The 59048-nt window shown below is 40.0% G+C and overlaps 1 protein-coding gene across 7 annotated transcripts; it reads right to left on the bottom strand.

Annotated features, from left to right (window-relative positions):
- Positions 1-11535: 11535 nt before the first annotated feature.
- Positions 11536-28335, bottom strand: FBXO30 (F-box protein 30). Of its 7 annotated transcripts, XM_051811079.1 has the most exons (6): positions 27383-27504; positions 26923-26957; positions 26397-26476; positions 23619-23723; positions 15299-17393; positions 11536-14456 (listed from the first exon to the last, which is right to left on the bottom strand). In XM_051811079.1, exons 5-6 carry the CDS (start codon positions 17375-17377, stop codon positions 14253-14255), a joined length of 2283 nt encoding a protein of 760 aa, XP_051667039.1. In that variant the 5' UTR covers positions 17378-17393; positions 23619-23723; positions 26397-26476; positions 26923-26957; positions 27383-27504; the 3' UTR covers positions 11536-14252. The 7 variants fall into 7 exon arrangements, with proteins under 7 accessions (XP_051667039.1, XP_051667043.1, XP_051667041.1 ...); XM_051811083.1 differs by lacking the exons at positions 26397-26476; positions 26923-26957; positions 27383-27504 and adding exons at positions 27538-27646; positions 28212-28305; XM_051811081.1 differs by lacking the exon at positions 26923-26957 and having other exon boundaries at positions 27383-27520.
- Positions 28336-59048: the final 30713 nt, after the last annotated feature.

A 59048-nucleotide genomic window follows, 5' to 3' on the forward strand; every position in this document is an offset into this window, starting at 1 on the left:
ACTATTTTCATCCAGCTATAAAGAAACTCTTGGAAATACGAATTGCAGTCTAGAATGAGAGTGTAAACAGCCTGCAACTTAGCAACCTTCCACAGGCCATGGCAACAGCTTGCAGCCAAAAACCAGAAGATGTGTATGACATACTTTGGAGACTAGATCATAGACAGGGGACTCCTGCTACTTAATTTGGTGTGTGTATGTTGCTGTGTACCATAGTGACCTGTTTCCACTTGAGCTCAAGTTCTCACACAGATGCCTCCCCATTAGCACAGCCAGTCCTTCAAGGTAATCCCAACACAGAAGCCAGAGCTGGCTCCTCAAGAGCTGTACCTGACCCCTAAGTCAGCAGGGGTCTGACCACAACTGACCACTTGTTCTTTATTTCACCTGTTTTGAAGGAATAATGGATTTTGAAGATCAGCCTGAAAATAGGTCAGTTGCAATAATGAAAAGTATTACAACAGCCTTTGAAGTACAGGAGAAACTTCAGGTAGTCTCCTTGTAGAGTTACACTTGCATTACACATACACTGTCTTGAACAGCTGTGAGCACACTTCAATTTTCAAATGACATTGTCTTTCTCACTGCTTACTTTTCCTTCCTTACTGCATGAAAATATAATTATACAAGCTGTCTGACACTTCTTACATCTGCCCCCCTCAAAGTGGAGAGAGGTTTAAACATACTGAAAAATAGCACCTAGCTCTAACTATCCTACTTACAGATTCTTTCTTGGTTTACTTGTACACAGTAAGTCATCTGCACACTTCCATAGGCACAATATTCTCAAGTTAAGATCACTATGGAAGGCTTAGTGCCATATAAAATGTTGTTGCCAAATGCCTTCCTATCCTGAGATAAATTTAAATAGAAATTTTCATATATTCATATATTTATAACAGGCATTAATTTGGCCAAAAATGAGCATTTCTTCGGTATGTCACTCATGACCTCAGATTCCATGTGAGTGGAATTATTTTCTTAAATTACCAGAATTAGTTTTTGCTTGATAGAAAATTCATTGTCTGTGAAACTTCTGGAATAAATCCTGATCTGATCTCTCACTTTTCAGGTTTTCCTGCCCATAAAACAATGAAGTGGAGTTTTCAAAAATATGTTTATATAGGAATTGCTGGAACTAGTTCCACACAAACTTCAGAAACTTGCTCTTTTGAGTTCCTGTCTGCCAACCAACCATTCTTTGTAACATCTAGTAGTTTTTTAATTAACATATGTTGTAGAATATCATGTTCCAAGTTCTCAAGAGCTTAATCTTAAGAACAGGTTTTTACACTGCAAATGAGTATTTTATGAGTATTTTGAATTTAATAATTAATTAATTTATTAAAAAATACAGCAATCCCAGTGATTAAAATATTTATAAGGAGGAAAAGGCAAAGGGAATAGAGCTATTAGACTGGTATAATGGCCAGTCTGCACTGATAGGAGCAGCACAGTGAGGCATTTGATGTGCCGTTATTATATTTCCTTTGGAAGCATCCACATTTTACATTATTTAAACTGAAAGTAACAATTAAGCTCTGCATTTTTAATTTGATTATAAGAATGAATATGCAATAAAAGTAACTTTTTTTACCTTAGTGATCAATGGTACTAATATTGTAAATATTCACTACCCTGACTGCATTAAATGACACACAAAATAAACTACCTTTCAGCATTTCTCAAAGACTGTGGTGTGATAACTCAATCTCTTGCTTCCATAATCAGAACCTCCAAGAGTATCACTCCCGGCCTAGTGAATATGATGGGGGTTACTGCACAGTTCCTCCTCAGCAGGAACAAGAGTGTATTATGTGAGGTACTGACTGCATGTTCCACTTATCCACCACAGCCCACTTATCTTACCTTCGCTTTCTGAATCACCTCATTTTCAGCTGTACACACATTTCTTTCAAACTACATGGATTCTGTCAATATAAAATAATAAGCTAAAATAATTGACATGATTTTCTTCAACTCTATTTCTAAGGAGCGATTATGCACAGGAAAGGCATATTTAGTATTTGCACATAGATCTGCACGCTCCTTTAGTAACTGCTACATCTACCATCCTGCTGTGGGTTGGACTTAAACAGTCTGGCACATTATCAACATCAATACCTTTAAAAAAATCAAGCCTGTTGCCACATGTGTCCAGTGGAATAATCCATGCTACAGCATGCTCAAAGCCAAGCACCGCCGGCGAGATGGCAATCACAGCCCTATCTGCATCTGTATATAACCACCTGCAGCAGAACAACATCAATATTAATTCAGAAAGATCCTATGCTGAACAAGCATGAGACATATCTTTTTAGACTTAACACTGAAAAAGCTGAGCTCATCGTCACTTGCCTTCAAAAGTCATTGAGCCAAGGTGGCATATTATGTTGTAACAACTAAATTAGATGTACCTCCTAATTTTTAAGGACAGAGCACAAAACAGTATTCATATCATTCTGGTCTCCATGTTTTTGCAGGGAAAGTTAAACCAACCTGTCTTACTCAAATGAGGTTCTCTGACACTTAAACACTAAACCTCAGAAGGCAGGTTTTTCTTCATATTTAAAAAGTATGAAATAAAAATCACTGACTGTTAGTGTCTTCACTTACTAGTAGAAAGATTCAAAGCGACTCTAGCAAAACCATTCTCATTTGGAAGTTTAAAGCTAAGACTTCATTAGAGATAACAGATAGATCAGTATCTATTGGTTCTATCAGCACATAAAGGATTATGTCCCTCTGGAAATATATCATTTTCTGTGCTTTTAAGAAATCTATTTTAAGCCATGGGTATTTAACATAGGTGCAAGTTTTAACATAAGACTTTATGAAAATAAAACTAATTGCTGTTTGTAAAGCTATGCAAAATGGTCTTTTACATATGTAATTTAGGTTAGTATGACTGCAAATTAAAAGATTCAGTGGGGGCAGCCAGTGGGATATTATTTTTCAAACAATGCCAAGAAAACACCAGAAATTAAGAAAAAGGGGAATAGTGCAAAGAAGCTGTTCACTGTCTGAACTATGCAGATACCAGGAGAGACTAATCCTTTTTCTGCTGCTCCCCTCAATCATGCTTTTTGCAAAGCTCTATGTATTTCATTAAATCAACTTAAAATATAAAGGGGCTAATTAAACTTCAACTACTGATTTGGATATTGTATAATAAATTGCAATTCTTCTCTGCTATTCAGAAATGCTTGCAAATATAACAGCTTCTTCTTTAGACACATGTCATCCACTAGAGAACTAAAAAAGGAAAACTACTGAATTGTTATTTGGCAGCTGACTACAGTGATGGATGAATGGCACATTATCACCTAGAAGGGCTTATTTCAGCCTTCAGAGTTAGTACTTTGGTTTAGAACTGAGACATACTTTTTTTAAGCAGCAAACCATATGACCTGGATTAGAACAGCCTGAAAATTGCATGGAAGTCAAATGAGTGCACTCATTTCCCCCAAAACACCTCTTTATGTAAATTTAGTAATAGTGTTATCATATGGCAGAATATGAATATGTACAACACATCTATGCCATGAATATGTATAACACATAAGCTAACAAACTTCAGACTGTTCTACTGAGACCAAAAATACTCAAAAATCTGTGAAAAGTTGTTATTTACAGAACAAATGCAGCTGGTATCACTTTTCACAGGAGTGCTTCTAAGTAAGGTAAACAAGTTACTGGTAGTCTTTCCTAAGAAAACAAGTTCTGTTAAGGTTTGTGTCCATACCATTTTGTATGAGTTCATCAGAACATCTCCTTGAAGCTTAAGAGCAACTTTAAAGGCTTCTAATATTGGTGTCAAACAGTGCTTTGAAAAAAATAATTACTTCTATTGTTAATCCCACTTACACCAATATTAAAAAAACTCAGTAGACTAGCATTTAATACAACAGAGGGAAACACAAGTGATGGAAGAGTGCATCTGGCAATTCTGGGATCACTGACAGTACAGTGTGATTTTGACTCCTAGCATATCTCATGGCAATTCTGCAAATTATTTGTGGAGTTATAATAAAAGACCGGATAAATTCTCTCCATCTGCTCCAGCTGCAAAGTGCAACACATTTGCTAACACTACATGATGTCTCAGCTGATTAATGGGTAACTCATTACCCTGCAGTAGCTTGCAATTATAAATTATGTGGTTGCATGGGTCTAGGGGCAGGTAACTCCTTTACCATGGCAGAGTCCCTAGATAATGATCCTCATGTTAGTTTCAGCTTGAGCACAATTCCAAAATTTTACCTCCAGGGATGCAAGTAGTCCTCTAACCTGGTCAAACTTTAGAAGAAAAACATGCTCATATGATCTTGACACAACCATCAGGTACTTGCACAAGTTCTGAAGTAGCACAGTATGCATCAGTTGGCCACTTGTTAACTTTTCCCTGAGCTGTGTTAGGTCACCACAGCTGCCAGGTGTGTTGTTCTTACTAAGTACCATTCACTTTGTGTGTTGTTCTTACTAAGTACCATTGTTAACATTAAGTTGTTTGATTTCTGTCAATCAAGAGTGGCTTAAAGTTCAAATAAAATATTCCAAAGGCAGACTGTGCTCTAAGTTTCTGTAGAGTAGTGGTTCCCAAATCCACTTTTGCTGAGAGCATACCTGTGGTCAGAGCAAAATTATAGATCAGTTACAATTTATCTTGACTAATTGTCAAAGCACAAATTATTCCAAATTCTCCACCTGTTTTGATGATCTCTTACTTACATTTTGTTTCACCTATGGATGTTTGGCCAACCTTGTTTAACATACCTCTGTACAAGGTAACTAATTCATACAGGTTCCTGTGTGTTATTCTTGGGACTATTTAATGCAGCAGAATAATTTAACATCATTAATTTTATGAGAGAAAGGTGAAAGCAAGAAAGAACTCAGAAGCAGCTCTCACTGTAATTATCATGTGAGAAACAGTGCCTCATTATTGAATGTTCCTTCTCTGCTCGATTTGGAGACAAGACAAACTGGATCTTCCACATATGAAATGCCCTAACCATTCAGCTGTTGCTCTGAACGAACATTGGTGTCTCGCTTCCTTTCTTGACATAAACTATATCAAGCTTTTGTTTCATTCAAAGCAGAGGGAAAATATAGATAAAACCACTTTTTTTTCCTGCAAAACAGAATTACAGCTTTACAATTGAATGATATTGCTGAGTGACATTAAATCACACAACCCACTTTACTCCATCTTTAACACTACAACCCTGATGGCAAATCCAATTAAGGCTTCAACACCTTCTCTGGATAAAAACCTCAAGTCAAAACTTTTCAACCACTTAAGTAAGAGAAAACAAGAAAGTTGGCTATTAGGAAATGGCATTTTTTGAGTCATGCTGTTGATGCTAATTCTTACCATGAGTACATTTAATAATGTAAAACCAAGTACTTCTTAATCTGAGCTGGGACTCTCATGATATACTCAAGCCCTTCCCTCTCACATCTAGCAGGGATGGTGCCCATCTTACTTGCGAGTCACAGGACTCCCTCATCTCATATATGGTGCAGATCAGCACAGTAAGCCTTGTACCTCAGCCTCACAAGCCCTTCCACATTCCTTCCAGCTTTCAAGCCCCATTGGAAATAGCATAAGCAAGCATATGGATGACACATTTGAAGTAACCTTCCAGTGACTACAGAACAGTCCTACATGATTTCTCCTTTTGAGTGGAGGCAACACCATCTGAGAAACAAATTGTCACAAACGCAAAAAATACGAAGTTACCTGCATTAAAAAAAACCCAAACACTAGTGATGTTCCCTCATGCTCAATACTGCAGCCAGTTCTGTTTAATATCTTTATCAATGATCTGGATGAGGTGATCAAATGCACCCTCCAGTCAGTTTGCAGACAATACTAAGTTGGGCAGGAATGTTGATCTGCTGGAGGGTAGGAAGGCTCTGCAGAGCAATCTGGACTGGATTGATGGACCAAGGCCAGTTGTATGAGGTTCAATAAGGCAAAGCGCCAGGTCCTGTAGTTGGGTCATAACAACCCCATGCAGTGTTACAGGCTGGGGAATGAGTGGCTGGAAAGTTGCCCAGGGGAAAAGGACCTGGGGGTGCTGGTTGACAGCTGGTGAACATGAGCCAGCAGTGTGCCCAGGTGGCCTCCTGGCCTGTATCAGAAATAGTGTGGCCAGCAGGACCAGGGCAGTGATCATCCCCCTGTACTCGGCCCTGGTGAGGCCACACCTCAAGTACTATGTGCAGTTCTGGGCCCCACACTACAAGAAAGACATTGAGGTGCTGGAGTGTGTCCAGAGAAGGGCAATGGAGCTGGTGGAGGCTCTAGAGGAGCAGCTGAGGGAGCTGGGGTTGTTTAGTCTGTGAAAAAAGGAGGCTCGGGCTGACCTCATCACTCTCTACAACCACCAGAGATTGTTGCCAGGTGGGGGACAGTCTCCTACCCCAGACAACCAGAGACAAGAGGATGGGGCCTCAAGCTGCACCAGGGCAGGTTCAGACTGGACATGAGGAAGAATTTTTTCACTGAAAGGGAAGCTAAACATTGGAACAGGCTGCCCAGGGAAGGGTAGTAGTCACCATGCCTGGAAGTGTTCAAGATATGACTGGATGTGGCACTTACTGCTATAGTCTAGTTGACAAAGTGGTATTTGGTAAACGGTTGGACTCTATGATCACAAAGGTCTTTTTTCCAACGTTAATGGCTCTATGATTCTATGTGCTTTCTAATGGATTTTGTCCTTGGGTTTGATCTTGGATGGCTGCCAGACACTGAACCTGCCACTTTAACTCCCCCTCTTCAACAGGATGGGGAGAAAGTAAAATGGAAAAGCTCATAGGCTGGTTGAGATAAGGATGGGGAGATTGCTCACCAATTACCGTCACAGGCAAAAAAGAAAAGCATTGGCTTAGGGAAAATTAAATTTATTGCAAATAAAAAATTGAGTAGGATAGTTAGAAACAAAGACAAAACTAAATACACCTTTCCCTTCACCCTCTCTTCCCAGGCTCAACTTCACTTCCAACTCTTCTATCTCCTTTTTCCCCCTGCAACCAGCACAGGGGGATGGATAATGAGGTTGCAGTCAGTTTATAACAGCTTTTCCCTGCTTCTCCCTCCTCCTTGCACTTTTCCCCTGTTCCAGAGTGAGGCCCCCTTTACAAGCTGGTCAAACATGAGTCCTTCCCATGCACTGTTGTTCTTCAAGACCTGCTACAGCATGGGTCCATTCCACAGGGTCCCGTTCTTCAGTAACAGACTGCTCCAGAATGGTTCCCCCACAGGGTCACAGGTCCCGCCATAAAACTTTTCCATGGAGCATGGGCTCCTTTCCATAGGCTGCATCTCCTGCCAAGAGCCTGCTCCTGTGGGGGTTCTCCCCAGACTGAAGCTTCCCTCAGGGTAGATCCACCTGCTCTGACATGGGGTCCTTCATGGGCTGCAGAGCTCATACTTGCTCCTGTGCAGTCCTCCGTGGGCTACAGACAGATAACCTGAGTTACCATGGTCTTCTCCACAGGTTGCAGGGGATTCTCTGTTCCCGCACTTGGAGGACCTCCTCCCCCTCCTTCTTCCCTGATCTTTGGTGTATGCAGGACTGTTTCTCACATTTTTTGTCACTCTTCTCTCACATCTGCTGCACAGTGGTTTTTACCCTTCCTTAATTATGTTCTCACAGAGGCACCACCAGCTTCCTGGATGGCTTAGCATTTGCTGGCCACTGCAGAGCCATCTAGAACCAACTGTACTCAGCATGGGGCAGTCCCTAGTCTCTTCTCACAGAGGTTCCTCCCTCCCAGCCCCCCGCTACCAGACTCTTGCCACATAAACCCAGCACAGTCCTCTTCATACTTTATACCCTCAAGAAGGCAGGCCTTTGGTTAATGTAGTTTGTGATACCCACCTGGCACACATTACAAATTACTAGAAATGTGAATACTTAGGCATAGAGACAACTAAGTGTTCTGGGGTTTTTTTATGTCAACTCCCCTGCTAAGTAAAAATCAAGGTGAGATTCTTGTAGGTTCAGCATGACTCTAGAAAACTGAAGAGCTTCAAGACGGCATGGAGGATCACAGCTATACATGAAAACTGCCCTTCTCCCTGACCTTCAATATAGGGTTGAAAAGACAATCTTACTGCATCTGAGGTACACAATAACCACCAACATCTTGGCAAAGAACCCCTACAATCATGACAAAGATCAGGGGTAAAATCTTGTACTTTAAACTGTCTCAGCCTGTTAAACACCTATAATAGCCTTGAGATTTTTTTTCAGCTATTTACACACTTGAACTAGTCAAAGAGAATACAAAAATCTAGATGGTAAAATTAGCAAATCTGAGATCATTTAAGTTTCACCTGAAGATCAAAAGGACAGTAGAAAGGTGATATTGCCAATCATACAGTTTTTGTAAATGTGTTTTGTTTTGGCTTTTTCTTATCTATATGCAGTAGATTTTATTTGAACAAAATATAGAAACTGAGTTTTCTAATTACTTGCCAGGCTCTCCTAACAAACACTAACGAACACTGTTTATATATTTAAAAAATACATCAGTGAGAATTTTTCTATTTGTTCGGGTGATTTTTTTGGGTGTGGGTTTTCTTTCTTGGTTGTTTCGATTTGGTTTTTTTTAACCTTTAATATAATGCCTCTGTGTATATCCAAAATGGCATCAGCTGAAGAATATGACTATGAGTTGCATTTAACTGATGTCAAACGTAGATCACTTAGACTGACCCTGTTTTGTCACAAAATATGGAAGCAATTTTTGTTGTGTGCAATCCCATCTGCTCAGTAGTCTTACTACCTTGTTAATTCAAGAACATCCTACCCATCTGTATATTAAAAACCACTTGCACAGTGCAATACCATATAACATGCTTATAAGTAAAGCCACCTTGCTTAGGCAACAAGGCATCCAGCCATCCCTTTCTCTTGAAATACACAATGACGTGAAACTCCAGACATCTGATGCTCATAAACAGCTGTCACAGTTCATAACACTCACATTATACCTTAACCAAGGTTCAAATCTCCTTAAGCAGCACATTATTTCCTGTTTGCTGCAAAGGCCTCCAGAAGCACATGAGGAACACAACTACACAATTACAATATTAAAGAGTACACAATATTCAGAAGATTACGCAACACATAACAATCAAACATTAACACTTCTGAACAAAGTCCAGCATAGATTCACGCCAGGTTGATTGTTCACTTGCTAACCAGTCACATAATCAGATTAGTTTTGTTCTGCAGCCCACCCCTTTGCTGGAAAATACTAATGCAACCCAACTTTCATTTTACTAGCAGAACTTTCTCCATTAAATCACAGTAAGCTTGAAGACAGCTCTTTTGTTACGTATTTGAAAACACACTATAGGAATAAAAAGACAAATCTTGAGTGAAAAGCATATATCACAATCTATTGCTTGTGTTCCTTTTATATTGTAAAATTCTCAGTTCAGTACTACTTTATGACACTGTCAAACTGAAATGATTTTGTAAAGTCATTTCATCTTTTCCTACTACTATTTTTCTGCAGTTCATTAATTTTATGATTTAAGATAAATAAACGTCAGCACAGTTTAGGATGAAACTAAGCACCAGAACACTGAAACATCCTCAAGGCAGAAATCACATTTTCCTGATTCATTCTACAAATCTAGCCTTATGTGAATTCACACCTGATGAAATTCTAGTTTTCACATATTTTGCAGTGAAAATCATACATGCTTATTTTGTATACATTTTTTCTACTACCTGATGCTGTAATGAGTCTGTATATCTAAATGACAGAAGTGTGGACTTTTGCCATCACATTTCATACTGCATCTAATGACAATTTATAATGTTTTCTTAACTATCAGGCCATTGGCAAGCTATAGTGAATGCTATCAGTCTTGCTCTTTGCGTTCCCTAACACATTTTTGTTCCCATTTTTTGGCAAATACTGATAGAAGCCAAGTAGAGGAATCCTCTGTCTCCAAAGGACCTTATTTTTCTATTATTTTACCAAATATTACCTCTAACACCAATAGCATGTAGAACCAACACTGAATACATACCTTGCATTCAGTAGAGAGGTCTGTGTTCAACTTACGTAATATTGATTCAGGAATGCAGGCAGTATTTGGAGGCAGTTTATAACTAAAGCCCATTTGAGCTCAAGCAGCAGAGTAAACTCCTGCCATCATCAAAAGACTGATAAATGGTCAGTGAAACACAGTTGCAGCATGCACAAGTCAAACTCCCAGCATTCTCACACAGTCTCTCAGAAGAGTCTCTATATCCTGGGACTGGATGCTATCCTTATTTAAAGTCTACTTCTTCATTCAATTTTCCTCTCTAGTTTGGATTATTGCTTCAATATTCACCACATGCCAGTCACAGTGTGAGAATCCCATTCTTCAAACTCTGCTTTACATGCCATAACTTTTTATAAACAGTATCTGATTACTACTTTTTTCCTCAGCACTGGAAGCAACTGGTAGTTTTGCTCTTCTGAAAACGATCAAAGCTGCCTGAACAGACATTCTGAGTCAAAGAATTTAAATCTGGTATTACAGCAAGCATTGAATTCTCCACTGAACTTAAATCTCATTTTAGGAAAGTACATGCAGCAGAGAAGAGCCATGAAGACAGTTTTAGCAGTAGTATTCTCAGAAAAACAAGCTAAAAATCCTCTAAACCACTTAAAGCATCAAAAAAGTTAAAGTGAGACACAAAATACTTTCTTACACAGCAGGATATCTAACCCAATTATAGAGACATAAAACCAAAATGTAGCCCATCTAAAAAGTAAAATAGTCACAAGTTTGTACTGGCTGAACTTAAACCATGCAACACATTATTTTTTTCAACACAGTTTAGATTAATTTATTATTAAATTTATGTATATGGGTATCACTTTTATTTGTAAAGACTATTAGCATCCCATATTAGCAAATCTCAGAGCAAAAGGTCAATTTCTCAGCAGTCTTCTATTTTAATGAGGTTTTGTTTTATGTTTTGCCATTCTATAAACTGCCTGAACTACAACTATTATCTAAAAACTAGCCTAAATTTTTATCTCTGTATCATTCTCACCAACAACTTTCTACAGTAAACTTTACTCATGAGACAACACACTGAAAATGTTCTTTGCAAACCAGCAGCATATCACATTGATCAGATCTCTCCAATTTATTATTCAGAAAAATCAATTAGAACAAATCTACAAGGTACAATATGTGTCTTCAATGTTATGTAGTTAAATCTTTAATTGAGGAAGGCAATTTCTGCTGCATAATAGACCAAAGCAATAGAAATGGGCAGGTAAGTGTAAAAATAAATTACCAATCTTCACACTGAAATAAATGTGATAAATATTGGTCACTTCCAAATTATGCAATGTTTGAATGTTTGTAAATAGTTTCCTTTATGTAAATTTCTTTCTTTTTGATTATTTACTGGAATCCTACAGGCAGACACTGAGCACCATGCTTGAACACTGGTAGGCTGGGGATACGCTTTAAAGAAAGTACAATCATACTAAAAGTGAAACTCCAAAAGTTTTATTAGGATTTCAACAGACATTGCAAAAAAATATTGCATAATGATTGAAAACATAATATTTTAAACAAAGTAGCAATGTGGTATCAAGTAAAAGAAAGACTGGAACAGCTGTCTATATATGCTGTATGGAAGATGTACCACGAAAGGGATACAACATTTTTAAAATTCAAGGGCAAATGTGAACAAGTCACATTTTGATAGACTGACTATACACCATAAATGTTTTACAAACTGCATAGCAGTGTAAAAAAAAAAAAAGGTTTTATCCTAACTATACTGTATTCCTGCATTTCGAGCAGTTTACAAGGCAGAGATGTTGTTTACAACAATGATTTTTTAATAGCTCTGGATTCTCATTAAAAAATTAACTAATTTAACAAAAAAGCCTGTATCTACATTTGAAAATAAAAGTGCATGTACTGAGAAATAGTGTTATTTCTTAAGAAGAGTACTTAAAAAGTTCATTTGATTAGATCAACAACTGATGATACTTTAGATGCAGTTCTGTACTGTGCTACAAGCGAGGTTCTACCAACACTAACTGAACACCCTCTTTTCCATAAGTGACCAAGACATATGTCTGCCTACTGTACTTATCAGGGTTCTGGGTAGTTACAAAGAATTCAAGTACCAAAACCACCACATTGCTCACTAAAAAATACCAGTAACCCCCAGACAGACGTTTTAAAGTAGATTTAGCCATAAACACAAACATTATATCATTAACATTCAGGATCCTTCCAGTCACACAACTACTTTTAAAACACTGGAGAGCAGCAGCAAGGAGCCATTAGAGCTAAAAGACAAGAACTGATGAAAGTCTGTCTCCTGCCTTATACTGAAGAATTTGTGAGTAATGAACATTTCAATGCATTCACAGAACTATACCAGGGGTGTAAAATCCCTACCTAAAACCCAGTTGGTATAGTCATCTCTGTACATCAATCTAGATTCTCCTTTCCAGATAACTGGGGTAACAGCTAAGAATTACTGCAAATGTTGCTAACTTCTGTAGATGATTTACTCCTTTCTTCTCTTCAAACAAAAGGAAGATAAGTTGTTGGAACAAGAACATGCAGTTTGAAGATCCAGGCAGAACTTCTATTTGAGCTGTTATGATTTCAACTCATGGCACTGAAGAACTAGATTTATTTTTTTTTCTGGGCACCTGTAGCACTCTGAATAGAAAAAGGCAGTGAATGTTTAGCTGGACTGAACCCAGAATGGGAAATGCACAGATACCAAAGTTGTGAACTGCAGCCAGACTAGCCATAAACAAATGTCCAGTACAGAAATTACAAGTAATAAATTTAGCCATTTTTGTAAACATCTCCTCCTTACTAATCTCTTATTTTTTTCCTATAATGGAAATACGTACTGTATTTCATTGTTCCAAGCTCTGGTCTGTTTCTGTTTTAGCTTTGTGGCACAGTTGCTAAGTGCAACAGGCTAGAGACACCAACATTATTACAAACAAGTTGGAAAGTCAATTCAAGTTATTACAGTTATGCTATACCAGGCCATTTTTCATAGCATGTATTCTCTGTTCATAAATGCTTTGTAAGATCTTTTCTTATGGAAGACTGGAAGCAAATTGGAGTTGTTTGTTTAAAAAATGTGGTTGAACATAGATTTCTGATATGCCTTATGCAATTAACAAATCATGTCTCATCTTATGAAGATGATACATTTGCTATACATACCAGTAATTTAAAATGCTGCTTAAAAAAGCAGCATTTTTATAGACAAATTAACAGAAAAGGAGACAATACATCTCACAATACCATAGAACAAGTAAAGCCCTTTCATTAGCTGCATTATAAATTCATAACTGTTCATCACATACTTAAAATTTCTGACTGCTCAAGCAATTTAACCCTCAGCCAACTGCAGGACAAGGAAAAATATTTTGAACATTTGATATTGATGTCATTGTAGGTGCGAGAGTAAAAACTAGTATTCCATGTTTTTAGCTCTTAAAGTTTTGCTCCCAGAAGTAAAATAACTGTTAAGAGTTCAGAAAAAAAATAGCAATTGTTGACATGTCAAAACAAAGTTGTGCTAAAAATTAGGCTGCTGTAAATCTAAGTTCACTTAGATCATTCCTAAAAAAAAACTTTTTTTAAAAAAAGCTGATCCTAGATCACCTGTTAACTAGGAAGAGCACTAGAACACCGGTTTAATGAGAAAAGATGTGCTTAAAAGCTGTGTTTGAGACATCTATTATAAAGTTTTGAATTCTTCCTTATCTTTCAAATATTTGGATTACAATTTGTTAAAAAAAAAATAGACCAGATACAGAAAGAACATTTGGACAGGATTTTCTCTCACTACAATTCAGTGTTTCCTATCTAAATGTGCATATCATTTAGAGGCTATTTTTGAAATATTATCAGTCATCAGCAACATGGGCACCAGTGAATCAGAAAACACATCTTAGGATTCTGTTCTTAAATTATATAAGTTAGATAAAACTACCCTGTCCAGCAAGTTCCGAATTTTTCAAACGTTAAGGCAACTTTCATTACTTTCCAGCTAAACAGTATTATAAAAAATAAATGTCACTTCAAACCTTATATACACAGTGACAGAGAAGATTTAGCTAGAAAGTATCTTTAGTACATTAATAAAGTGTCATGTAATATTACCGAGGTTATATCAGGTGCTTGAGTGTATGTGCAATTGGAGTGGTTGCAATACTTAAAGTACTGGTTTCAAAACAGAGCGCAGTGAACGTCCTTCTTTAGTGAGTTCTCGTGTTACACACATACATGGCAGCGGAACAGCCTCCTCTCTTCTCTCTACAGCATTATAGCTACATTTCTTCAAGTGGTCAGCCATGCTTACGATGTCAGCAAACTTCCACTCTTTCACAGTACAGAAGGCTGTACTGAAGCGCCAAACCTAGAAAATAAGTTGCACTTAGGCTCAAAATGTTTTAAGATACCTGAACTCAGAGCAGAAAATTAAGTACTTGTGCTATGAAACTTTCAGGTAATGTTGTGCGTCTACTATAAATCATAATAAAAACCAACATAGCAAAAATATACAATGCTAAAAGCTGTATGGTCAGTCCCAGGTTGACTCAGATTCCAAGACAACTCTGAACTGGGAAGAAACACAGGCAGTATTTTTTGCATCTACAAAATAGATGCAATCAGAAGTTAAATGACAAAGTATTGCAACACCAGTCATTATGATTTGGTTCTGAAATTATCAACTTCTGGAATTTCAAATAAGTGCTAGAGATGCTCTTGAGGAGGATGGTGAAAACTACTACACAAAGGTCATCCAAAGGTTTTAAATTATTTCAGTATTTAAGGCACTCAATATCATGGCAATAGATAGGATTTCAACAGGTTAGAAAAAATAATTGCTGTAAACACTATAAAGGCAAGAAAAGCAAACTCTGTAGCAGCTTTCCTATTTCTGTGGAATACTGATATCAAAGAAAATCATGAAGTAATCTTTTAATATTTTAGAATATTGGAAAAAACAGAAGTTAATTTACTTTCATCCAGTGAAAACTAGACAGACTACTTCAACTTCTACTTCTCCAACTGTAAAGAAGATTGAGCCAACCTGCTAGCAATTTTCACTTGTTCTAGATGACAATCTCTTTCTCGAAGGGTTATTATACCAAAAGCAAGTAGTATCAGAGATAATGTTAAGAGTAAAAGCAGAGACAGGACCAATTTAATACTTTGCCTTTCACCTTCAAAATAAAAAAAAACCCCCACACTTACCTTTTCTTTTACCTGCCAAGAACTTCCATCTGGGTACCTTCTCTTCTCCCACAGCAATATCACCATTCCACGTGCTTGAAGTAAGCTTCCACACACATCTCTCATTAAACGTGACACTCTTGAAAGCTGACATAAACTAAAGCCATCTAGAAAGCTAGCAATATGCTGCAGCACCTCAAAAGGTAGGCTACTCAGATGGTCATTGTGCAGTCCAATTAAGCAGCTTTTTGCTGGTTCCACTAATACTGTGGATATACAAGGCTGAACTCCAAATGACCGTAAGTGGCGGTCATGAATAATTTTTGCCCCTTGTGTTGAAGGACAAAACCTTCGTTGAGAATATGTACACCCATAATATGCCAAAGGACACCTCTGCTCCATCCAGCCGTTAAGGCCAGCATGAATGTCTCCATGCACATTCTTAAAATGCGATGAAAATTCATTCCTTCTAAACAACTGTCCACAAACGAATGTAAACATTGAACGCTGTTTTGTTTGGTATCTAGCCACATATTCCAACACCAAATCCAGTCCAAGGGTCTGGAATGGACTTGGATTTGAGAGCTGTGGGTTGGCATGATCACATGCAGAAGCTGAAGCTATTTCCCCCACCATTGTATTTGTGGCCAATATCGCAGATGGGAGAGAAAATGTTTGGGTCCCAAAGTCAACGTGAAACGCATCAACAGCACGACTTTCGGATATCCCCCTACCTCCGGGAGAGTCTCCTAGGCAAAACAACAGAGCTGCAGTGATTAGATCAATCCCTTGAAGACCCATAGGATCTTCTGTTACCTCCAAATCTGATGTATCAACAGCTTTGTCTTCTTTTGGTGCTGACCAATAGTGGTTAACAAGAAATCTGTATGATCGATGCCGCAAAAGTGAAAATGCATCTATGTTTCTCAATCTTTCTTGCTCCACTTGTTTCTCTAATATTTCTTCTTCATTAGCATTATGGGGAAGTAGTACATGATTAATATTGCCATTAACTAAGTGATCAGTTGATATTACTTCTTCTTTAAGTTGTGCTGTTACAGGGAAGGAGCTGCAAGACTGTAATGCTTCATCATCGTGAGATGCAGTACATTCACCATTTGCTACACTGGACGGTTTTGAATTAGATGCACTAAGATCTTCATTCTGGTCCAACACCTTTGAACATTCATTTTCTACATGAAAGCCATTACACAAAAGTGGGGAGTTACTGAGGTTTAGATTTAAGTCATGATTTTGCACTACATCATAACAAATATCACTAGAACCATTTTGCTCCATTTGTGAATTTTGACTCAAGCTATCGAAGTTAATTCCCCCAACTGCTCCTACATTATCTTCATCTGGATATTCATGGTCAGACTTTTTATCCTGAATAATGCCACTAGAAGCTTGTTCTTTAATCTCAGTATCTTCTTTCCTTTCATGTGGTGAAATGCAGATGTTTGAACTTAACATATTAATGTCCCGTGTAGCAGTGTTCAGAATATCCAGAGCAGCAGCTAAACTCCTCGTTGTTTCAACAGTAGCTTGATAAAGTGCACCATAGGACTCTTCATCTACAGGCATCAAACCATTTGTATGCACTGTATCTGGGGCACTTGATTTGACAGAAGTTTGCTCTCTGGATTCTGGTATTTGTTCACCTGCTTTTGACATCATAGTTGCTACTTTAAGGGATTCTAATAACATGCGCTGGTCTTGAAGGGCTAAAGCCATATCTAGCTGCTCCACTTCATCAACATCTTTACTCAGGTTTTCATAAGATTTTCGGTCAGCATAACTGACTGGCCATCTATTCCACTCCATGGTACAACATACCACACTTGCAGGACAAACTTCTAGATGGTCAGCAATTTTATTTCGGGCTACTATGAAGGGACATCCAAAGCCACTATTCAAACAAGGCACTCTTTCAAGTGGACATAGCATGCGATGTTCCTCAGCTTTACAGGAGTGAAAAACTGCACCACAAACCAAGGGGCAGCCAATCAAATCACAGGAAATGCCCGGCTCCGGTCTGGTCATACAACGACGGCTGACACAGTTCACACAGTGTATATGTTGCTGATGTTCCTCCATGACTGTAAATCCAATTCTGAGTAAAGAGAAAGGAGACAACAGCAGAGAATATTTACTCAATATTGTTAATATTTACTGACCATTATTTGCAATTTTGCATCCTTGGTCAGTACCCATTTTAGGAAAACAAGTATGTAAGATCTTATTTCAAAGAAATGGTGCTTAAAAGTTCATCTGAAAATTACAAATACACATTTGCATCAGAGTCCAAAACATGGTCTATACATTTATTTACCGGCTCTACTATATGGGAAAAATGTTGTATAATCCTTCCCTCTGGAATAGTCCTTTTTCCCTGCCCATTGCAAATAGATTATTCAATGAAAAACAAAGCATGATCATTGACTATATAGACTACTACCTAAAATCATAAACCATACAACTGTACAGAGACAAAATAAAGGAAGCCAGATTCATCCTCATCTCCAGTTCTCTAAATTAAACAGAGGCAACATATTCCCCATATTCTGCCTGGCTACCACCTAAGATGCTGACACCCTCTTCATGCAGTTCTGTTTAACACACTCTGCAGCCTTCAGTGAGTATCTCAGTTCCCTGTTGTGTCCCATTCTCGCCTTCAACTCCATGCACCTGACAGACTGCAGTCCTTTACAACAGCTCTTCGCTCTTTTTCTTCCTCTATAGCTTATAGCTCCTCCCTTATTTTTTATAGTAGTTGTTGTACAAGGGTAGCAATTACACTACACAATTACACTGCACATTAAATAAGCCCTTTTATTTCATTGAAAACTTTTACATAAAACTTTAGTAGCCAACATGGTCCTACCTATACGTCCAGTTCAACCCACAAAATGTAAATTTTTAATGCATCCTATGGCAGTCCTGATTACAATACCAGCAGTTCAAAGTATAAGGGTATCACAACGACACTACATAAAAAGGCTAAACAACAATAAAAATGCAAATACATATACATCAATTGTGTAATCTATAATAACACACTGACACAAACAAAAAATTCAATTCTTTGTTGTGGCATGGAAAGAAAGGAAAAACGAAAAATGAAAAAAAGGAAAATGAAAGAAGGGAGAAAGGAAGGAAAAAGGGAGAAAGGAAGGAAAAAGGGAGAAAGGAAGGAAAAAGGGAGAAAGGAAGGAAAAAGGGAGAAAGGAAGGAAAAAGGGAGAAAGGAAGGAAAAAGGGAGAAAGGAAGGAAAAAGGGAGAAAGGAAGGAAAAAGGGAGAAAGGAAGGAAAAAGGGAGAAAGGAAGGAAAAAGGGAGAAAGGAAGGAAAAAGGGAGAAAGGAAGGAAAAAGGGAGAAAGGAAGGAAAAAGGGAGAAAGGAAGGAAAAAGGGAGAAAGGAAGGAAAAAGGGAGAAAGGAAGGAAAAAGGGAGAAAGGAAGGAAAAAGGAGAAAGGAAAGAGAAGAGTAAACTTTGCATCTTTGTACAATACTTTGAGAAACTCTGGAGCAACTCATTTGCTGGAGTGCAGGCCCACACAAGTGATCAAGCTCTCCTCTATGCTCCAACAAACTCCCTCTCAGCAGTGATACCAGTAGGGATTAAAGTTCAGAAATATCAGAGAATGATTTGTGCAGAGCAAAATCTCAAAATACTGTTTCAAAAATCCATTGCTCAGTTTCAGCTCTTCCTTACTCCCCCACCCTCTAGTAATTTTCTTGAGAAATAAAATGCTCAAATACTTTAAGATTGATAGAAATAGTTCCTTATTCTGCTAGCTAACCAATGCTCTCATGCATTGTCTTCAGACTGAATACTTCTATTTTAATGCATTAAGGCTTCTCACATTAAAATTACTCTAAACTGAAAAAATAAAACTGCTTAGTATTATTCCTTCTGTTCAAACTGATGGTAAAAAGAAACAAGTGCCTTTTAGACACTCCACTTTAAATAAAGCATTTAAATAGAAATCTATGTGACACTTCACTCACTTCTGTTCTTTTATAATGCTTTGAAATTCATGCCAACTTTAAGGAGCAATCAGTCCTCACCCCCCATCCGTCGTAATTTGGATGACTTAAATATTTTAGCCACCCACTCTCCTGAACACTTCTAACAAAGAAGCATATGTGCTACACTTAGCAGGCAAAACAGAGCTGAATTTCCCCCACTATACCTTAGCATTTATATACTGAGTAACAAGTGAGTTTCAAATAAATTGTCAAGTGCATCAGTCACTGGATTCAGTGACTGACTGACTTCCTAAACATTTTCGCAAACCTTTCTGGCACACAACCTGCTTTCAACGTGCAAATTAAGTCAGATAGCATCTACTACAAAAGTTGAAACATGTTTAATAAAGAATAAAAAAGAGAAAACGATTTAACTTCTCTGAAGATATTTTTAGTTCTTCCAGCAAAGCCCTGTCTACCTTAATTCTTGCCAAATACAGCAGCCTATTGCTAGACTAAAGAAAATCTCAGAACTTTGCATCAGTACTGAAACCACACTGTAGCCTTCTTCAAGTCAACAGGTGAGCAGAGATCAAAAGGAAGCTCTCAGATTATGTGTGTATTTTAAAGTGCATAAGACAAAATGAAAACAGCATTGAAAAAGACAATTGCTAATTTATAATGCAGGAGCCCCTAGAGACCCCAGCCCTTGTTTCATGTATCTAAACAGTCTTGCTTCCTTAAAGCAACAGCCTGGTAGTAGTAAAGTTTAATTTAATCAATTAGCCACAATTATGATTTAAAATAAAAAAATAAAAAAATATATATCATTTACATACTTTGCAAAAAGCTCTGCACCCTGCTCACTTTAAGCTGGCCAGAAGTGAGCCACTTGCAGAGGAGTGGGCAGGTGTGTTAGGTAGCACACACACTGCTGCTAAGCCAGCACTATTGGACTGCTTCTAGGCCAAAGCTGGCCCACATGCAGCAGCTCAGAACCCAGTCAAACTGAGCTCCTATTTGCCTGCACCATTTCTGTAGACATACCCTAAATTAGTCAACCACCATTAAATACTATCTTTAAATAGCCTATGTGAGCTTACACAGAACATTCTATTAAGACAGTAAAACATCCTCCTCCCCAGCACACTATCTTGGTTTTTTACAAGTCAGATTGTAAAACCCGAGTTGCAGGATGATACTGGCTTTTCTCAGGCTCCTGGACTCCTTCACACAAAAGCTAATATTCATCAAAACTTAATGATTTCATACAAGCAAATGACAAGTGAAGTGTGCAAAAAGGAAACAAAATCTGGTGAAAACATGATGTATCAGTAACAGACGGGATATGAAAGCCAAAGCAGACACTAAAATATCAAGTCTTATCAATAGGTAGATGCTAACTTGTTCTATAACAGATGCCTCAGGTTGTTTTTATAAAGAGGCGGTTACAGACACAAATCAATTAAGCAGCTGAAGTGACCTATTCCCTCAGTTTCCATAAATAAGAATTTTACTGGTCACTAGGAAGTTTTACGTTAGTTGCCATTTATCTTAAAATTCAAATCCTTTGGCTCCTTATCTAAATACATAATTTAGAATCTCTTCAGACATCAGTAGACCATCAGCAGAACATTCACTAAAATTCTGTGTTCTGCTTATAGGCGTTAACTCCACAGTACCTGGTGTAGAACTTCAATTTAGTCAGAATGTCACATTTTACTTACAGGTTACTACAAAGTCTCTTTAAATATATTACATGTTCTTTTATGCATTGGGCTTCACACTCAACAGCTGTTTTGGGCAGTCATGAGTTCCTGGACTGCTTAAACTAGTTAAGGCTTCTGATATAATTCAGTTATCAAATTGCAAATTAAGTCCAAAGGCAAAAAAAACCAAACAACCCTATCAAACTGGTGAAGTAAATGGATAAGACCTCAAGAATTAGCACATTCATTAATCAGCAAATGGCCATGACTCACTATTTTGTAAGCTAACTTTGTGAACCACAGAACTTAGCACCTCTTTGATTCATAGATTAAGAGCATCCACATATGAATAATTTCCCTTTAAATAACCATAACCAATATATCATTAGTACTACGCAGAGAACAAGAACCACCCTCTTCCCAAATACTGCCTTGTAAAGGAAAAAACTGTTGGATAAAGGGGAGATAAAGAAAATTCTTGCTGGAGGTAACAAAGTCCTTTCATTTTCTCTAATACAGCAAACTAAAAGGACTAACAAAGAATGTCATTGCTGACCTAAAGAAAAATATATGTCATTAAAACATGTACCAATAGTATTTACAGTGTTTATATCCCACTGTGTTCCTTGTCACAATATGGTGAGAAGACAGTGTCAGATCAATGACTACAGCAAGGAGGAACAGCTGTCCTTTTCTAATAGTGTAGTGTCAGCAACTAGCTTCAGTTCAGTTCAGTGTGCTTAAGTACACACACTTGACTGTTACTAGCAGAGAAACCTAAAAATACATCCCGTTCCAGTGAGGTGACCACTGCTGTCAGAATTTGTGCAATCACTTGATGTTATTGTACATACTATACAGTCAGCTGACCAAATCAGCCGGAACATGCTTTGAAAATCTGTCATAATTAAAAGGATTAAAATTCCAGCTGCTACTGCCACATGATTTTCAGTTGCTGTTATAACACAAACATTAAAATAGCATAATAAAAGTTTCAGACACTACACAGTGCTTCAGCTGCAAGAGCTCTCACTTTCTTCTACACCACAAGAGCTGTACTTAGTATTATCAAACCCAAAGCCTGCTTGCTTACTCTCCCCTCCGTGAATTCTTTGGTGCCAATAAGGCAGGAAATCACACAACCATTATTGCTATTGGAACCCTCCATTACTCAGCCACCTTTTATTCACCAACCTATAAAGCTCAGCTACCTTTGAGACTCTTCTATCAAATTCAAGTAAATAGGCAAACAGGTTCTTAAATTACTGGTTCAAGGAAGTAGAAGCATAGAGACACACAAGCTGTACTACAAGTTTAAACTCCCAGAAGCATCCAAATCCACCCACAAGCAAATATATGCAAACCATGCTAAAAAGTTCCCCTTTCTTCTGGACACTGTAGAAGAGACTGCCGTACTTCTGAATCTTCCATCTTTTACTCAGGTTTCTCTCAGGAACTTCTCTTTCAGATGCCCAACTTCGACCTTACGGGATACTAATTGCCGCTCCCACCCTGGAGTTCATCAAGACAACCCTGATTTCTGTTACAAGTAGGGAGATCAGGGAAGTTAAAACTGTATTCAAAACAGTTGGACAGATGAGTGTTCACTGGATTCTCATACATAAATTCATCCACAACAAAGAGGAGAGCATCTTCCCTGGCTGGTAGTGACTGCATATATTGAACATATTAGAATTCGTCTACATTACCTTTTTGTTAAACACTGAAAACATGAGAAGAAGTTCCAATTACTAAAGCCCAAAATACTATATAAATAAGATGCTACTTTGGACCATTATGATCATAGTCTACACTAATTTATTACACAAAAGAGGCAGAAAAAGTTCATGCTCAAAACATGGCTTCTTATTGCAAGGAAAAAAATTCAGGGGGACACATACTTCTGGAAAGATGCAAGTTTTATCAGTGCTCTAGCATTGACAGAATATATACTAACTGCTTTTTTAAGCATAAATTAAAGTTACCTATCCCCCTCACAAACAAACAAGACCAAAACAAAAAGAAACCTCTAATTACAGCAAAAATAGTAACCATTAGAATTATAGGGAAGTGCAACCTTTTTTATATCAATCTTATAAAGAAGAGCTTTTCTATGTCTGTCTATTTCTGCCCCAAATATCCTACTCTAGGAACAAAAATCTATTTTGCATTCTTTTGAGTAGCACTTTAGGAGTTCCTTTCTTCCTAGTGGCAAACCATCTTCCTACCATTCATAGATTTCAATTTCAGTGAGGTTATTTTCCTCCAAAATCATTGCAGAAAAAAAAAAAAAAAAAGGTAGAATTGAGGGGGAAAATGACCCAAAGCAAAACACTGATTTGACTGAAGTGGACCTTCCACAGATGCCCTATGTGTCTGGTTTTGTTCCATTTTAGAATAGAAGCTCTGATGAAACGACAGAACACTCTCTTCTATCCCTGTTAAACTCAGTGAGTGTTAAAAATCAAAACCAAAACTACTAGGCTTTTCCTTTGAGTACTTTTGTGACAGATCTGCCATGCATTCTTGCTTCCTTGACACATGCCCCAGAGAGGAAACCCCAAGGCTTCAATGTGCCTTTGGCCACACCCTGACACAGGACAACTGCATGAGGAGCAGCTATGCTTGCTGCACGGCTCAGGCACAGAAGCACTCTACCTGTTGAGATGGTGACAGGGCAGAATCAGCCAGAGAGTCAGTAGATTTCATGTGTAAAGCACTTCTGAACTTGAGCACAGTGTGACTCCTCAGTTGCTGCAGACTCTGAAAGAAATGAGATCAGAAGTAAGATTTCATTTCAGGTGTAGAAATTGCTTTCCATATGTACAATCCCCTGGAAAGGTCATGTGCTTACACTACCTGGAGCTACAATGCTGAAATTTTTTGCAGCCTTTATAGAAATATAAACATCTTTTTAACAGACTTCCCAGGGGCAACCTAAGTTCTGTCATTTTAGCTTACTGATAGCTGTTAGTCACCTCGTTACATTTAAGGCTGTAAGAAATTATTCAAAGATATTATTCTGACCTACCACACTTAATTCATTGCTCTGACCACTTCAGGAAAAAAACCAAACTCGAATGAAAGATTACAACAGCTGGAGAACTAAAATAAGTAAATAAATTTAAAGTTTGATTTTTTTACAAACTGCATTTTAGTCTAGTTATAATTCATCCATCTTCAGTCTTCACATGAGAACTTATTAAGCAGTTGCTTACTATTAAAAAGCTTTTTACTGTAATAAGCTGCTTCTTCCTTGTGTTCATACCCAAGGATTATCACTAAAACTTAACAGAGATGGAATTGAGGTGATAGGCCCAAAGGAACAACGATATTCTTATCCCCCAATTTCCTTCAGGAAAACAGGAAAGAAAATAAGCCATTTCTCAGAAAGCAGAAACAGTACTACTGTAAAAAATAATGCATTCTGTATTGCAGGAGGTAGTTTTAACCACCCAAAACAAAAAATAAATTCTTCTTATGTAATATTTTAATTCATACATGCTGCCAAAGAATTCCTGATCTCTGCATATTTACAGAAATTGGGCCAAGAATGTCATTAATACACTATTTCAGGTCTTTCTACACAAGTTTAACCAGTTCCCATAGCAAAATAAGAAAAGAACTTTAAAGTAAATGGACCATGAATGCAACTTCTCTCCAACATACCAGACTGAAATGCAGATGTCATGTATTCTGTACATATAAGTTATTTTTTCTATTAAAAATACATCCTTGTTAGTAGACAATGGCCTGACCAATATACAGCAAAATAGACAGTACACAAAACAATTTAACAGACATCCATACACACATACCTCATCAGATTACACTGAAGTAGAAATGAGGGAGTTTGTCCCAAAATATTTTGAAAATTTCAAAATAGAAGAAGATTATGAGAACAAGAGAGACTGTTTTAAGTCTCTAACCTATTCTATTTTTGGGTATTTCACTTTCTTATCAAATGAAAGACATTTTTTGCAGCAACTGTTAGGCTTTTCCCCCTTCCAAGCTACTTGGTTTTAAACACAAGAGAAACGGTAAAAAAATAGTTAGTTTTAAAAAAACCCCACTACTGTCTAAACAAAACCTCACCTATCTCAAATAGTTGATGACAGAAAGCTGGGAATACATTTCATAATGAGCATGTTATACCAGCTCTTTCAATATGTTTCTAACATAAATGAAGAACTGGAAAACACAAACTCTTCACTACAAGTTTGTGCAGGGTTTTAGGACGTACAGTGAGTCATCAATTTATCTCTAATATAATTTAGACTGCATTTTCCAAATGCCAACAAGCTTGATGCTATTTCTTTTTCCCCAAAGACTCCAGCTGAACGTTCCTATCCAAACACATTCCTTATCTGATGACAATAGTGACTCAGCCAAAACAAGGTTTTGTAAAAGCATTACAGCTATGCCAGTAAAGCACACTCATATAAAGATCCTATTTGCAATGAATCTATCACTTCAACAAATTTCTCTGTCAAATAGGACTTTCGGAAAACTGCAATTTCTACTAGAGATGTTTCTAATCTGACAAATAAAAGCCTGAACTTCAACAAACAAAACACCACCCACCTTCCAGCATCTCCATAACCAAGTCTGAACCAGGTATCACAATCGGCCTGAACCACTACTTAAGTTTTGTATGAAGAGCTGTAACTATACCACTTAAAACTTTACCTCACCATGCCTCTCGTTCTCATGACTTAAGTTTAAACCTATCATGTTTTCATCATGATTTCACATTAAGAGCTTAGATCAACATTGGGCATTTGGTAAGAAACAGCACAGTCTATTCAATTAGATGTTCTGCTGACTGTAAGGGTTTGCAGGGTACTGTAGCTTCAAGTAGCATTAACAGATTACAACAAAATTACAAGACATCAAGTGTCACCTCAGAAACTATGAAAAACAGTAGCCTGCAAAGTACATCAGAATCTAGAACTCCCCTGCCATTTTAACTCCCTTGGCCTGTTTCAGAGCAGTTTGTATTACGAGATTTTTCAGCCTTTTTCCTTCATTCAATATTGAGACTAGATACTGCTCAGACACTTAGGACAGCTTACACAGATTTCTCTGTGACCTTCAATAATTTGAGGTCTCCTACTTCTTTATTTGAGGTCTGTTCAGGAATACTTAGCACCCCTTATACAATCTAACCATCTCACCAACAGATACATCATCTTTATTCTTATTATGCAGATAAGAAAACTGAAGGGAAATTGCCACCAGCATAACGATAAAAAATGATTCCCTGCTCCCACCTCTGTACCACTGGATCTCAATTGTTAGGGGCAAAGAGCCTTTGACTCAGTTGAGACAGAGCTCACCAAAGAAACAGATCTATTGATATGAGGGAATTTTTGCTATTTTAGTTCAACTGGACTGAATACAAAGCATAGTTTTTTCACAGACCTGAAATCTCACTTGAAGACTGAGAGCCATATGCTTTCTTCTTCAGAAAGTTGTAGACTACAAGACACTCTCTTCAGGACCTAAAAACCTGGCTGTCCAAAAACATGCAGAACTCTTGTCCAGAAAGCTTCCAACCAGATATTGCTTGTTAAACTCAGCACTTATTTTGCCCATTAGACTTCTAACATCAAAGTAAAAGGCAAGGGAAATATAATCCAAATTTAAGAAGCTAATTGAATAAATGCAGAATTTAGTGCAAAAGAGTAAAAACACTGCTTTTGCATAACTTTTGCCCATTCTGCTGGGATTCTTCTGTTCTCTAACACCTTCTAACTTTGGAAGAAAACGAGGCAAGAGACCCAACGAAAAGTCTCAGCTTGCAATACAACCCCCATTCACCCTTTTAATCTACTTCTTCTCTGGATGAAATTTGACTGCTATGCAGAAATTACGCACAGATATTTACACGCATACAGTGTCGGACACAGAGTAAAGTTACCAGTGTATTTTTCAGTCTTCCAGTACTCAACTTGCTTACCAAGCAAAGTTCTTCTAATAATATGTTTTGGACTTCTGGGAGAGGGGTGCAGAGGGGAAGATCATAAAAAGGCATAACTAATATTCTCATCAAAAGAGATGCATGAACCTTAACCATCCAAATCACAGCACAAGTTAAGGTGTATGACATCAATATGCAGCAGAAGGCAGCAGCTGACCAGGGAAAGGACTTAACCATCAAGTACTACACACCAATTCTACAGAAAGCAGAGGAAGGCATCTTGCCTTAAGTACTAGCACAAGCAAGGTGATGCTGTTACTACACGAGCACAGGCCTGGGTTTGGACTCGTATGGTAACACACACTTATTCTGGCATATTAACAACACGGGAAACAAGGATTATGTAAAGCTCCTCAGCCAAATCCGAGTAGAGCTTTATAGAACAAAAGAAAGCCGTCTCTCCAGCCCACGGGTTGTTTCCCTTAAGAATTCTGAAGACCTGCTGCAAACAACAGCGGCGCTAGAACTTTTGGAAGTGAGGCCACACAACTGTTCCAACACGCGAGCCGTTCAACAAGCTGCTGTCATCTCCCTGTGTGCTTCTGATTGCCGATCCGTGGGGTTACGGGAGTGCAACCACGTAACGTTCTTTACCTTCATAAAGGAGGGAAACAAAGGTTCCACTGCACGTCAACAACAGCCGTAAAAAAAAAGGAATTTGGAGAAGAGTCAAACCACCACCTCCTGCATGGTCTGAGCACACCTACTCGAAATAACACGAACACGGGGCAGTAGAGAAGATTTTCAGGAATACCTCTAGATCATCTGCTCTCTTCCCCTCTCCTTCCACGCAGAAAGGAGCCTCTCCAACTGCGGTCTCCACAGCACCAGGCAGCCCCCGGCCCTATCCCCTCCCCACGTGCTATCGCGACACCCCGACAGCGCTGGCAGCACTGGGGTCATAATAAGCAGCAGCAGCAGCGCTCGGTCCGACGCCGCCGCCCGTGAGCCCGGAGTGGGGCCGGCAAAGGGGCGGGGCGGCCGCGGCCACCCTACATGGCCCGGCCCGGCCCGGCCCCGGCGCTCCGGCCCGCGGGGATCGGGGGGCGGGCGGGGCGGAGGGGACCCGGCGGAGCCGCACACCGAGCCACCCGCGGCCCGCCCCGGCCGGAGCTGTCAGCGGCGGCGAGGAGCCGCCCCGGGCGCTCGAGCCCCCGCCGGGCCGCCATTTGTTTACGGCCCGGCTGCCGGGCAGCGGGGCGCGGCCCCGGGGGGGCGCAGGCCCCGGCTCGCCCCGCCGGACAGCAGCAGCAGCAGCGGCGGCTCACCCGTCCCCGTCGCTCGGCAGGCAGGCAGGAGGGCGCGGGAGCCTACGCTGCGCCTCGCCCTTTTCCCCTGCGGGGCTCTGGCCGCCGCCGCCGCCGCACTCCGCTCCGCCTCTGCCGGCTCGGCTCGCTCTGCCCGCACCGCCGCGGGGCTCCCGGCGCGGCCCCGCTCCGGCCGCGCCCCCGCCGGCCGCGCGCGCGCGCGGCACAGCCAAGGCCAGCGGGTGCGCGGGGCGGGGCGGGGCCGGCGGGGGCGGGGCCGGGATAGGACTGGGCCGGAGTGCCCGGATGGCGCGTGTGGCCTCCGTGCCCCCTGCGCGTGCGCGGTAGCGGCAGCCGCCGCCGGGCTGTGGGGTTGTGTGGGCTGCGAGGGGGAGCGGTGGCTCCGGGGCTCCCTGGCGTGCCCTGCCCTTCCACTCTGGGAGCCAGCGTGCCCTGGCCCTGGGGTTACCGCCTTTGCAGCTTTCCTGGGCCTCGGGGCTGCCGCTGCGGGCGTGGTGTGGGCGGAGGGCTCAGCGAGCGCAGCTGCCGCGTCGGGTCCGAACGGACCCTCGGCTCGCCGGGCGCACCGGTGGGCGCTGGGGCACTGTGACGACCCACCCTTGAAGGGAAGGGAAGCACCTAAGATTCCTTAATGCGCGTTGGCACTGTGACGACCCACCCTTGAAGGGAAGGGAAGCACCTAAGATTCCTAAATGCGCGTTGGTCGAGACGAGCGACAAAAGTCAGAGGGTCCGCAATCAATCAGGAAGTTTTATTAGTAAATTGTACGTTTGCCATGGAAATTGGTATGTTAGTCCCTGACCTACTATATAAGGCACACGACACTGAGTTTCAGATAAAGTGGTAGGGAGAAAGGAAAGGGAAGAAAAAGGGGGGAAGGGAGACAAGGAGATCACCAGTCCTGGTTCCAGGGTCAATCCAGCTGAGGGGATGCACCACTGCAATCTATCCTGTGACTTAAGTCGGCTTTTCTGGGCCTCTGCAGGCACTGGGTCTTGCTAAAGCCCCCACCACATCAGCAAAACCTTTCCAGCCAGCCAGCTCAGAACATGCCTTCTGGTGTTACTGGCAGTGCCTGTCTAACACCTTTCTGGGTGCATGTTGGGCTTACACCCCACAACTTTCTTCCCAGAAGCTTGGACTTGGTCCCAGAAGTGCAGTGTGTTGAGCCTTCCTTTGCAGGTCTTGCCCTTCAGTCCATGGAAACCTGCCCTTGTAACTAGGTAGGAATCACACAGGGTGTACAGCTGTAAGTGTCCTTATTCCTGATACACTTCATATTTTAAGGGGATACAGTGTGTCTTACAGTCCTGAGAAAAAAAGCAGTTTTACTTAGACCATACCCTTTTTTTTTCAGAAGGAACGTAATAAATGTAGACGTATTTTGTGGCCGCAGAAGATACAGCTTGGGGAGATTAGTTTGTTAATTCACAAGAAAAGGTATTCTTCCTTTAAATTTCCAGGAAATCCTTGTTTTCTGCACCTAGTTTCTAAAGACCTTCTTTCCCTGCCATCTGTGTAGACTTCTGTTTGAGAGAGGTTGTACATGTTTAAGATCAAGCGAAATAGATCCTCTGAATCTCTCAACACCTAACCCAGGTTTGCTGGGGAGTAAGTAAAAGATGTGACTGTTGCACGTTTGAACATTTAACATCTTAGAAAATTCTTACCTTTTCTTACTCTTAACAAGAGAGCATGAAGGACATAAGCCATCATTTTCACATTAGGTACGTAAGACAAAGCATAAGATGACCTTAATATTGAGGCATCATTGCCAGCACTTCCTATAATAAGCACTCTCAGGTTTGCCCCACCCTTATACTACAGCCTTGATCTTCCTTGATCCTGAGGACAGGCCCTTTTTATCCTTCATAGGTTTGATTATAGGATCAGGATATAATAATCGAGCCAAGTGAGTTCCAGAAGATGGTAGGGATTGGCACCATGACTCAGAGAAGCCAAGCAAAATCGTTTCATCTGCTCAGCAGGCAATTATATAAATTACTGGGCAGAATCCGTGTAGACAGTCATGGTTTTTGCAACTGCCTCGTACTGGCAGTGTCTGCTGTGGGGCAGGTGGAGTTTACTGTGCTGCTTATTCTCACCACAGTGGAGTACACTTGCTGGCTGGCTGAGATCACTCTGCTGTAGAGGTATTAATTACACAGGGTGTTGCAGTGCTTCTGTCACTGACTGTGTTCTGGAATTGAGCTTCTGTGACTGAAGCTGGGCTTTTTATTGCTTCTTTTGAGTGAGAAGAATGAATTTCTGTGGCTTGGACTTCCTTTCTCATACCTCAGCTGAGACTTCTCTGATCATGCAGTCATTCAGGGAACAATCTGCTGCTTCTCTAATGCTTTAGTGCATATACTTGTTTATGGTCCCACAGCTATTCCCTTGTGTCCCACCAGACAATCATCATCATTCCCATGAACTGCTATTTAAGGTAATCAGGAAAATTGTAATCACACAATTTGGCTTGGTACCATTGACCTACAAGCCAGAAGGTCTTTGAGGATTCAGTGGGTGAACAACTGGAGAGGTTATTTTCTGCTGGCTTAAATCCAAAATGACTGAAACTTCATTTGGGCTATTCATAAATGGAAAATGAGTATCCATTTCTGGTCCAGTATTGTTCCGTACATGACACTGTCACTGAAGTCAACAGAAGAGTGAAGTGTATATTGATTCTTGAGGCAGTATAACTGGTGTCTTTCCCCTTATTTGAAGTAAAACCTGTACCAAATACCAAGGCAGTTGCTGAGGTGTGCAAACAATCTCCTGTAATCCAGTAACTGTGAAATAAAACACATTTATTTCTAAGGTTGTGGAAAGTGCAATTTGTTCGCTGTCAGTGAATGTGAGTTATTTAAGCACTTTCTAGTTTCAAATTCTAGCAATCACAGTCTTTTTTCACTGATGGGTATTTTTGTCTGGAAATTCTTTCTACGTGGAGACATAGAGGGGGAAAAAAATTACTAATGTTTCCAAAATGCATTTGCAAGTAGATTGACTAATGCGTGAGTGTTCGTATTTAGCAGTGTGTAAAAATAAACAGCTGAGATCTGCCCACAAAGCCACATATGCGATTTGCACTGCAGGATGTTTCCAAACAACAGAGACCTCAAAAAAAGTTTTTTGCAACTCTTAAGTTTGTTTTCAACCTAGGACCATCAAGAGATCTGATACTTACCTTAGTACTTTTATGGTTATACCTTTTCAAGCAAAGTCTCTCCTCTTTAACGAGGTACTTCTTCTGTCATTTAAAAAAAAGCCAGTGAATAGCCTAGAGACTTGAAGTAGCATAATAATCAGATTCTCTGATAGTAGTAACATTTGATATTTTAGAACACCTTGAACATGGATTATAAAAGAAGCTGCTAGATAAGATCATGAATTTGGGCATTTTGTGTTGTTTCTTCATGTTCTACCTTTAACATAGAAGGGTTTTTTTGTAGGAAAATCTACCCTATGAGGTCAGATATCTCAGTGTCAGCATAATGGCACTAGTTACAACCTAGTTACAACCTGTAACTACCTAGTTACAACCATTAAAGCTGTGGTGGGTGGTTGCCACGTATGTTTTGTGGGAATTCTTCGTACTGTGTCTCAGATACTGGGATGTAAATACCTTCAGAATCACAGAATGGTTGGGGTTGGAAAGGACCCCTGCACAACCTCTAGTCCAACCCCCTGCCAAAGCAGGTTCACCCAGAGCAAGTTACACAGGATTGCATCCAGGCAGGTTCTGAATATCTCCAGAGAAGAAGATTCCACAACCTAAAAAAAGTCAATAAAATTTTAATCCTGCCAAATTGGACTCCCTTGGTTGGTTATAGACCTAGAAAGAAGAATGTGATTGTTACAGGAGCTGAGCATCACAGTAATGATCTTCTGAACAAAATATACCCAGAATGCTTGAGTGCCATACACATATGCAGGATACAGTTTTCTGGGATATAATGCTGCCTCTTCAACTCAGGAGTTGCCTTCATGGGGAGGAGGCTGTGGGTCTCATCTGTGCTTTCACAGAGGCTTCATTCTCCATGATCCAGCTGAGAGGATGGATCAGTCTCTAGCCTGAAGGGAAGATGCTCTACCATGTGGTTGCATCTTCCATTACCAGTGGCAGCTAGGCTAGACACCACTTTAGGACTGGATTCTTCCAAAAATTGCCTAAGTTTTGTAATAGCACAGTCATAGGAAACCTGATGGAGCTGTGTCTGATTTGCAGTAGTAGAAGGAGGGAAGAGTTGAGCCCTCTGACACCACATTTGAGAGGAGTTGTGTGAATGGCTGGGTTTTACATGGCAGTACAAGGAAACCTCTCTGAGCTCACAGGAAGTTTGACTTGGAAGCTTCGGTGCTCAGGAGGATCACTGTACCTCCTGGGCTTAATATCACAAAGCTGGGTTTTAGTGGAGATGAAGTTTTACATTAAACAAAATAACAATGACATAACACCTTTATTGGATTTCATTCTTTTTGGCACTAACAAGTTCTTTGTATAGCAAAACTTCAGCAACTTTTATCTTTTAATATTATTATTTCTTCCATATATTTGGGAATATTCTTACTAGACAGCCTTTGCATACTCTGTGCCCTTTCTGGTTTTGGTGATTGCAAGCTACATAATTTGTTTTAGAAATAAAGATGCTATTTGAGAACTATTGTACTTTAAAAGTAAAAAGCTAGCCAGTATTGACACAGGTGATTGATTCAGAAGACTTAGTCAGCCACTAGTGCTTTTAATTTCTTTTCATTTTTCCTTTACAAAACTGAATTGGTGGTGTGATGAATGTCACTTTAGTGTTTTATCTGAGGGGGAAAGGAGCTGAAGGTCAAGTCATAGAATATGAAATGTTTGAAGTTGGGAGTGCCATGCAGGGCTGCAGGGGGAAGCAAGGATCAAAATATCATATCTACACTACTGCCTGCTGCACAACACTGTAGCTTATTTCTGGCTTTGGCTGTATCATGATAGGCGAGAAGGAAAGTCAGGACTAACAGGAGTGCACTTGGAGCTGGTTGATCCCCTGGTAAACTATCAACCATATCTGCCTCAAAAATTCTAGTTATAGTTTTTATCAAAGCTTACTGACAGGAAGACATAGTAGCTCCCAGCCATTAGGACTGATCAGGAAGCTGTGTATTCATTAGTTATATGGGAGCATCTGCTTGGGCTGTGCACACTTGTGCTAATCCAAAAGAGTACACTGGCAAGGAAATCAAACCACATAATGACATGTGCATGAGTACATTTAAGTTTTTTTGGATTGCAGGAGACTTCAGCTTTAATCTCAGGCAGTGATAAGAATTCAAAGCAGTGTCACAGTTTTTACTTTAAAAACATGCTGGTGATTTGTTCTAGGCTACATGGAACTTTCTTGTTTCTGGTGAACCACTTTATGAATCACTTAGTTGCAGCTACTTCCCTGTTGATTGTTAGCTTTTGCTTAATGGGACCATAAGAGACAATGTGTGGGGAATGGAGTCAAATCTTTTATTGCTGGTCATTCTGCAATAATTAATACAAATCTGATTAAAGAAGGGGAAATTGTCAGGACTGTACACACTTCTATAAAATAAAAAGTCAATTAATGCTTGCTTTGAAACAGAAGCTCAACAAGTAGAGGAAGGAACAGCTCTACCAGCTCTATGAGGCCCTGTATATGAGCTATCTTCTTTCAAGAGAGGACTCTGACACCTATATATACAAACCAATACATCATGTACTCTAAAGACACAAGACAACTTGTCCTGCAGCCAAAGCAGGACTATCTGCTACTTAGAGGACTTGTTGTGGAACACTAACGAACACTAACATTTTTTGCAGAGAGGCTTGTTAGAAGTCATTTGAGGTCAAGTGGCCTGAACCTGCAGGCAAAGACCTGGAGCTACAGACAGCCCAGGGTAGCTTCCACAAGTGTAGCTCTACCAGAGTTCATTTTCTACTGCTGCAGGTCAACACAGTTCTTGGAAAAGTTGTGGGGGTTTTTTTGCAAGAGTATCGCTCGCAAATGGGTACTAGCAGTCTGTCTGACAATTAACTCCTGATCACATGTGATTTTAGTCTTTCAAGGGATACACTCAGCAACAAGAACAATGAATGTAAGTTAGTGGGGTTTAAACTTGGACAATTTACTCTTATACCATGGGGGTTTTTGTCAATTCTCCCAACTGTACTTATGTTTCAGAGCTGTTACTGGCAATGCTGGTCACATCCAAAATGGGAAAAGTAATTTGTACATATTAGTGTGAAACACTAGGATGATAAAAGACATACTAGAAGATATGTTAGGAATTGATTCAGGTTTGAAAGATACACTTTTATTTAGTGAGCTTGAAAGATTTCTGTTTCTCAGTCCCTAGTGTTTGCTTATATGACAAGAAGAAATATCCATATTTGCTTATTTAGACTTATATTTCTATCTAATATATAGAGAGAGAGTAATATATCTTTACATATAATATCTTTATATATTATAATTCTATAGTATATAGAATTTTATAGATTTTCCATACATTATGTAGAAAGAGAACTATTTTCTTGTCAGAGCTTACTCTCATGTAGAACAAATTTCCATGTAAGCCAGAAAGTCTGAATAAAGTTTTGGTGACTGGCAGATGCAAAGACAAGTAACTAAGGTGGCTGTTTCAAAGAATGGCTAATACACTGTTGCCTTTTCATGACAACATTGACAGATGTATCAAAAGCAGAAAAATCAGAGGCAGTTTTGGCATGACAATGAAAGACACAGAGCTATCAATGTGATCCTGAAGAGAAGAAGTCTAGTAGGAAGAGGATTTAACCAGAAGAGCAATATTACAGTGAATGCTCAGGTTGAGAAGGATATGGGTAAAATGATGTACTTTTTACTTTTAAGCTACTTGTAAAATTTGCCTTTTATATTAATGTCCTTGTTTCCACTCTTTTTCTTTTTTTTTTTTTTTCTAAGCAGGCTGATTCAACCAAGACTCTCTGCAAAGAGAAGATAGGTTATTCCTTCATATTAATTGCTTGTGCCTTTAGTGACAGGTCAAATCTGGCATACTGCACACTCCCTTTTTCCAAGGACAAAGCCTTCCCTCTCTCCAAGCCCTATATATAGACATCAAGTTCTTGCGAATGATGCTGGGGAACTCCAGTGAGCAACACTAGTGAATCTCTCAGCATCTTGGTTGGAATGGGGAAGGGGATTCCCCAAGTGCTCAATCATCTGGGGAAAGATCTTGATATGTGTGTCATTGTCTTGATTCAGTTCTGCAGAAATAGTGAATTCCAAAAGCAAGACTGAGAATTAAAGAAGAACTTTCACCATTCATAATAAAACAGATCAGGATTCAGAAATTCTACCCCTTTCACACCCTTGCAACATACCCAGAACTGAACATCCAGGTCAGCTGCAGAGACTAAAATAAAACCTTGCTTCACTGATTGGGCTCTCAGCCCATAACTCCCTCCAGTCACAGCTGTGCATGGAAGTTACTAGGACTGTAGCTATCTCTTCTCCTTCAGAAACACGTGCCGGAGGTTTGTGAATGTCCCAGTTAAAGATATTTTGCAATACCAAAGAAAGAGGTCTGCATGAGGAGTCAATAGGTAGAACTTTATTTGTAGCCATTAAAATTTTCTTATGGCAGGCCAATTTCTTGCCTGGAAGCAAGGGACTGAATCTTCTCTGGTTTATGGACCTGAGACACTGTAAGCGCTAACAATTTGCTGTATGATAGGCTAAGAACTCACTGTTGCTTTGTTCCAAAACCTAAAAAATCTGTGTGGCAAAAATATGCCTTACTCCAGAAAGGGAAAATGGAGTCAACTATGGCAAATAGGTGGTGGTGTTATTAGGCTGCACATTTTGAAGAAGATCTAAGGTCAGCAATGCATTTTTAAGGCTTTCTTATCCTCCTGCATCAGTTTTATTCATATGGAGTAGTAAATATAACACAGCTATAATTTATAATAATAGACACAAAAGGAAATTCCAGTTCCTTTAAGACAAGCACAACAGATAGCCCCCTGTGATCAAATCAAGACCTACTCTGCAGATACATCCTGAGGTGTCTTTGTTTCTCATATTAGCAATGGTCAGTATGGAATATGCCCTGCCCCTATGGTGCCATGATCTTCTTTTCCTCAGCATTAGATGAGGCCAGGTTAGGTCCTGTTAAGAAAAATAAAATAAATCAGATGCAATGGTATATGACTTACTTATATGCCCTTCAGAAGTATTTTATGAATATGATGACATCAGGTTGCAAAGGTCTTGAATCATAAGGTAAACTAAACACTGATTTAGTAGGACCACATGTTGCTAAAGTTTTTGGGTTTTATCTTTTTAAGGAAGTCCATGCTGTTGTGTGGGCAACTTACATAACAAGGTCTGAGGCAATAACTGACATTTATACTTGGAAGCAGAAGTAAATCCTAGTACTGTTTTTCTCAGACTTTGTTTGTTGCATGCATTGGCAATCTTGTGACTTTCAGACCTAGCATCTGGTTTGGAGTCCATTCCCAAAATGTCACAGTGCCTTCTGCTTTGATTTCTTCTCTTGTTTAATGTCAATGTGGTGACTTTCAGATATATCTTTAAAGAAACAAACTGGTTCATAAAACCTTGTTGTCATGAGGCAGCTGCCATTAATGACTAAACCTTTACCTCCTGAAACCTATCAAGCAGATATTGTATTTGTGTCATAAGTATGGAGAATATGATATAATACTTTCTCCCCTGATCTACAAAGTATTTCCCCTCTGGACTTCGAATAATAAATCTTCTTGCTATTATCATAGTGCTGTAGGATACCACAGCATAAAAGAATCTGTTTTTCTGGATGAAATATTATAGTACTCCCATTAGAGAACTCCTATTTCAAGATCCCGTAATTCATTAGCTGAATGCTTGTAAGTGTCACCTAGTTATAACTCCTCCAGGAGCAAGTAATATTGTGTGCTTTCTGGTGCTACATTACATTCTCTGATCAGAGAGAGACAGATTCTTTGCTGTTTGTTTTCCTTTGGGACTACAAGTATGTCATTTAAGCTGTAAATTACCATCAGTACAGAACTTTTTTTTCTATGCACATCACTGTACAGGCTGCTCTAGAAATAATATAAAGTATCGGTCCAAACAATATAGATAAAACACACATTGATTTTGATGGAATTTTTGCCTCTTTAATAATGGTTAAATAATTGGCTATCTAGCTGTAAGAGTAAGACTAAAATAAAATCCTTTCCTGATTGCTCTTTAGTTTCATTTCTGCTAAGTCACTGCACAGGCTTGCTGCCTTGTAAATGGGGGACGCTAAAACCCCATGGTTGAATGCTTTGCTCTGGGCTAAGCATCAATTAAATTATGGCAGTTGGGATTCAGGAACTTCCATGTAAGAAATCTGCTCTCTTGGTCCAGCAGTAACATAACTACATCTTTATCCTCACATCACACATGCAAAACTTAGGGACTTGCAAACAGCTGCTGTGACAAATCTGAATTTTGCAGTGCAGAAAAATGCAATTGTAAGAGACACAAATCTGAACACCTGGATCCTAAACATTGCCTCAGCTCCTTCTCCATTTATCAGTATAGAGAGGCTTTCATCCTTCGCAACTTGTGGAAAACTATATAAAATAAAAGCTATGATGCAGTTAGCTTCATAGATCACTAAACTTTTAGACTGTGGAAGTGGTTCAACATTGAAGACATGAAGACATTGAACAGATTTCACTAAACAGCAGGAACTGGTGACTAGACTTGATATTTGTGCATCCCACAAAATAATCAAATTTTGAACTGAAGGAAATAAAACGAGATTGAGAAAAGCAGAGGTGAGAATTTGCTAAATTTTAATAATAAAGTGGTTACTTATTAAGAAGACTCTGTAGAAAAAGATACTAACTCCACTAATTCACTATTAGAAGTGCCAATTCCCACTTCATTTTCAAATAATTTAAAATTTTCACATTCCTTTTAAAATATTTATAATTTTTCCAGACTTGCCAGAGGACTGCAAGGAAAAGTGATTATCTTTTTCTTTTTTCTGTTCTTTCTTGTGTGAGAGTTAGAATAAAATTGAAAACCAAACCCACAAAATTCCTGGGGCAGGGTCACAAAATCTTTTAAGAACAGGGAGGCATCTAAATAAATGCCAGCTCAGCCTTAGATAGAGGCAGGTGTACCTTTGTAAAGCCTGACCTTTTATGTGGAGCAATCAAAAGGAATGAACTTCTAGTGCTGTTGGTAGAAAGAATAGCCTAAGATAAATTAAGAAGTGGGGTGTCAGACACTGGGATGGGGAATAGCCAGATAAAAGATGTTTAGGGGAGGTGGCCTCTGTGGTGCAACATCCTTCTAACAGTATTGGCTGTCATGCTGGATGTCATACAATGACTTGTCTCAGGTGTGTTATTACACTTCTTGCCTTCCCTTCCCCATGCCTGTTGTTTGCCTGGTGTTCAGAGATCTCCCCCAGGACCCTGGCCCTCCCCTCAAGGCTGGGGGGCCAAGGGGGCTGCCACAGGGACTGAAGCAGATCATCTCCCTGGTGTCATTCCTGAGGCTGCTGCGCTGCTGAGGCATGAACAAAGACCTCAGAAGTATTTTAATGCTTGTTCACTTCTTAAAGTGAAATGTTGAGTTCATTTCATCTGCAATCAGTCTTTGTGTCTGACTTGTTGCAAATACTTGACAATACTGATTCCTACTGGGAGGTGTAGATTCAGCACCCTATAAACTGGATACTCTGGACACATTACAGATTTTATGATATCTTCCATATTCAAAAAAAGCGCATTTTTTCTATAGTGGAGAATTGGATCATAAAGTAAGTAAACTGCAACTCCAGGGAACATGGTGCCATTCTGAATCAAAATGGTTTGGATTTGAGTTTTTAATGAAATATGGAAACAGAGTGTACTTGGAGAGGGGCAGGGAAGAGTGACTCTGTTATTGTAAATATATTTGCCTCAAAGAACAAGTTTTTTACTATCTGAAATCTTCAGTATTTCTTATTTGTTTTTATTTATTTCAAGCCTTTGCACGTGTTAGCTTTTCTGCAGACTGTAAAATTTAAAATTGTCCCTTAAAGTGAAATCTGTGATGATCATTTTATTGGAAGATTAAACTTGAAATTGCAAGACGGATCACCCTAAAATTACTGTCATGCCTGTTTCTGGATTCATTCCAGAAGCATTTGAGTGCTGCCACCAAAAATTGCATGAAGGGTTACGCACATCCAGCTGCAAGCCCTGAGGGAAAGGGCATACATTGTAAATAAATCTGTTGGTGGGCACGGCTTCTGCTAACTTACCTATTTGAGTCATAGTCAGTAACCTACTTCTGCACAGTGGCCCAAATTCAAACACACTGCTATGTTAGATACTTGCTTCTCTTTGTAACGCAGAGCTCTCAGCTGAGCTGGTAAACCAGCAGAGATGAGAATTTGGTAAGGAAGACATGATGAGCAGCTGGGAGATAGCAGTTTAGCAATATCTTAACCTGGATCAAGAGCAGCTGATAGTTTGTCAGACGGCAGCCCACGTCCTTGTCTCTGCAATCTGCAGCACCAGATATTGCTCATCCCTGGCTTGTCATTCCACTCATTACCAGCAGATAATACATTAGCTTGGTGTTTCCGCTCAAATGATCATGAATGAAAAGGTAATATATTTAAATTATTGTCAGTCTTCATTTAGGTAATTCATAGAGATGAACTGCAAACTCCTTGCAGAAGTATGTTTTTTGTGCAGGTTTATGGAGGTATCACAATGCAAATCTGCATTTACTTAACATTGTTAAAGTTTTCTTTCCTGCCTGCACTAGCTAGTGACTATTTTAATGCTTTCTTGAATTCTGGAGTAAAATTACATGGGAACTTATAGCAATATAAAATTCGTATGGCTTCAAGGGCAGATTGTATGTATTGTTCAGCTAATGATGTTGCAATAGAGCTGGTCAATATAGAGAATTTATTCTCTGTGGAAGATTTCTACTTTGACTTTCCTTTTGTCCTGAATTGAAAGGAAAAGTTAATTTTTTTTGTTCCCCAAGAAGCAAGTCAAGAAAATATTATTTGAAAGTTTCAAACAGCTCTTTTTCAAGTATTTCATCTCATAAAGTAAGGACATTTGTTTGGAATAGCTTCAGCCTCATTCATAGCCTATTAATTCCAAATGAAATACACTGAATTTCCTCAAAGCATTGATCCTTTCCATTATTTTCTTATAAAAATAAGAAAGAATATAATTTTTATAATATAATATACTTATAATTACATAATTTCATATAATGTAATTTCTCATATTATTATATTAGTCAATATATTCCTGGGGAAAAATATTCAATTTCACTGCATATTTTCTCTAATAAAAATATGCTGTTCAGAAAAATTTCAGTGAACTCTAGATTCAGAATAATGTTGAATGTGCGATATAGGAATAAAATACTTTCTTCTGTAAAGGAGTACTGGAGAGCATGGGAAGGCTCTTTTGTTGGTGTAGACCAGCAATTTTCAATGGGAATTGTTAAATGTTCTGGAACCTGAAGGGGATAGATATAATTTTGTGATGATTATAAAGCCTTAGCTTGAAAAATAAAGCCATACTGTTTGTGCCTTCACCTAACTGATGCTTGTGACAAACTAAGAAGTGAGGATAGTTATTGCTGGATGAAAATTTTTGTAGTATTACCTGATTCGGATTTTCAATTGAGTTTATATCTTTTTAAATATGATAGCACTTTGTAATAAATTCCCTTCAAATTCAATGTGGAAGGAGGCTGAACCTAACACATTTCAGTTAAGCAACTAGTTTTGCTAAAAGTGAGAAAGGACTTTGCTGAAATATTTTTCCAACATTTTTTCCGACAGTTATAACACAAAAAGTGCCAACTCTCACATTTAAAATAATATTCTTTTTAGAAATTTAAATGTCACTGAAAATTAGAAATGGTTTAATAAAGTGAAACTAACTAAAATGTTTTCATTTGAAGCAGATTTTTGTTTAGTTTTTTGTTGGTTTTATTTGTTTGGTTGTTGTTGTTATTGTTGTTGTTTTCCGGTGGTTTCATCTGACTCTGAGAAAAGGAAATCCACCAAAATGAATTGACGTTTTAAAGCTGAATGCCACAGGTACTGTGACTGGAGACAGGTTGCTGGGCACAGAAAAGCCATGGGAGTGTGGGGGCAATGTTGGCAACCCATATCCAGGGAGGGTAGATGAGTGGACCAGAGAAAATACACAATGAGAAAGTACCAGGTATAGACACAGGAGAGCAAAACTGAGGTCTTCTCTGTTCGGAACACCTCTTTCTGAAAAGCAGGAAAGCCAGGCAGAAAGCCCCAGAGACAAGAGAAAAGACAATTCAGGAGAAAATGGACCACAAAAGTAGTGAAGATACTGTTTGGCCTGACTCTGCTACTGACTCACTGCAGCCAGGATGCCTTCTCCATTGGTCAGCTGTGGCAGGTTTGTCAGATGAGGCTCCTGTGTTTCTCAAGCCTCCCATTCTCTGTGATCTCCTCCCTTTACCAAAAGCCATGAATTATGTACCAGCTAGGTGAGGATAGAACCTTTCTAGTGGTATCCTTTATGTGTAACACCTCTTAAATGCATTTTTCTTGTGAGTTGTTTACTCTCCATCTTGATTTTCATCTGACTGCCCCCATCATTATGGGGACACAACAAAGGGTGGCTTAAAATCTGATGCAAGCTGCATCACTCCATCCCTCATTATGCCAATCTAAGGCGTGATCTAACTGTGTAATGGATCTTTCCTATGAAAAGAGAAAACTGTAGGAACCAAATGAATAGGGAAGCAGGAACAGGAGTTGAGAGAAGGACCTGGGGCTGACATCTCAGGGTAGTCATAGTGGTGGTTGTCACTGCAACAGAAAGAGTACAGAACTCCATGATAAAACTTTGTGAGTCATATTCTTCTCTTCTATCTCATTGCCATTTCAGCACTCCGGCCTCTCAGGAAACATGGTTGTCATTGTCCTTCAAAAGTTTTTTATCTAACTCTTAATAAGCATATTTATATAAAAACCTCTGTGCCTAACAACTGAAATTATTCCTTTGTTACATCATTAAGTTTCTTCCCTTGATTAAATATTGATGTTTATTGAGTATCAGTGAGAGCTCTGTTTTGTTCCCAGTTGGACTTAATGATCTTAAAGATCTTTTCCAACTTAAATGATTCCATGATTCTGTGATTGTGAAACATAAAGACATGGTGGTGGTAGTTTTTTTGGCATCGGTGTCTGTCTGCCAACCTCTGCCTCAGAAGTATCTGGAAAAAAAAATAATTATTGTGGTGGATTGACCCTGGCTGGACACTAGGTGCCCAACAAAGCCACTCCATCACTCCCTTCCTCAGCTGAACAGGGGCGAGAAAATATAACAAAAGGTTCATGGGTTCAGATAAGAACAGGGAGAGATCACTCATCAATTACCATCACAGGAAAAACAGACTCAACTTGGGGGAAATTAATTGAATTTATTACCAATCAAAATCAGAGTAGGATAATGAGAAATAAAACCAAATCTTAAAGTCACCTTTCTCCCATCCCTCCCTTCTTTCCATGTTCAACTTCACTTCCGATTTCTCTACCTTGTCCTCACCAGTGGTGCAGGGAGATGTGGAGTGGGTTTTACGGTCAGTTTATCACATGTTATCTCTGCTGCTCTTTCCTCCTCATGGTAAGGACTCCTCATACTCTTCCCCTACTTCAGTGTGAGATCACTCCCATGAGAGATAGTCCTCCACAAACTTCTCCAAGTCCTTCCCATGGGCTGCAGTTCTTCACAAACCGTTCCAGTGTGGGCTCCTATCTCTCTCCACAGGGCCACTGAAGAGCCACAAGCCTGCTCAGCACAGGCTTCCTGTGGGGTCACGGCCTCCTTTGGGCATCCACCTGCTCTGGCATGGAGCTCCTCTGTGGGCTGCAGGTGGATCTTTGCTCCGCCATGGACCTCCGTGGGGCAGCCTGCCTCACCATGGTCTGCACCATGGTCTGCACGGGGAACCTCTGTTACGGCACCTGGAGCACCTCCTCCCCCTCTTTCTTCACTGACCTTGGGGTCTGCAGAGCTGTTCCTTTCACATATTTGTATCCCTGTCTGCAGGTGCTGCTTGGTAGCAGGGTTTTTTTCCCTCTTTCTTAAATACATGATCCCAGAGGTGCTGCTACTGTCACTGATGGGTTTGGCCTTGGCCGATGGTGGATCTGTCCTGGAGCTGGCTGGTATTGGATCTATCAGGGGAAGCTTCTGGCACCTTCTCACAGAAGCCACCACTGTAGCCCCGCCCCAAACTAAAATCCAGTATAAGCATATAACACACCAAATTTATTTTAACAAAAATGCTGTCCTTCAGAGTTAAAATGCTATAACAGTTCATATCCTCAAACTTGCACTAAGACAGAGAAATTCCTATCTTCTGTGTTTAAAATAATTGTTCTGTGAATGATTCAGATCAACCACATTGTTACAGTGAGACAGTCCATGAACAGTTGGCATGACTGAAAAATCACTGCTTTACAGCTATCCATATTTTGGTGCTTTCAATTTTGAATTGCCTTCTCGTGTCTTTGAAAAGTTTCTTATTGTAAGAAAGAAAACTACTGCTTTTAAAATCACATGAGCCAGCATATTTTCTAAACTATGATGGTGCCAGATACAACGTGCTTCCAATGCCACCATTTGCCAGATGATAGATGAAAGCAAGTTCAGCAAAGCCAGAAACTGAAACTCAAAAACTACTCAGGTTACTAGGACACAGGCGTATTAACTGCAGCATGAGCTGAGTGCTCTGCTGAACTGGGACCTGTGGCATGAAAGGCTATGCTGAACTTTTCACAGAAATACTGAAGTTGGCTCAGATCTGCCCACACTGTCAGATCAAACATGGCACAGCCAGTGTATCCTGCTGCCCCTGTATCACTGCTCTGTTCAGGCACTCTAAGGTGGTTGGGTTCAATGTTTCCAAAGCCCTTGGTCCATGCAAGTACGTGTACACTCCACATTGTTGGCGCAGGATAGGTGTGACACCACATGGGCTGACAGTGTGTTCATCCTCATTCAGTGGCCATTAGCCCAGTGCATGACCCAGAAATTTCCCACTCAAAACCATGGGGCACTAGATTCCCACAGAAAGGACAAGTCCTGTGAGTCTTCTCCCCACCCAGAGGAGAAGCTGTTTGTAGGTGTTCGTCACAATCCCTGTGGCAAACGAAGGCATTAGCTCAAGAGCTTTCTGACTGCGAGACTTTGATCTACAGGATGCCAGTAAGTGTACTGAAAATATGCAGGGCTTTTTGGCCTGGAGAGAGGCCACAACTGAAGCTAAACCCTCACTGCAGTTTGGCATCATATGTATGTAAACTAATGATGAGATCTTACAGTTTGAAGCAGACCAAAGCAAATTCTGCCAGCCTTATTCTTTATTACATAGGCCATGTGAAAAGGCACTCTTTTAAGGCAAGGAACACCCCTAGACTGGTTCTCTTAGCAGGTCTTAAAACAGAACATTTTATTAGCTCCACTTAGGAGGAAAAATAGCATTACCTGATGTCAACACCGATTTTATTCTCCCTGTCAGGCCACGGTGCCATGCAACTAATAGAGTGGGTATTGGTAAGTAAGTGCAATATTGATAAAGGTTCTTGCAGTTATACTGGAGAAGTTGCTCTATATTGTGTTCATGAAGACAATATGTGAATCAACAGAAGTCTGAAAGTTAATGAAGAAATATTAGGAGACAAGGAAACTTGTCAGTAGCTGATGTTTGTACAAATCCTCATAAGGGGATCCTTTCTATTTTTATGTACCACATGGCTCCATTAAAAAGCAATCAGCATTAATAACAATTATGTTTATTTTGTTAGCACTGAGATGTGAAGCAACCTCTCCTCTCCTGAGCCAGGCACCGCATCAGCAGCAGGCAGCTCCCTCTACTGCAGAGTCTGGCTTTTGGAAGGGGGTAGTTTGATGGGAGCCTTAGGCACGTGCTCCAGGCTTGCTTCTCTCACCCTAGTACCTTTGAGGGGGCACTTCAATACATTGCAGCAAGGCACCCAAAAGCAGGAGTTGCAGGGAGTTAGTTGAAGCACCACACCATCTGTTTGCCAACACGGTCCAGGCAGCTTTTGAGCCCACAGCCCACGCTCAGCCACGTGGTAGAGGTGTAGTTCCCAGGGACAGTGAGATTTCACACGTCGCACGTAAAGCAACATTCAGATGGAGAAGAGAAACTTTGTCAGTGCTGAGAGGAAGAATGGCCACATCTCCCCTTTCCTCCTTGGAAATGGGCTCCCAGCAGCCCCACAGGCATGTTGGCCAACAAACACGTGGCTCGCCACCCCAGGCTGCTTCCCACACAGCCACAGACCATGGTGGGGTGGGTTGTGTAACCCTGGAGGTGCTGTGAAGGACCGAAATGGAGAGCTAGGGGTATTACTGTGCAAGTGTCTAGGGGAAGGAAACTCCAGGCTTGGGCTGATGAGGTCCTGGATGAACACCAGCTTTCAACAGAAGCTGGGACCACATGGTCTTCAGGGTCCTTTCCAGCCCAGGGGCTCTGGAGCAGATTCTCTGAATTCTTGGCAGAAGGTAGATGCTTTAGAAAACTTGAAAGGAAACAAAACTTTGTGGTGGAGGGGTTGACAGAAGTTGGTGCCATGGCAGCTGGGTGGAGGTAGGAGGTGACATACAAATTTGTAAGGAGTCAGGCTTTGTTACCTCTCAAAGCAGAGTGGCTTAAGAGGAGAAAATGAGCATTCATTAATGTAATTTCAAACAGCTGGTGCCAGACATGATTAAACTTAGCCTCTACCTTACCTGCATAAAGTAGTGAAGCCAAAAGTATACATCACCTTTTTGGTAATAGGTGCTTAAAACCTAAAACTCAGGCAGTCTCACTCACATATCCCTTCCTTCCACAGCCCCTGGCTTCTGGGAGACTGTTTTTCTTCTTTTTTTCCCAATGTGCACATCTGTTTATAATGTTTTTTGCATATTTTATTAATTCACATTGCAAATTACAATTACAGCTATTAATCCAAGGAATTTACTTGGAGAAAGCTGCTATGCCTTGTTTTATTATTTTGCTCTTAAGTCACACCTATGGTAAATATTCTGAATTTGATGTTTTTTATAGCTGTAAGATTCTTTCTTACATGTATATTCTGAAACTGCACATATAGTAAGTTTTTGTTCTTGTCTATGCAAAGATCTATTCCCATGGACTTTGAGCAACATCAGCTTCTTGCTTAGTGTCTGTCAGTTTTTTGAAGAAAATTTACCGTTTTGCAGAATAGGCGTAGTTGCTTTCATTGTTCAACACTAATAACATCTTACTAATTATATTAGTTATTTGAATGGTGTATTAAGTTTATGCAAATTCTTCATGTTCATAAAATTTTCTAGAAACATCAGCAGACCTCACAGATGTGAGTGAATGATAAGAAACTAGTACAAGGCAGTGGTGTCAATAAAAGACAGAGAAAACATAGAACCATGTGCTTAATCCTCAAACACGAGTGCTATTTGGCAGTTTAAGCCATCTCATCTGCAGCACCAGAAGAAATAAACATGGTCTTTAGGGGAAAAAAGGTTCCTTTTCAACAGCAGACCGTGGTGCTCATTACCACTCTTCTTCCTCAGTTGGTCAAATTGTTTTTACTGCTGAAAACAAACATTTGCCTTTTCAATACCATTGCATTTGGGGTCCTTCAGGTGTAATCTGGATCTGGAATGAAATTTTCATTTCAACAGCTTTTAATGTATTAGTATTAGCTCATTTTGTAGCTAGATGTTCATTACCTTATATACACATATTCCAGGCTCTGAACCATAATATTTAATTTCTAAAGAATAAAATAAACATGGAACTCTTAATTGTAGCTATGCACTACAGCAGAAAGAACATGGATTCAAATATCAAAATGGGGGCTTGAGTCTTTTCTTAGAATCAAATTTTCAACCATGGAGTGGAGAATTCTGGCTTGCAGATTCTCAGGGTGCACAGTTAATGTCTAGGAGTTACACTGATGGAGGATGCTAAGTTGCAGGAGATTTATATCCTCATTTACCCAGAGTTTCTTTGGTAGCTGAGTAGAGCTCCCATTTTGGCTCTGTACACAGCTCTGGAGTAATGCAGGCTGAAGCACCAGGACTTTTACTTGCAGAGTTTTGCTGTTGAATTGTGAGGGGCCAATCTCTTGTGTCTGATCATCTGCCTGGATCATCTGAAGTGGAAGGCAGCCAAAATAAAATCCTCTGAGTTTGATTTAGGGAGCTCCAGTATAAACCTTGCTCCACTTTTACTGTTTGATTTATGCTGCAAAATGTTCTCTTACTGTGCTGTTTTTGGCTGGGGTAGGGTTAATTTTCTTCACAGTAGCTGGGATGGGGCTGTGGTTTGGATCTGTGCTGTAAATGATGTTGATAATACAGAGATGTTTTCATTATTTCTGATCAGTGCTTCCACAGCAGCAAGGCCTTTTCTGCTTCTCACCCCACCCCATCAGCGAGTTGGCAGGGGGTGCACAAGGAGTTGGGAGGGGACACAGCCAGGACAGCTGACCCCAGCTGACACAAGGGATATTCCAGACCATATGGCACCATGCTTAGCATATAAAGCTGAGGGAAGAAGCAGGAAGGGGGGGACGTTTAGAGTGATGGTGTCTGTCTTCTGAAGTAATCGTCACATGTGATGGAGCCCTGCTTTCCTGAGGAAGGCTGAACACCTGCCTGCCCATGGGAAGCAGTGAATTAATTCCTTGTTCTGTTTTGCTTGTGTGTGTGGCTTTTGCTTTCCCATTCAATTGTCTTTATCTCAACCCACAAGTTCTCTCCTTTTTCTGATGTTCCTCCCCAACCCACCGGGGAGGAGGAAGTGAGCGTCTGTGTGGGGCTCAGTTGGTGGCTGAGGTTAAACCATACACTTACATAATAGATGACATTTCCAATAACTTAAATCTAAATATGTTTAGACAAATAGAGGCTTTTTTGAATCCACTGCCAAACTTAGGAAAGAAAACAACAACAAATTGTCTGGGTGGAAATTAAATGGATTTTTATCTCTCATAAAACAAGTAGACCAAGAAACAGGAACATTTTGAATCAATTCAAATGTTCAGTTTTTATGCAGGTTAATTGCAAAATGAGAAATGTAATTTTAAAGCCAAATAACAAATTTCTTTCTGAAGGCATTGAAGTAATTTTTTTTACTTTTCCAACATGAAACAATTAATTAAAATATCAAATATTTCAATATTTTTATAATTTTGTTCTCCTTGGCTTATTTGGAGCACATTGCAAAATTCAACTTCAAATTGTGTGTTTGTGCTGCCTCCCTCCACATGCCCCCTCCCTTCTTACCACACAAAAATTAATTTTTCAGCTACGTCTGGTTAATGGACTGAGAGAATAACAAATTGCTCAGCATTATGTAAGAGGTCAAAGTACAGCAGTAAACACCATGTAGGTAGGTGTTCCCTATCCAGTTTCAGCAAAATGCATGCAAAGAATAGTTGGATTTTATTGTACTTATATTATTGTCCACATTATTTCTTCATGCACCCTGAAATACAAGTCACTGTACGCCGTTGACTGCCTACAGTCAACAAATGGGAATGCGTCTCTCGCAACTCAGCAAAATACATAGTAAAGTGAGAAAACAGAAGCGTTTTACCCACCAACACATTTTCATTTGACTCAAGTAGACAGGACAAAAAAAGGATTTTTACATGACAAACTGAGCTGGATGTAATATTATCTCACTTGTGATAAAAGATGTAAAGGTTGTTATCTACTTACGTGAAAGTAAGAGAAAAGAGACAGATGAAATATTCAAATATGAGAATTGCAAAGCAAACCTTTACTCTCGTAGAAATATTAATAGAACTATGATAGGACCAGAGTTTCATTGCAAGCTTTCTTGTATTTAAGAACTCATGATGTTTTTTTAACATGCTCTCCATCAAAATTCACAGTGAGAGAGGCAAGATTCCCAGTTACTGCTGGAGGGGACAGTGACAAAGGTCTGATGGTTCCTTGTCAATGCTTCATAAACTCATGAGTGAATGACAGGAATAACCTCTCATCATCAATTCAGGAAAGAGCCTTTAGGGAAGATCTTCCTCATCCGATTTCTCTGGGCCTCTGCTGATTTATGCCAGATAGGAAACAGTCCTTGTGTCATCAGACAACATTCAGCTGAAGAGGTTTGCAGCTGAACTCAGGAAACGGGTGGGATAGATGTTGTGAAGTAAAGAAATTGGCCCCTGGGATATATGGGACATTTAGGCTATCACTCTCAAAGGAAAATTACTCAGGAAAAACTTTTACAGAAACTGGGCATTGTATTTAAAGTATATTTTGCCTAGAAATCCCAGGTTAGCAGAGTAACATCTGCAGCAGAATAACAACTCTGCTCTCTACTTACTGGTAATGCCTTATGAGCCCCTAATTATGTGTGGTGCTGTCTATAGCACAGAACCAGTGTGGCTTATAACAGGTTTTATTTTTAGGAAAACATTTCTTCTCTTTGGATCATGTTTGGATCAGCCTCTTACCCCAAGTGTGGACTTTCATGAAGCACTCTGTACTGTTCTGCATAGGAAAAAGGTATTTAAAATCTGTGTGTGTGCCCTGCTCTCAGCAACAGTGTAACATGCACACCTTGAGGAAAGCAGTCAGCAGTTCCTAGGGATGTTTCCTTGGGTCTGTTTTGCCAGACTCTTGGCAGCTCTTTCAGTTCGGAAATTAATGCAGTGGATACAGACATCTTGGGGGACAAAGCTTGGTTTGGTAGCTCTTGTCCCTGGTTGGTTGAGTGGGTGACTCAGACCTTCTTCATGAAATCTGATCATGCTCTAATCTAATTTAGCAGTTCCCTGACTCAGAGATCACTGGAACAATATGTCAGAAAAACAGTAATTACTGCCCCACACCTTGTCACACAGGCTGGTTAATGATCACTGAAATTAGGAACCAGCCCAGCACCTTTTCCGCTGGTAGCAATAGAGATACAATAAATCTTTTATTGTTATGATAGCAAACAGTTTCCATAATTTAGACAATTCTGTTACTCTTTTTTTTTTCCCTTTTACATGGGCTAATTTTTCAGTTGTGAAATACAGAGTGATCTTGAAAAACTTCCTTTGAGAAATAATTTTAGCAACTATTTGGGCCTGATGCCTTCTTTTTCCTTACCCAAGCCACCCACCCACAACTTCCTTAACAAATGACATCACATTAACTAGTAGCAATGCAAACCTCTTCAATGCCAATCTCTTCTTGACAAGAGCAAAAAAAGTCTTCTGAATGAAGCTTGAACAAGAAACCAAGCCTACACAGAGCAAGAAACCAAGCCTATACTGTGCTCCGGTGTTAGTAAAACCACAGGTTCCTCTCTCTCAGCTTTACCAAGGGGTCTCACAGGCCACAGCACAGAGTTAAGGTTGACACCAGCAGCTGACCAAGGCATGGCTCAGCTGTCATGTGGCCCTGGAATTCAAATGAGGGAACCAGTGCAGCAACCTAGAAAATGGTTAAAGGAAAAAGAAGAAATGTGACCCAAGGTGTTTATTTTCATTTTCATTAGTGGTGCTAACTATAGATTCTAGGGAACTGGAAATTGGCTGGTGGAGATCCAGAATGTCTTGTGTGCAACAGTTGAAGCACCTCTTCTCTCACATCTGTCCCTAGCACACAGTGTCCCCAGAAAAAAAAACCAGACAGGATTGGAAAGGAACATCCTTTATTTTTCCTGTCAGATGCAGGACCTTTCTTCTCAGATTTCAGTAATAGGTGAAAGGAAGAAATTCTAATGGGGCATTTGTGTAGCTTGTTTTTCATGTTCTTGCTTGTAATGACCCTCTTGGTGGTGAAGGCAGCGTGAACCACACAGCAGCCATTTCCAGTGCAAAGTCTGACTTGGGTACATGCATAGACACTAGAAAACTGGAACGTACTGACACCTTTGGATGGGATAGGGAAATGTTTATCATAGGCTGTGGTACCAAAGAGGCATTCTTGCCCCTCAGTATGAAATGGTAATTTTGATGAACTGCCCAGTGAGGCTGCTGAAACCAGAAGGCTCTGGAGGTGTCTACACTGTCATCAAATGATGGCTTGGCAGCACTCCACATCAGTATGCAAAAGCCCTGAAAATACTCTCCCCATTCACGGCTCACCCTGTTTTACAGGTGCACTGGCAGCAAGGTCACTCATGGCTCAATGTCAGAAGGAGCTGATCTGAAAAACACCTCAGAGTGTTTTTCTGCTATGTCAGAGCAATGACATAGAGACACTTCCAGAGAAGACTGGAGTACTCTACTCCTGTTGGCAGTGTGGGAAGAGCAGCCCTCAGACCGAAAAACGATCTGAGAGAGGAAGGTCCTGCTGTGTCTTTACCTTCTTTTAATATATGTATGAAGTCTCTAGGAAGAGTAGAAAGGAAACACTGAATATTGTATTAGTGATAGACAGCTGATATTCAGCTTCACATTGCTGTAACAGCAAATCTAGTCAGTGATGTGGAAGAGATGATCTCCAGCCACACAAGATGTTTACTTGAATGTGACTCATTCTCTGAGGCTCAGCTCCTGACCAAGCGAAACCATGCTGGCAGGGTTGCTGAAAACATCATCAGAAAGTAGTACTGAACTTCCCCCTCTGGTAAATGAGGCACAGAACTCCAGCAACATCTTTGGTTCAAGGCTGGTGCTAAGATCCCAAGAAAGCAATCCTATCAGGGAACATTTTAATTATATTGGCCAGGCTGAGGAAAACCTGGTGTTTTCTATCTGACCTTTGCAATTATTTATATAACCTCTGGTACTTTGCAAAAGGGAAGATTACTTCTTGTGTTTGCAGAGTTTGTGCAGGGAGAGCCCCAGCTCTCTGTTTACCACTGTGTCACCAGCTTAGCATCAACTTGATCAATCCACGTAAGCTGTAGCCAGTTAATTCCACCTCCGCAGCAGCAGTTCCCTCTCATTGCCAGCTAACCTCTGGCACAGAGCGCTGCAAATGCTCTTGCCATACTGCAGACAGAAAGTCCCTGCTGGTTTATGACCAGTTCTTACTGTAACTGAAGCAGCTTATGAAGGTTTTTATGTACTAATTGTCATCCAAATTGTCACAGTGACTGTTCGTTTTTACTTTACATGCTGGAGTGTATTGTGAGCTGCAGGAGGTAGAAAAATAGGCCAAATCAGTTTCTGCTTTGAATGGATGATTCGTATTTAATTGAAATGCAACCACATGTTAAATCTAACTCAGAAAGTCTCCAAAATTTAGGCTCGGGTACAAGGGAAGTGTATCTAAAATACAGCTCTCCCTTTCTAAATATTCATCATCTTCATCCTCAGTTTTCATAGTAGTTCACTTACTGGTTTCTTTGAACAGAGTCTGAGCATTTAATTATCAAAGGATGCATGCCCCGGCCCAGGGTAGAGTGAGGCTGGAACTCCCAAGGGATGGGAGACAGCTGCTCAGCACCCATTAGTTTCACTAACAGTTATGAGAATTAGTGCAATTAGCAATTGTAAGATAGAGGAGATTCTCAAGCTGACAGTTTTATCCAGGAATCCAGGGAGGCTAATTTTAATCTTCCTGAATGTAGGTTTTCCTGCAGAACAGAATACTGGGAGCAGATGCTGCCCTAGAGAGCTCACATATTTTTCTTGGAAGAAACCCTATGCTCCTGTGAAATAGTTAGCAGGGGTCTGATTTGTCTCTCATTTCTGTAAACACCCTAGTGTTTACAGCAACATCACAATGTTAAGTATTACTGTACCACATCCAGATGTCCCAACTCATGAAAAACTTTATGAAGTCAACAGGAATTCTTCTGTGGATAAGGCAAGCTGTAGCTTGCTCTAGATGGATGTAACCAGAGACAAGGTTTACTCTTATTGCACTGGCAGGAGCACAAAAAAAACTCCATAAAGCTCCAGATTTACAGTGGACTGACTGACAGCAAAACATGTCCCCAGATACTGAAACATACCCAAAGGAACAACTTGTTTAAACATCTCATTGGAAATGACCGGTAGCACACCTTAACTTTTGACCTTTCCCTTCGGCTGTGACTTCTGTTTAGCTTTTAACTGACAGAAGTCCAAATTTTCCCTTTTCCTTTGCCATATGAATGCTTAACAACTTTTGTTCTATTAACACACCATCTTCCTCATTCAGGATACCACGGATAGCTAAGCAAAGGAAAACTAGATGTAACAATAATTTCTTACTTGTGTGTGCACATGCGTTAGAAAGAAAAAGTTGCTCCCTTCAGGCATTACCTATGCACTCCCACTTCTCTTACTGCAGTTCTACTTCACACACTCCTGTTTTCCACCTCCCTGGATGAGGATTACAGGTCCTAGTCATCACCAGCATGCACACACAGTTCCTCAAGCTCACTGTATGGGTACTGACACAAGGGAGCATACTTTGCACTATCAGCCAGGAGGGAGTCAGGACCCAAGGTTCCGACTCAGCCTTCAGTCATGTTTACAGGTAGTGCATCCTCACCTACCCAAAGCCTGGCTGGCAAGGCTGTCAAAGTCAGAGGGGGCTCCTGACTCCTTCACAGCGAAACCTCAATATGAAATGGATGTTTTCAGGGTGATTCCATTGAGATCCTACCTTTCATTTCTCACCACATACATTATATTACAGTATTTAAAACTAAAGATATTCCTGTCTGGCTGTAAGTGTGCTTTGTTAGCGCAAGTGCTAGTACAAGGTGATATCATAAGGTAGTGCCATCATAACACATCTTAACGAAAGCCTGCATGTGGCTCACACCAGCTATTTTCCTTTTGATTCAATGAGACCCCACTGTGGACTTTGTATGTAACTATCTTTTAATAACTGGACCCCAAAGAGCCTTAGTGCCTTCCTCTTACATACTTAACACTTTGCTACTTGTTTGTTCTAGAGTATAAAAGATCTATAAAAGCCTTGATCAATGTGTGCAGCATTTTCAATTGGGGTACTGCCTTTTTGACAGGAAAACTTCATCTCCTGCTTATTTAGACCATAAATATTTCAGCATATCAGGCCATAAAATGCTCTGGTCTGTTAACAGTTGTGGTGTTTTTCCCAGTGTCAGACTTTATTCCACATTATTCCAGAACTGACATCTCTTGAGGAAGACTGCCTGGTTGCTCAGCACAGGACGGCTGTTGAAAACTGTCATTTGAGCATGGGGGACATGGAAGACAATCTTGCTCTGCCTGCACACAACACTGGGTAGCAGAGAGCGTTACAGGGAACCAAGCAAGTCAGAGGAGCCTTTGTGGAGCTGCATCAATATACAATAAATACCACAGTAAGAGCAGGAACAGGATCCCGTTGTGTGCCAGCAGGCACTGTGCGCGACAGCTTGTGCTGAATGGCTCCAGCACTTGCCGTGCCAGCAGCTCTGTGCGAGGCAGCATCCCAAGACAAGCTCTGTGCCAGTGCTGGCTGCTTGTGGGCTCTGGTGGGCGAGCCTGGTCCCAGCCTTGGCACTTGGGAGGCTGGGGCTCCATCTCCACTTTGCTTTGGGCAAGTCCCCTTCGCCACCCTCACATCCTTAGCAGCTTCTGTGCACTTTGGTTGCAGGTTCTCTCTCCCTGTATAATTCTCCACAGACCATTTAACTCAATGGAAAATCTCCCGGTTTGGATTTGTACTTTGTATTATAACCAAAGCATTTGTCAAGTGCCCAGAAGAACAAGGCTCTGCTGGAGTGCTGACTTAAAGCTCAGTTAAGATGGCTTCTTTTCAATAAAATTTCTCATGCTTTACCAAGAAGTTTGGTTTTATGAAATGTATCAGCCATTTTCTTTATTCTTTAGGTCCTATTTAGGTATAACCAAGTGCACTTTTTTTTATATTTTACTAAATTTTGAAAATGTTAAAAGGAATTATAAACACTAACACATGAACTGTAATAAACCAGTGGGCAAAGGAGGTCTCCTAATTATACCACACTCTTAAAAATAGTTTGTGTATATTGGGATTGACCAGGACTGATTTACAATTCTAGGAAAGAAAATATGATACAACTGATCCAACAGATAACTTTATCAAGGAGATGTCAAGGCCCAGTCTCCATGACGCAGGAGAATGTAGTGAAGAATTGCCATAGGGAAGTGTGAGCTGTTTCCAGAAATCAGCAGTTTTGGAGCTGGGTGCAACCAACCACACTGGAAAGAATAATTATGGATTGACCCCTGGGTTTCTACATCTACTGTAATTTTCGTTTTGAATAACAATTATTTACACAGGCAGAGCATTCCTATTAAAGGATACTACTTAACAGGTAACATCTATCAGACAATTCAGTTACATACTGAGGAATAGGAACACAAATGATTAAGCACTGTCTCTCAGAAGAAGCACCAGCTATTTTTCTAAAACCAGAAAGATGGAAAGAAAACGTTATTTAATGAATGTTACATCAGTCAGTGTTTTTTCAGTAGCAGGAAAATGTAAGACAAAAATTTGTGTTCACAAAGGCTTTGAAACAGCTGCAAACCTCAAGAGATACTATGATGTAATTCTGAAAGTAAACTGTGAGTACAAAAGAAAGGCTATTGATAGGAATGTTGTTACTCAGAGACCATGGGAACATTAAGTTGTATGTTTATTCATACTTAATAATTTTCAAATAAATATTTAGTTTTGCTGTTTTCTAAATGAATTATTTCATTGAAATGACATTATCTGTATAATGCAAAGAAACAGCAGCTAATAAAAATACTTGTTTCCTAGCTTATCTGGAATTTCAGTTTTGGAACACAATTGAAAACTGCTCTTTTCTCTCCTGTGCATTGCTTTCTAAAAGTCATTAACTTGCTGTTGCAAAAACTGATTAGTTTTACTTTCTATTACTAAAATAATTAAATTACTCTGTTTCCACACTGAAATCTAGAATTAAATTACAGGCCATCAAATTGCTTGCAAATGCCTGACACAGTATTTGTTAATATTCATTTATATCAAAGAGAACATTTTCTATCAAAAAGTGTGTAATTTATAGACTTAAGTCCACGCTTGTGGCTTTGGGCTTTAAAACCTCTCCACAGAATCAAGTGCCTCAACAAACGATCAAATAGTGTCCTGGGCCCAACAATAGAATTCCTAAAGTGTGGAGACCAATGTTACTCAGAAAACCTTTTCTATCTATTTTAGAATTGATTCCCCCAGGATAGGACTGGATACCTCCTCTACCATTCCCCAACTCACATCTGTCTCCTCTGCCACAGCAGCAGCAGTGTGCCCTTTACTAGGCAGAAGTAGAACCTCCCTCACTTCATTTACTTTGTCTATCCCTTTGGTGTTTCGTGTCCTTCAATTCTATTTTAGAGGCTTTTAACAAGAGCTGTTAATGATTCAGGGGCACCCACCTTTCTTAAGAACAAGTAACAAAAAAGAAATACATGGTCCACAAGGAAAACAGAAAAACTCCACTGAACAGTGATAGTTTGCTGATGAAGAAAGTGTCTGTTAAGAATTGTGGAAACTTTACAGAAAATCTATGCTTATGAGATGCTAGAAGATTGAAGTACACAAAAGAAGAGGTTCCCCAGAAATATCTATGACACGTCCCTCATTTAACATAGCAGGCTCAAGCTTCTGGCCAGACTTCTCAGCGCTCTGTTTCCCTTCACAATGGAACTGGGCTGGGCTTTCTGCCTTTCATCCCCACTGCAGACATGAATGTTCAATAGGTGCAACATTTCCAAGAGGCAATTAAAAAGTCCACTGCCTTGCCTCTTCAGAGGCACTTGTTCATTTACAGCAGAAGTGATTAATTACCTTTCCTTTATTAAGTAAAACTTGCCTGTTTGGTTCAGGGAGGTCAATCTGTAATGTATATCTTATGAGTTTGAAGTGTCTCCTTCACAAATCCACAGCATACATTTGGTTGTATGACTTAGGTGCACATTAAAACATGTATCACAGGGGACAAAACTTTTCAATATTCACATTTGTTCAACCACTGCAAAGCCCTGTATGCTCACATTGCAACAGTCAGTAAGAAAGTGACTAATATGTCAAATTAGGAACACAAAAATGTGCCACTGCATTTAGATGAACATTAAGCTCCAATGAATAGGCTACACTTACAATCTTTCACCCTTTGTTTATTCATTGCTCATATCAGTGACTCATTCCTCCCTCAGAAAAATCATCAGAAGGGCACTCAGAGAAACATTTTACAAATGTTCCTCATTTTTTCCCTCCAAACTCCTCCCCTCTCCTCCAGCTCCATCTAGTGCAGATTCTACCTCCACTGCAGCATGTGCAAGAACAGCAGATATGAATGGATCACTGGGACTTGGAGATATTCCCTCCATCTCTTTTCTGGCTGGTGGTGAAATGCTCCGGGCTTTGTACATCTGTTACAGAAATTATAGGATAGAATCAGCTGCTTTTAAGACCTAACCATGGCACAAGCAGTTAGCAAAGTGTAATCATTTCCACAACTCCTACATTGCTTTACTAAGATTTTATAGAAGATTGAAAGAGAAACAACATATGTGTGTGCCTTCCAATAGTACCTGGTATAATCTGTATAATTTTTCCAGGAACTGAGGTTAGACTAACGAGTCTGTAGTTCCCTGGGTCTTCCTTTATGTCCATCTTGTAAACTGGAACAACATTAGCTAGCTTCCAGTAAGCAGGAACCCTCCCAGATGTTTGGTAGATGATCAAGAGGAGTTCTTCCAAACCATACACCAACTCCTTCAGAATGCTGGGATGAATCCCATCAGGCCACATGGACTTGTGAACATTCAGCTGATACAGCTCGTCTCCTAAAGTTTCAGCATCCATACAAAGAATGTCACTGTCCCCACATTTGTGGTCCTCTGTTTCAGGAGACTCCAAGACTGCCAGGGCAAAACTCCATCACGATAAACAAGGAAGGCAGTCTAGATTTTCTTCCTTAAGCAAACGACATAGTCAAGAGAAAGTCTGACCAATGATGAGAACCTGTTAGCATAAGGAGGGGACAATTCACAGCAATACAGAATGAATTTTACTAGCTCACTAACCCCCATAGGTAGGATGGAAGGAAAAGTGGCATAAAAATCTCCACAATTATCTAGGCCAGCCCACACCAACAATGTACATTTTGAGACACCCTGTAAGCAGTCAGACCTTACACTTGGTAGAATTTGAAAAGGTAATTTCTAGCTGATGTGAAGGCTGCCATCAAACCAAGACATGTTACATCACGGAAAACTGACACCTGTTCCTAAACTGATAAAATTTGACATGTGTCCAGTTGAATTAATCGGGCTGGGCACTCGCTTGTGTCAGCTCTATAAATACACAAAACAAAGGAACTTGGAAGTTAAGCCCTGGAAGGCTGACATCTCATACAAAGAAGGAAACCAAGCCAGAGCATGGAGCCAAGCCAGAGGTTTACAGATATCTCACAATTCAATTGTCTAAGGAGAGTTATTCTAGTACTTGGAAACCCTAAATCATTTACTTCTGCCCCAGATGACTTAATTCCTTAATGACACTTGAAAGCTATGAGTTCAACTAACTGTCCTCTTTACACAGTGTATGGCTGTAGAATATGTGGAGTGACTACTTGGGACTTGGGACACTGAATCAGTAGTTACCTATTCCCTCCTCCTCTTCTAAAGAGGAGAAGACAGTGGATGCACCATGATTTGTGACAATGGTTCAGGTGCACTTTATGAATCACAAACCTACAGACTTGGCTAGTAAAAACTTGTAAGCCTCACTGATTACTCAGTAATTAGATTACTGCATCCTTTCTATATGTGAGATGTATAATATAAAACTAGAAA

This window comes from Manacus candei, unplaced genomic scaffold (assembly GCF_025592945.1).
Source record: "Manacus candei isolate 608988 ecotype Guabito, Panama unplaced genomic scaffold, ASM2559294v1 h1tg000081l, whole genome shotgun sequence".
Lineage (NCBI taxonomy): Eukaryota > Metazoa > Chordata > Aves > Passeriformes > Pipridae > Manacus > Manacus candei.

What these genes read in the sequence shown, in the direction of transcription:
- FBXO30 (XM_051811078.1), bottom strand. Translation starts at nt 17,377, where the DNA reads ATGGAGGAACATCAGCAACATATACACTGTGTGAACTGTGTCAGCCGT. An exon ending in CTTGGCAGGTAAAAGAAAAG is followed by an intron (nt 14,457 to 15,298) that starts GTAAGTGTGGGG and finishes CTTATTTTCTAG; the next exon opens with GTTTGGCGCTTCAGTACAGC.